At 44.9% G+C, this 72,089-nt stretch overlaps 1 protein-coding gene across 1 annotated transcript; it reads right to left on the bottom strand.

The window, feature by feature from the left end:
* Window positions 1-31,757: 31,757 nt before the first annotated feature.
* Window positions 31,758-43,528, bottom strand: RNF228 (ring finger protein 228). Its single transcript, XM_075340818.1, has 2 exons — window positions 42,952-43,528; window positions 31,758-40,188 (listed from the first exon to the last, which is right to left on the bottom strand). Exon 2 carries the CDS (start codon window positions 40,114-40,116, stop codon window positions 39,289-39,291), a length of 828 nt encoding a protein of 275 aa, XP_075196933.1. The 5' UTR covers window positions 40,117-40,188; window positions 42,952-43,528; the 3' UTR covers window positions 31,758-39,288.
* Window positions 43,529-72,089: the final 28,561 nt, after the last annotated feature.

The following is a 72,089-nucleotide window of genomic DNA, read 5'->3' on the forward strand; positions in this document are numbered from 1 at the left end:
ACATCACACGTACCGGAAACACAGATATGTGAAGGAGAATAGTCAGTGTCAGACAGGTTACACAACCCTGAGGAAGGCATCAGTGCAATGATGAAACATGCTGCACTGTACACACTTTTTACAGTATATCACAAAAGTGAGTACACCCCCACATTTTTGTAAATGTTTTATTATACCTTTTCATGGAACAACAATGAAGACATGACATTTTGATACAATGTTAGGCCATGTCCTGTAATAATATCAATTTTTGGATCCGTTTGGAAAACGCAAAAACGGATCCAATAATGGATCTCTTGGCTCCCCATTGACTTTAATGGTGACAGATCTGTTAACGGATGGTCCAAAATGTGTAATCAGTTAGTGTTCCGTTGTTAAAAACGGACCAAAAGTTCTATATGCAGGATTTTTTTTCCATAGGATCCAAAATGGATGTCTAACAGATCCGTTAGTGTATAATGGAAGTCAATGGGTAACAGATCCATTAGGAAGGCATCCATTAGCTCATCCGTTAACTAATCCGTTGCCCAGTGACTCCCATTTGCACTAACAGATTTGTTGCCCAAAAATACTATATAGATACAATAAAAGAAGAAAATGTGTGTGAGAGAAAGAGAGAGAGAATGAATAGACAGGAAGACTGAATAGATAGATAGATAGATAGATAGATAGATAGAGAGAGAGAAATAGCTAGATAGTTTGGACAGCTGATTAGCTGAATTAAAACTTAATTTTAGAAAAAAAAATGACATGAGGTCACCCCCAATTTGTATATCCAGCACAGGTACAGCAGCAGCAGCTGTGGGCTGTATCCCTCAGCTGTGCCTTGGCAGGTTATCCAAAATAGAGGGGACCTCAAGCTAATTTTTTAAAATTATTTAAATAAATAATTTTAAAAAATGGCATGGGATCCCCCTCATTTTTCCAAAACCACCCAAGGGACAGCAGACAACTGAGGTCTGATATTATTAGGTTGGCAAGAGCCATGGTTATTTGGCCCTTCCCAACAATAACAGTCCGCAGCTGCTGCAGAAGTGGCGCATGCATCAGAACAACAATATACAAACATTTTTTAAATTGTAATAATCCCTCAGTGGCTAACAACGATGAGCAATAGAGTCCAACAGGGTGTGAACAGGAATAAACACTAAATGTCAAAACTGACAGAGAAAATAAACAGGTAAAATGCCATCTGAACAAGTCCTGATGTACAAAAGCAAAAAGCTACGTGCAAAATTTCTAGAATATATGTATCAAATGTTTAGAAGTTGGTCCATGCCAAACGAACACCCTGGATAACAAGTGGCGTATAGATGGAAATGATACAGCATGACTATAATGCTAACGGATATAACACTGCAATGACTGATAATACTAATAGTATGGAAATATAATGTTATATAATGAAGAGTGTCAGGAAGTAACACCTATCAGAAATAAATACCAATAAGTAATGCCGTAATTAAAGTCCAAATAGAAAAGTATGGGCAAAAAAAGGAAGGATAGGATTCCTGACATACCACATCATACACAAATAACCGACCATATGCAGATATAAGTATCCTAAATAATTACATGCTGTATCTTGCCACAGAACACCCTGATGTGTTTCACTGAAGCTTTATCCAAGGGTGCCCACTGGGGACAGCCACTGAAGTTACCTGAGATGACCTCATGAGTGTGAGCAGCTGCGGCAGTGATGTCATGAGTTCAGTTGAGTTCGCCTCCAATGGCAATGAACTCAGCTGAACCCATGACAGTAACACACATCACTGACTTCAATGAAAGCGGCCATTCTCACTCTAGGTATCGTGCGAGCCTGCGATGTCACCGCATGTCACAGCAGCTGACTCTGCTCTGACAGCAGCATTTCATGGTTAACAGCAGCGCGCAGAATCAGCTCCTCCTGTGACTGTTAGAGGCTGATCCTAACTTTGTGTCACAGCCATTAAACAGAAATTACTCACTTCTGAATATTTCAACAAAACCCAGTTGTGCCGGAAAACAAGGAACCAAAATTAATATTGTTATGCCCAAATATGTGAATATTTATTAATAATAACATATGAACAATAAATGACAATATATTCAAAAACTGTTCAATTAATAATAGCAAATACTAGAACTATATATCGCTGAACACTACAGTATACACTTTCACTTATCGGAGGTAGCCAATAAATCACAATAAAATATTCTATGCCTAAAGATTTACATGTTTTAAGCTATAGTATTGAACACCCAGTAGCGAAAATGTATGAGGCAGAAATAAATATTGAATTCATATAAAGCTTACCCGTGTTCTTAGTTTCCCACTCACCCCACGCACGTTTCGCTATTCTTTGTCAGTTTTTTTCAAAGTAACTTTTCTTTTTTGTCTTGTGGTATTTGTTGACTTTTTTATGTGCCAGATTCATCAAAATGGCATATTTGGTTTACGAATTTTGAACAAAATAAAGAATGCGCTTTATATTTTTGCTAATTTTTACAGCAAAAAAAATATATTTTCTGGTAAGATCTTACAAAGTTTGTGCAAACATTTCAGGGGCAAATAAAATCACTCCACTGATCCTCATTTGAGCAAAAAAATGTGCAACTTTTAAATAAGTCACAATTAACAAATCAGCTAAAAATGAAGTTTATTTATAGGATCAAATATTTAATATTTTTTCAGCAAAACAACAATTATTTGCAGCAATATTAGAATGGAAGTACTTCAATAAAATATGGTTTAATAGACTACAAATTGACTCATAAAATGATCCTTTATATATCAGGCAAGAAATTTTTCAAAAAGTATTACAGCCATTGATCAACTCAGTGCCATGAGTTTTCGCATCAAAATTTCATAAATTGTTATGTTTTGTGCACAGGTATGTTATTCTGTCATATGTGATGGCGCATACCCCCTCTGTTTCTGCTTCTATTACTGAGCATTGGCGGAACTCTGTCGCAGGCAACAGGGAGCAACAGTGCAGTGGAACGCTGATTCTCTGGGTCTTGTGGTGCTATTATGGTCGGAAGCTTGAAGGTAAACCTCTTTCTTTGGTTTCTTGCTGCTAACCCTGGGCAGGGCTGAATGCTATTTAGTTTCCCTAATTCCTGCTCCCAGTTATAGTTTTTCTAGACCATGTTCACATATGTTTGTCTGCCTCTGTCCTGTTAGTAGTATCCTGTTGATGACTTAAACTCATATTCTGGCCATCCATCTGATATTTCTGCTTCTGTACCAAGTTTTGAAGAGGCTTCTTAAGACCCCTTTGCTAGCCAGCTCCACACACACCACCCTTATGAGTTTACATATATCTGGCTATTTCCAATGTTGCAATACTTACCAGACCCAATGTTGTCAAAGGTGGTATGATAAAACCTAAGGGCGGCTTTGCACGTTGCAACATCGCATGTGCGATGTCGGTGGGGTCAAATCGAAAGTGACGCACATCCGGCGTCACTTTCGACATCGTTGTGTGTAAATCCTAGATGATACGATTAACGAGCGCAAAAGCGTCGTTATCGTATCATCGATGCAGGCTCCGACTTTTTCATAATTACGCTGTCGCGACAGGTACGATGCTGTTCCTCGTTCCTGCGGCAGCACACATCGCTGTGTGTAAAGCTGCAGGAGCGAGGAACATCCCCTTACCTGCCGCCGGCGGCTATACGGAAGGAAGGAGGGGGGCGGGATGTTTACATCCTGCTCATCTCCGCCCCTCCTCCGCTATTGGCCACCTGCCGTGTGACGTTGCTATGACGCCGCACGACCTGCCCCCTTAGGAAGGAGGCGGGTCGCCGGCCAGAGCGATGATCGCATGGCAGGTGAGTCCATGTGAAGCTGGCGTAGCGATAATTTTCGCTACGCCAGCTATCACAAGATATCGTACCTGCAACGGGGGCGGGGACTATCGTGTGCGACATCGCAGCATCGGCTTGCGATGTCGCAATGTGCAAAGCCCACCTAACACGTTCCTTGAACTGTTTTCTTATTGTAATACTGTATTTAGTCCTCGGTGTGCTTTATCTGTTTTTTCTTTTCACATCACAAATTGAAATGAATAGAAGAAAACCACAAGAAAATGGATTCAACTGTAAGACATGCTGTGCCGTTTATCAACTTAACTGCAGTAAACCATGGCATTGCTGAAAAAAAGAAAGACAAAATATGGAGATAATTGCTCCAACTCCCCTTTACCTTTATGTATTTTTCCATTTTAATAAGAATCATAATTTATCTAGATCTTTTCTAATTACACTGTTCTACATATTTTCAAAAGCTGTTAGATTCAGTTATGAAATGAGCCATTTCTTAATCATTTTAACCTCCTAAATTCAAATCTAACAATGAAAATTTTTAGTTGGCTCTTAGAAATGATATCAGAGTTTTCCTTTTACTGCTTCATATAATTAATGCATAAAAGTTTCAGTACTTTGAAACATTATTATTTTTGCATGTATAAAGATGCAGACTATTTTGTTAGGCCAATTTTCTAATATTTATTTAGAGGAAGCTTTGCAACAATTCAAATAACTAAAACCTGTCTAAACACTATTGGGAATTATAAATAGTTTTAGAAATTGCTCTACAAAATTTGCTCTTGATTCAGTGACACCTCATTTTTGCTTGTCTCTTGTACTCCTGCGTTGGATCATATCTTAGACCCGCAACACACATCCATTTTTTTTGTACGTGTGTGGTACGTATTTGCACGTACCGGAGACACATACACACGGAGACCCATGTTATTCAATTGTAGATGGCACACACACGTAAAATCACACGGAACGTGTGTCCGTGTGATAAGTACGTGTGTGCGCTTTTTTGCACGGACAACATGTCCGTTTTTGGCTGGCAGCACGCAGGCACAGACCCGCTAAAGTCTATGGGTCCGTGCCTGCACGGACCGCACACGGAGTATGTCCGTGTTCAGCACGTTTCGTGCGTGTGCATTTTTACACTAGCGATCTTATTTTTTATTTTTTTTTAAATTAAATTCAGTATACTTACCTTTTTTCTGCTGTTCTCAGTCATACTTACATTGGCGCTCAGTTTTTTTCTTCCCCCGGCTCATACCGCTCCCCGATCACCAGCGCGGCGAGGAACAGCTGTGCAGAGAATACGCGGCAACAATTACTTTGTATATGCCGGCCGCTCATTAATCAATCTCGTATTCCCTGCTTTCCCCACCCACAGATGCCTGTGATTGGTTGCAGTCAGACACGCCCCCCACGCTGAGTGACAGGTGTCTCACTGCACCCAATCACAGCAGCCGGTGGGTGTGTCTATAATGTGCAGTAAAATAAATAGATAAATAAATAATTAAAAAAATCGGCGTGCGGTCCCCCCCAATTTTAATACCAGCCAGATAAAGTCATACGGCTGAAGGCTGGTATTCTCAGGATGGGGAGCCCCACGTTATAGGGAGCCCCCTCAGCCTAACAATATCAGTCAGCAGCCGCCCAGAATTGCCGCATACATTATATGCGACAGTTCTGGGACTGTACCCGGCTCTTCCCGATTTGCCCTGGTGCATTGGCATTCGGGGTAATAAGGAGTTTTTGGCAGCCCATAGCTGCCAATAATTAGAGATTACAGGCTCTACCACACACACTAAATGTGCTTAGGGGATAAAGAATCAAATAGTAAAATAAACCCCAGCATTCAAATGAAGACAAAAAGGGGAAGTATGCGTAAGTGAATTTATTGACTGACACACTGCAAAGGGAACCCAATCAGAGCAACAGCACCAATGTTTCGGCATAGAGCCTTTCTCAAGGTTGTTGTATCACTGGTCAGAGTAAGGAAACACGGGTCTCGAAGGACAACCGGAGGTTTTGCAAATAGAGGTAAGGTTCCACACGTTTTGCAGAGTGTGTTCATAGGTGGAGGGGTGACAGGATCACAATGTGAGGTGAATGGATGCCTGCAGTGGAGGTCCGGAGCTGGCACAAATGGCAGGGACATGACGCCGCTGCAGCCACTCTCCCTGCCATTTGTGCCAGCTCCGGACCTCCACTGCAGGCGTCCATTCACCTCACATTGTGATCCTGTCACCCCTCCACCTATGAACACACTCTGCAAAACGTGTGGAACCTTACCTCTATTTGCAAAACCTCCGGTTGTCCTTCGAGACCCGTGTTTCCTTACTCTGACCAGTGATACAACAACCTTGAGAAAGGCTCTATGCCGAAACGTTGGTGCTGTTGCTCTGGTTGGGTTCCCTTTGCAGAGTGTCAGTCAAAAAATTCACTTACGCATACTTCCCCTTTTTGTCTTCATTTGAGTGCTGGGGTTTACTTTACTACATAGCTGCCAATAAAAAAACACTAACAAATTGCCTTGTTCACCAATTTTATAAGCCCGAAAAAGCCCTCCATGTCCGGCGTAATCCAGGATGGTCCAGCGTCGCTTCCAGCTGTGCTGCATGAAGGTGACTGGAGCTGCAGAAGACACCGCCGCTCCTGTCAGCTCCACGCAGCTAATGAAGGGAATAGTGCGATCAGCTGTATTCAGCGTTGGCCGCGAGTAACCTCAGTGACAGCTCAGCTGATCGCGCTATTCCCTTTATTAGCTGCGTGGAGCTGACAGGAGCGGCGGTGTCTTCTGCAGCTCCGGTCACCTTCATGCAGCAGAGCTGGAAGCGACGCTGGACCATCCTGGATAACGCCGGACATGGAGGGCTTTTTCGGGCTTATAAAATTGGTGAACAAGGCAATTTGTTAGTGTTTTTTTTCTAATAAAGGATTTGTTCAGGTGTGTGTGTTTATTTACTGTAATTTACAGATTAATCATGGAAGGTATCTCGGGGAGACACCTGACATGATTAATCTAGGACTTATTGGCAGCTATGGGCTGCCAAAAACTCCTTATTACCCTGAATGCCAATGCACCAGGGCAAATCGGGAAGAGCCGGGTACAGTCCCAGAACTGTCACATATAATGTATGCGGCAATTCTGGGCGGCTGCTGACTGATATTGTTAGGCTGGGGGGCTCCCCATAACGTGGGGCTCCCCATCCTGAGAATACCAGCCTTCAGCCGTATGGCTTTATCTGGCTGGTATTAAAATTGGGGGGGACCGCACGCCGTTTTTTTTAATTATTTATTTATTTTACTGCACAGTAGAGACACGCCCACCGGCTGCTGTGATTGGGTGCAGTGAGACACCTGTCACTCAGCGTGGGGAGCGTGTCTGACTGCAACCAATCACAGGCGTCTGTGGGTGGGGAAAGCAGGGAATACGAGATTGGTTAATGAGCGGCCAGCATATTCAAAGTAATTGTTGCTGCGTATTCTCTGCACAGCTGTTCCTCGCCGCGCTGGTGATCGGGGAGCGGTAAGTATGAGAGAGGGCTACTCACTTCAGTCACTCGGGGGATTAGCGGTCACTGGTGAATCCTTCACAGGTGACCGCTAATCAGTACGCGGCACACAGACAGAGCCGCGGCATGACAATGAAGTCGGGTGAAGTTCACCCGAGTTCATTCTCATCGCGTAACTCTGTCTGCTGTCAGCCGACATGTATCAACGACATTGTGCATCACACAAACGGACATTCCACACGGACATTCCACGTACACATACACGGACATTTTACACGTACACACAGCTCGCATACACCATCACACGGATGCCATACGTACCGGAGAAACGCCACAAAAAAAACGGAACACGGACCCGAAAAACGGACCGTGTCACACGGACGTTTTTTTTGCGGAAGTGTGTTTTAGGCCTTAAAATTGTCCAACAGTAATCTGCAAGCATTGATAGATTGCATTTTCCTTGATATCTTTTCTCTATAGTGGCATTATCTTGGTGAAATCTCTCACCGTGCTCATCGCTCACTGCTCTGCAGTTTGGTGGAAAAAAGTCTTGATATAAATGTAAGAAATTAATCTTTAACCACTTTACCCTCAGGCGATTTTCTGTTTTTCATTTTCATTTATTCCTCCCCTTCTTCTGAGAGCCATAACTTTATTTTTCCATCAATATAGCCATATAAGGGTTTATTTGAGTGACGAGTTGTACTTTTGAATGAAACTATTAATTTTACCATATAATGCACTGAAAATGGGGAAAAAATGTGCAGATAGTGAAAAAAAGTACAATTGCACGATTGTTTTTTTTTTATTCGTGTTCAACATAGGCTAAAGCAGGCTTTACACACTACGAGATCACTACAGCGATCTCGTTGGGGTCACGGATTTTGTGACGCACATCCGGCCGCTGTAGCGATCTTGTTGTGTGTGACTCCTAGGAGCAATTTTGGATCATTGTAAAAACGTCCAAAATTGCTCCTCGTTGACATGGGGGTCCATTATCAAATATCGCTGCTGTCGTGTGGGCGAAGTTGATCTTTGTCCCTGCGGCAGCACACATCGCTACGTGTGACGCCGCAGGAACCTCTCCTTACTTGCCACACGTCAGCAATGAGGAAGGAAGGAGGTGGGCGGGATGTTCGTTCCTCTCATCTCCGCCCCTCCGCTTTGATTGGCCGGCCGCTTAGTGACGTCGCTGTGATGCCAAACGTCCCTCCCCCTTGAGGGAGGGATTGTTCGGCAGTCACAGTGACGACGCCGACCAGGTAAGTGCATGTGATGCTGCCGTAGCGATAATGTTCACTGTGGCAGCGATCACCAAATATCGGCATAACGATAGGGGCGGGTGCTATCACGCTCGCCATCGCTAGCATCGGCTAGCGATGTTGCAGCGTGTAAAGCAACCTTAAGACTGACATATCAGCATGATACCTCAAGTTGGTACAAGTTCGTAGATACCAAACGTATATTTTTATCTAAGCGGCGAAAAAAATTCAGAAGTTTGTGTAAAAAAAAAAAAAAAAAAAGAGTAGTGCTTTTGACGCCATTTTCAGAGACTCATAGTGTTCTCATTTTTCGGAAACTGGGGCTCAGTGACAGCTTATTTTTTTGTGTCTTGAGCTCACGTTTTTAATGATACCATTTTTATGTAGATGTGCAGTTTTGTTTTCTTTATAATGCAATAACAGGCAATGTTGTGGCAACCAAAAAAAATGTAATTTTGGTGTTTGGAATTTTTTTCTTGCCATGCTGGGTACCGATCAGATTAATTGATTTTACATTTTGATAGAGCGGGCATTTCTGAATGCGGCAAAAACAAATAGTGGGGGGTTTATAATTTTTTTTACTGGTTTTATTTTCAACTAGCTGTACTACCCGGCTTCGCCCGGGTTAATAACTGCTGTTAACAAAATAGAATGTATTAACAAAAATGTATTCTGCACACAAAAACCACAAAACAAATAGATAGAAATGTAATTATTAAAAGGCAAAAACTAAGCTAATAGAAGCATTTCACAACATATATTTCAACACCATAGATATTCCACACAGATTTAACTAAATTGGCCAAGTAATGTGCTCCGTCTGTCTCTTTCCAGATCGGTCTCTTTCCCCGTCTGTCTCTTTCCAGGTCTGCCTCTTTCCCCGTCTGCCTCTTTCCCCGTCTGCCTCTTTCCCCGTCTGCCTCTTTCCCCGTCTGCCTCTTTCCCCGTCTGCCTCTTTCCCCGTCTGCCTGTCTCTATCTCTCTGTTTCTTTCCCCATCTGTCTCTTTCCAGGTCTGTCGCTTTCCCAGGGCTGTTTCTTTCCCCATCTGTCTCTCCGTCTCATTGTCGGTGTCTTTTCCTATCTGTCTCTTTCCCTGTCTGCCTGTCTTTGTCTGTCTCTATTTCTCTGTCTTTTTCCCCATCTGTCTCTATCAAAGTCTGTGTCTTTCCCCATCTATCTTTGTCTGTCTCTCTTGCTGTCTCCTCCTTCCCTGTCTGGCTGTCTCTGTCCCTGTCTGCATGTCTGTCTGTCTCTTTCCCCATCTGTCTTTCCAGGTCTGTCTCTTTCCAGGTCTGTCTTTATCTCTTTCCCTGTCTGTCTCTATCTCTCTGTCTCTTTTTGTCTCTCTCTCTGTCTCTCTCTATCCGTCTCCCCACCGACATCTTATTACCTCACATATAAGCTTCTTATACTATGAATGTCTTTTGTTCCTATAGCAACCACTCACAGCTCCTACTAATAACCTGTAGTTTCAGGCTCCATTTACGTTAATGAAGGCATGTTTTTTTGAGAGTATTTCGCCTCCCAACATAGCCTATTACGCTCTCGGGGTCCAGACGTTTGAGTGTGCAAAATTTTGTGGCTGTAGCTGCGACGGTGCAGATGCCAATCCCGGACAATACATACATACACACATTCAGCTTTATATATTAGATGGGGCAAAAAAGGGTGTGATTTCATATTTTTAAAAAATTATTTTTTTTAAACTTATTATTTATTTTACTAGTCCCCCTATGGGACTTTATCCTGGCACAGTCTGATTGCCTGTGCATTTCTTCTAATCAGAGCAAAATTGCTCTGATCAGCAGAAATGCTGATCTCCTCTGAGTGCTGGTGCTCTGTCAGCTCTCACAGAAAGTGAGTCGTGGCAGCATCAGGGGTCATTATCTGACCCTGCGCTATCTTGACAACACATTGGCGCCCTGTAACGGAGACAGGGAATGGCGCGATCCCCGCTGTGGCCATTTAAATCCTGCTGTCAGTATTTGACAGCGCGATCTAAGGGGTTAACAAGCATGGGTGGACCTCCAACCTCCAATCCTCCTGCACCTGTTAGCCACACATGTCTAATGTAGTATGCCAATTCGGAGGTGGTTCCAGGCTGGTATTTTTAGACTTGGAGGTACCATACAATCATGGATCTTCCCATCCTGATAATACCAGCCCGCAGCGGTCTGCTTTACCTTGGCTGGTTATCAACAATAAGGGTGAACCTAAGTCATTTTTTTTAAATTATTTATATATTTAGTTCCCAGCAGCAACCTTGGAGTTATCATCCAGGCATTTTCCCCATGCAGTTCCCATTTTATTTGAGCTGTTTCTATTCATCTCAATGATTTTCCTGGCTCCTCAGTCCTCTTGTTAGCATCTTCCAGCAAACTGCTCAAATTTTCCATTGACCTCGATTATATTCGGTACTCAAGTCAAGCCCAGCCAAGTATCTGACCTGCTCAATTCAAGTACTGAGCAATCGAGCATGTTAAGGCCCCGTCACACTAAGCAACATCGCTAGCAACATCGCTGGTAACGAACAACTTTTGTGCCGTTGCTAGCGATGTTGCTGTGTGTGACATCCAGCAACAACCTGGCCCCTGCTGTGAGGTCGTTGGTTGTTGCTGAATGTCCTGGGCCATTTTTTAGTTGTTGCTGTCCTGCTGTGAAGCACAGATCGCTGTGTGTGACAGCGAGACAGCAACAACTAAATGTGCAGGCAGCAGGAGCCGGCTTCTGCGGAGGCTGGTATCCAATGTAAACATCGGGTAACCAAGAAGCCCTGTCCTTGGTTACCCGATATTTACCTTTGTTACCAGCCTCCGCCTCTCTCACTGCCTGTGCTGCCGGCTCCTGCTCTGTGCACATTTAGCTGCAGCACACATCAGGTAATTAACCCGATGTGTGCTGTAACTAGGAGAGCAGGGAGCCAGCGCTAAGCATTGTGTGCTGCTCCCTGCTCTGTGCACATGTAGCTGCAGCACACATCATGTAATTAACCCGATGTGTGCTGTAACTAGCAAGGAGCCAGCGCTAAGCATTGTGCGCTGCTCCCTGCTCTGTGCACATTTAGCTGCAGCACACATCGGGTTAATTAACCTGATGTGTGCTGTAACTAGGAGACTGGGGGCTGGTCACTGGTTGCTGGTGAGCTCACCAGCAACTCGTGTAGCCACGCTCCAGCGATCCCTGCCAGGTCAGGTTGCTGGTGGGATCGCTGGAGCGTCGCAGTGTGACATCTCACCAGCAACCTCCTAGCAACTTACCAGCGATCCCTATCGTTGTTGGGATCGCTGGTAAGTTGCTTAGTGTGACTGGACCTTTAGTGCTCGCTCATCACTAATCACAACTATTTAATGCATGATAGTACACTTTCCGATGTTAGATAAGAGCAGAAGTTCCGTGTGTCATATGTATTGTATCATTGTTGAATTTAGCACAAATTTAGATTTGTTTACCCCTTAAGAACCGCCAATACATTTTAAAATGGCTGTAGTTAAGGGTTCTTAATCCTGTTGTAAAACGGCGGTAAGGAATATGTGTATAGTATCCCCAAGCATTAGAAAATCTCTGGGGTTTCAGCTGCCTGGAGTAGCTGAGACCCTGGAGATCACGATCTGGTCCCTGGTCACGTGATCACCGTTATATACCATGAAACAGTGAGCACGTAAACGTAAATAACAGCGCTGGTTAAAAAAGGATTTCGCTATCATCTGACATGATCATGTGACGCCCTGACACACCAGGTAGTCACACATAGGCCCCCGCATAACACCTTTCCCTCACAGGATTACATACAGCCGACCAGAAATCCTAGTCACCCCCCTCAGGGTAGGACAGACACGCCAGTGGGCTGGACCAGGCAGATGGAGAACGCCCACCTAGGGGTCTGGAGAACCCGGGGCGGGAGGAGAGTTAGTGGAAAAGCTAAGTTCAAGTGGAGAGGAGTGAAAAGTTGGAGTTCCAGCCGTGTCAGTGCTGGTTGACAGAAAGGAAAGGCGTCGGAGTTGGAGCCCTGGCATGGTGGCTAGGTGGCAGATGGTGGTCCGTGTCAGGAGGAGACGGGAAGAGGGCTGCCGGAGATCCGAGGTGGACCAAGGCAGGGTTGTAGCCCGACGGTACCGACACCGGAGAACCGACCCGGAAACCGTGCACACAGGGGGTACTTAGACCCTGAAGCCAGAACTGGAACCAACGGCCTAGCTAATTAACCAATTGAGGGCAGGATTTTAGGTCCTGTGCCAACCAAAGTCCCAAAAGCAGACAACTACCCACCGAGAGGGTATAGCATCCGCCAGGGCCCAGTAGATCCCAGGGGTCAGCGTCAGTGGGCAAGGCTCCAAACAAAAGGACCAGGAACGGACTCCCGTGTTTCACGCCGGGAAGTCTAACACACAAAACATAGAGTGCAGAGGGAAGAGACACTGACCACCAGCCCAGGTGTGGGACCAGATACACCCGACCATGGCGGCCGGCCACCAGCACCTTGGTTTACCATTGGACTTGTGTGATTCTTCCAATCGGGAGTAAACTAACAATCCCCGGCCTTACCGGGTGCGCCAGCCCCTGCAGTCATCATCCCCAGCACAGAGACACTGGGCCCCGGGGCATCCATCCCTACCCACGGAGGGGTTAACATCCAGCTGCCATCTCATCGCCCCCGGGAACCCCACAGCAACAGTGGTGGTGCCACACTTCACCACACACTGTGGGTGGCGTCACAGACAATATACAGCAAATCCCGTACACATACGTCCCCTATTTATTCAAAGTGTCCGCGCAATCCCCGGGTCCGGAAGAACCCCTTGAGCCATACCGCAGATCCGGATCCAAGCAGCCCGACTGCTGGCATGGGGGCGGCACAATCAAACATGTCAGATGAGAGAAATGTCCTCCCAGGGAAGGTCAAAGTCCTCCCAGTCCACCCTCCTCTGTAGCTTGTAAAATGGCAGGCGCATGCATTGTGCACCCACCATATCTGCCTTCTTCACTTGATTTATCTCTTATCTGGCATGATCAAACATGTCAGATAAGAGAGAAATGTCCTCCTCCAGCCAACCCGTACCTCAATAAAATTAGAGTCCCCTGTGGCCTCCCTTCTTCTCTAATTCTTGAAAAATGGCAGGCACATTCACAGAGCAGGAACTCCCAGCTTTCCCAAGACACTCTGTGAGGAGTGTAACTTGCAGTGATGTCAGTGAGGTTACCACAGGTCACACTTGCTCCCTGGATGAATCGACGAGTGTGACCTCCAGTAACCTCACTGACATCACCTCAAATCACATTCCTGGTTCTTAGAGCCTATGGGGATGCGTTCTCTGAGGGTGCCTTCTTACTGACTGGGGTAGTAATGTTGGGTATCTGATAGACACCTCAACAATGATAACCACTGGGCTTGATGCCAGCTGACATTACACAGCTGGCATCGACCCCAAACACCATTACCCTGTTTGCCACCACACCAGGGCAATGGGAGGAGCTGAAGCAAAGCACCAGCATTGGAGCATCTAATGGAGGTTCCACTTCTGGGTTGGCTAAGGCCTGCTATTTTTAGGCTGGGAAGGGACCAATAACCATAGCCCTTCCCACCCTTTGAATACCAAACTCCAGCGGTCAACTTCATCTTGGCTGGTAATCCAATTTGTGGGGACCCCATGTTTTTTTTAAAAAATATATTTATTTATAAATAATTTAGAAAAACAGCGTGGGGTGACCTCTGTTTTGGACTCCCGGCCAAAGTAAAGCTGGCAACTGCTGGCTGCAGCTGTCTGCTTTACCTTAGCTGGCTGTAAAAAAAAACAGGGGGGACCCCACATCATTTTTTTAATTAATTACTTTTTTTTACTATATACAAGGCTAAACAACCTTTAGTGCCGCATGAAAGGCACTAAAGGGTGAAAGCTTACAATATGTAGGGGACTGGGACATTATATAGCTGTTTGACATCTATCTTCACCTCTATCTACCATTTTTCCCGAAAATAAGACAGTGGCTTATATTCTTTTCTACTTTGAAAAAATGTGCCAGGGCTTATTTTCAAGGGGTGTCTTACTGTATATTTGAGCCCTTGATGTTTGCTGTATTAGTGCCCGAAGATTGCCCCACAATCCTCGGTATCTCTACTGAGCTGACAGTGACAGCTGCTTAGAAATACATGCTGTCACTCTCAGATCAGGAGAGCCACAGAGGATTTCAGTGAGAATGAGCTGGCTAATTAAGTGTATGAATATTCAGCTGAATCCCCGAATTCCGTCCACCACTTTCAGTCAAGATGGATTATTGTGGTTTATTGTCAATATGTTTCAAAGCCATCTGACTTCTTCATCAGCATGTTTGTCCTGGTGAAGTCGTCAGATGACTTTGAAACGCATTGACAATAAACTGCAATAACACTATGTAACAAAAAATAATTCTGTTCCTGGGTTAAAAGTGATACTTCCTGTTTAATTGTGCATTACTTATTTTGGAAAAAGTTGATGTAACCACGAAACTTTGCTTTTGTGGCTGCCACAATGATTTTAGGATACCTATGTAGTCCAACAGTAAACTCACTATATTCGAATGTCATTGTTCATGTGAACTACACATTACTGTTGTTTCATTAGTATGATAAGATTTGTTTTTTCCTTTCAAGGTAACCAAAGTATGAAAGATGTTTAGGACTTCAGGATTCCAGACTTTAAATCATTCAAAGCCATTGATACACATAAGTAATACTTCATAATGGTAAGCAGTATTCTTCTCTTCCCTTTGCCCATTCTGCATAGCTTAAAGAAGGCTATGAAAATGTGAAGAGATTGTTAAATGCAATGAAATATGAGGAATATGGTTGGGAAGTAAATCGAGATTTCAAATGGTTGCATCTTGATGGGTCTTCAAGGAGGCTATACTAAGGGGTGCTTCACACACAGCGAGCTCACTGCCGAGATCGCTGCTGAGTCACACTTTTTGTGACGCAGCAGTGACCTCATTAGCGATCTCGCTGTGTGTGACAATGAGCAGCGATCTGGCCCCTGCTGCGAGATCGCTGCTCGTTACACACAGCCCTGGTTCGTTTTCTTCAAAGGCGCTCTCCCGCTGTGACACACAGATTGCTGTGTGTGACAGCGAGAGAGCGACAAATGAAGCGAGCAGGGAGCAGGAGCCGGCGTCTGGCAGCTGAGGTAAGCTTGTAACCAAGATAAACATCGGGTAACCAAGGTGGTTACCCGATATTTACCTTAGTTACCAGCCTCTGCAGCTCTCACGCTGCCTGTGCTGCCGGCTCCGGCTCGCTGCACATGTAGCTGCTGTACACATCGGGTTAATTAACCCGATGTGTACAGCAGCTAGGAGAGCAAGGAACCAGCGCTAAGCAGTGTGCGCGGCTCCCTGCTCTCTGCACATGTAGCTGCATTACACATCGGGTTAATTAACCCGATGTGTACTGTAGCTAGGAGAGCAAGGAGCCAGCGCTCAGTGTGCGCGGCTCCCTGCTCCCTGCTCACACAGCGGTGTGCGCTGGTAACTAATGTAAACATCGGGGAACCATACCCGATGTTTACCTTAGTTACCAGTCTCCGCAGCTTCCAGACGGCGGCTCCGTGCAAGCGCAGCATCGCTTGCACGTCGCTGCTGGCTGGGGGCTGTTCACTGGTCGCTGGTGAGATCTGCCTGTTTGACAGCTCACCAGCGACCATGTAGCGATGCAGCAGCGATCCTGACCAGGTCAGATCGCTGGTCGGATCGCTGCTGCATCGCTAAGTGTGAAGGTACCCTAAGCTTCCTTGCTTTGTTTGCCTTTGGGATATCAGGGATGCTACCATAGACAATATTGGCCTGAATGTACTGAGTTTCCGTGGGAAACAACAACATTAAATGGGAGCCACTTGTAGACCCTCGAAAAGTACTAATGCCACCTTTCCACATCAAACTAGGCCTCATGAACAATGTGTCACAGCTTTGGACAAGGAATCAGTGCCATTCAAGCATCTACAAAATCTCTTCCAACAGCTATCAGAAGCAAAAGTTAAAGATGGCGTTTCATGTTGGCTCTCAAATCAAGAAAGTTATGGAGTATCAAGAGTTTCCCAAACTCCTCAATAGAAAAGGGAAAGAAGCATGGATCATTTTTTTTTAATTTAGATACAGGCTTCCTTTGGAAATCATAAAGCTGAAAACTATGTTGCATTTGGTTGAGACTGGTGAAGCAAAATGGGCTGCACGAGTTCTCAAAGTCCATATCCTTGATGCCTATCTTGATAGACTCAAACAGAAGATGGATTCCGAGGAGCAGGGAGAGCGCTTTCATCAAGATAGCAAAATTTAAAACTATAGGATGCCAGGGAAACTACAAGGAAAACCTGATGGGGGGGACAACATTTGGGGATTAATGCGTAAAGGTGATATGACATACCCTCACAAAAGTAATAATTTCTAGGTTCCTTTTCATCAATTTGTAGCATTTTCATTAAAATATGCTAATGATTTGAAATATATTCTATTTCGATTTTATTATGAACGTAAGCCCAGCCTTGTTATCTGGGTGCTTGCTTCTCGTCTTCAGACGCGCACTGTGCATGACCCGAACCACAGGAGTCTTCTGAGCATGTGCAGTGCGCGTCTAAAGACGAGAAGCAAGCACCCAGATAACAACGCTGCGGGAATGGTAAGTGCGCACGCGTGAGAGCTCAAGGAGCGACGAGACGTTGCTCAAGTAAATACATGGTATCATGCCCACAGGGGCGTGATACCATGGAAAACATGCAAACGCCTACAGGGCGATGCGACGCGCAGGGGGCTAGAGCCTCTGCTCATTTACATAGGGTACACATAAGTAATAAAACATATTTTTATACATGCACATTACACAATATTACAACACAGGGATGGGTAGGAATGGGTTACTAGGCCACACATCACACTACTACTAGGTTAGAACACATACATTACCTGACAGGTTCCCTTTAAGACAGTATTCCAATTTCAACTTTTCAGTGTCTTGACCGCAAAATCAAAGTTTTTTGAAGGCTAATACATTTTTTACATGTGTTTATGATATAACCAATTAAGAAATGACATTTATTCCCTGGGAACAAAAATCATGCTACATAGTGTAATCCATCTCTTCTCCCAGAAATTCTTTGGGATCTCCTTCAGCAGCGCAGAAAGTCCACCTATTTCCTTCTTTCAGATCTTCCTCCATATAGCAGCAATATTAGGACATTCTATTTAGAATGTTCTGTATATACTGTATACATGTGAATGTCCGGATAGCCTATGGAACCAATGTGCAGGTAACCAATATTTATTCCCATTGTCATAAAAGTGGCAGTCATATTTACATCATTTACATCAGTCCCTGTCATGTTCTTTCTCACATTAGGACCAACTTTGAAGGAAGTCGGATAAGCTAAAATCTAAGATTATTTTTGGAGTGTGAGATGAAGTTGAAGTACCCTAAAAAAAAATTATGCAACCAATATACAGAGAGAGTATAGAAACTCCAGGCAGGTGGTGCACTTATGCTACAAGGTAAAGGTGAGTATTAGCTCAGGCGCAGCATTACTAGAACAGATAAGACTTCATATACATTGAAAATAATGCTGTTGAAACAGCATCAAGCTTTAGTACCATAGAGATGCACGCATGACAAATGTGCAAGCAAAATCCAAGTAAAATCAGGCAGTTTCAGCATCATTTGATGATCAACAGTAACGTTTTGACACTCCGTATAATTCTGGATGTTTGTCAAGCTGATATACAGTACATTAAGGGGCACTTTGCACACTACGACATCGCAAGCCGATGCTGTGATGCCGAGCGCGATAGTCCCCGCCCCCGTCGCAGCTGCGATATCATGGTGATAGCTGCCGTAGCGAACATTATCGCTACGGCAGCCTCTCATGCACTCACCTGCCCTGCGACGTCGCTCTGGCCGGCGAACCGCTTCCTTATTAAGGGGGTGGGTCGTGCGGCGTCATAGCGACGTCACACGGCAGGCGGCCAATAGAAGCGGAGGTGCGGAGATGAGCGGGACGTAAACATCCCGCCCACCTCGTCCTTCCGCATAGACTGCGTGAGCCGCAGGACGCAGATAGGAGATGTTCCTCGCTCCTGCGGCTTCACACACAGCGATGTGTGCTGCCGCAGGAACGAGAAATAACATCGTAACTTCGGTCCTTCCGAAATTATGGAAATGACCGACGCTACACCGATGATACGATTTGGACGTTTTTGCGCTCGTTAATCGTATCAAAAAGGATTTACACACTACGATATCGACTGCAACGCTGGATGTGCGTCACTTTCGATTTGACCCCACCGACATCGCAGCTGCGATGTCGTAGTGTGCAAAGCCCGCCTAAGCCTCATTCACACATCAGTATTTTATATTAGTGTTTGTATGCCAAACAAGGAGTGGAACTTACAGAGAAAAGCTATAATGCAAAGATTGACACCTGTTCTGTGCTTTGGAGACAGTCCTGGTTTTGGCATACAAAATACTGATAAAAAAAAAGTACTGATAAAAAACATACTGATAAAAAAAAAATACTGATGTGTGTATGAGGCCTCAAATTCAGCATAGCCTTTCGATTTCTATGGCACTGAGCAACTATCAGACATGTATGGTGGCCTCCTGACTTTCTTCAACTCAAAACTCAGGCAATTTGATGAGCTGTCAGCAGAGGGGTCTGACAATGGCTTAGGCTATTGTGATACCAATGTGATATGACTGAAGTTTGAATGTAATTAGATAGGAATCATAATCATAAAAGATAGGAGTGATCCCAGATATTATTTGACCTATCAATAATTCAGTATCAAAGAGATGTCCTTTGGAAGGCCAACATGATGACCAAAGAATACATGTCTTGAAGCAGTTTTCAAGATAACGAGGAAGTCACATTTACAGTTCCACTTACCGGAAACTTGTGGTTGGCTTAAAGACAGGTTTAAGGAAGCTTGCATATGAAATTTACGGCTCATTGCAATATTTCACTAACACTATGGTCAAACTGTGGTCGGCCAGTTGTCAACTGGCAGGATGTGCAGGAAATGTGCAGGAAGCTGCCAGTGCCCACAGCAGCTTGTGGTCAAGTTACATGAACATGACTCAGCTGTCACATGCTGGTGACCATTTTAACACAACCTACAACGTTTTCCTATAAAAATACACCGGACTCGCTTAATGTGAGGGAAACTTTCCAGGACATTGAAGTGTACGTACGCACTGTTCCTGTGATGCAAGATGCCATGTTGATTCCTTATCATTAACTCGAGTTCCCTCCGATGTGAAAGGATTGCTACAACATAACGGTAATGTTGATGCATATTTCTGTTATTGTATAAGTTTCTATGACTATAGTTCTTATGCCTATGTACCATTGACTATATATATTCATGTGCTATTAAAATAAATAGTATCTTGCTATAAAGAATATTAGTATTCGTGCCTGATTAGGATATCAGTGAGCGCTTCGTAAGTACGGGCTTTCAGCCCCCTTTTTAGTAGAATTTAGCAAGACATAAATTGGCGTAGTCGGCAGGATTACTTCTATAAGAAGTAATTAATGAATTTTTGTAATTTAGAAATTAAAAACATATATTTGGCAAAATTCCAGATATTTTTTTTCAATCTTTTTGCATAGTGTCAAAATGTTCAGAAAACGTAAGGATAATGTTAAGGAGGTTGTTGTGGAGATCCCGAGCTGGATTGAGGCTCCCTACAATCTTATAGCACATGAATTGGTCAATGGTGGATTGGCAGGACAATGGCAGAATAAGCTCAAGGGTTGTGAAGCTACTGATGTTGTGAATGTACTCAGTAGTGCCCCTGTGAAAACAGGTGATGTAGTGTCTTGTGGATTGGCAGAACAATGGCAGGACAAGCTCAAGGGTAGTGAAGCTACTGATGTTGTGAATGTATTCGGTAGTGTCCCTGTGAAAGCAGGTGATGTAGTGTCTTTAGGACGGCGCATCTGGATTTTGGCAAGTGCATATAGTGTAATGCATGAGCGTAATCTAAAGATGCAGAAGAAAAGTTCCCAGATGGAACAAAAGATGATAGAATTAGGTTGCCTGAAAACAGTTCTGGAATGTAATACCAGACTGTTGAAGGATAAATTGGAACATTATCAGAATGTGGCAGAAAAAGCTGCCATAAAAATTGCTCAAAATAAGTACAAGAAAAGAAGAGGAAAAGTAAATAAAATCAAAGTACATAAAAGTATCGCCTCAGCTTCTATAAACTGGGATCCCGATACTTGGGATGGGGATGTGTGGGATTCATCTTCATCATCTGATGAGGAGAATTACCATAAAGAGAGGACTCAGGCTAACCCAGTAAGGAGGCGCCTAGAGAGGACAGAGAATGAGATCATCCGGGAACATGTCCGGGATGGTCAGGGGAATCTGCAATATGACGAAGATGGTAATGCCATCACAAATGAGAGAACGATTCCTCATGTAAAAAATCGAGTAACCATTGAAGATTACTCTCAGGGAGAAGTTGATAGCATTTTAACACAGTTTAGACAAAAACCAGGAGAAGGAGAAATTCCCTGGTTGGTCAGGGTGCACGATCTCGGAGGAGGTGCAGTGCACTTTGACGCCGGAGACGTGACAAAATTTGTCACCATGTCTCGTGACCCAGTAATTCAGAGATCAATAAAAAATTATTTTGTTGATCATAATGAGCATGGTACTCAAAACTTAATCATGATCTTAGCCCATGCTTTTCTGGACAAATACCCATCAGAAGCAGACTTTCCTATCAATGATAAACCTTGGTATACCTTAAAAGATGGTATGGAGCGGCTGAAGGAAGAAGCAATGAGGAATGCTCTTCCTCTTTTGGGAATGGATGATGATTATCTCCAGTACCCATTGACAGCCAGCATAAGAAATAGGCTGGTTTAACATGCTCCTCCAGCATACAAAACAGTTATTTTAACCTTAACTGTAGCGCTGACTGGAGAATCAATCGGTGTAGTTCTAGGGAGGATGAAGGAGTTACAGGATATGGGACAGTGGGATAAACCGTCTCCTGGAGGCCATGTTGGTAACAGTAAGCCAAACAATCCTGATTGTAAAGAGAAATCAGTAGGGGAGGCCCCATGGGTGCCTTGAAAAGACATGTTCCAGGCTTTGCTTAAAGCCGGGATCAATAAGGAAAGGATTGATGGAAAGGAGACAGGAGAATTATGGAAGTTGTACAAACAGAAAGTTCTATCCGCAAAGAAAGTGACCACTACAAATGTGGAAGGGGGCTCAAAAACCCCCAAGGTAAAGAAATCAGAGGGAAAAGGGGAAAAAACCCCAAAGAATGTGTTTTGGGAAGATTTTCAGTCAGTTTATCCATGGGAAGGACTGGCTGCAGCCGTGGCCACAAAGGTCACGGAAGGAAGGGCTAATACACAGACTGAAGTCTATGTAAATGAAAGTTCAGAAGGAAGTGATTTACCATAGGTAGCCAGCCAAGCCCCCCTATTGATAAAAAGGGACGAACGTCCCTACGTCAATCTTAGCATACATTGGAAAGGGGGAAATGTTCAAAGAGTCCCAGCTTTGATTGACACGGGGGCGGAGGCTACTTTAATTCATGGAAACCCAGAAAAAATAAAAGGACCTCGAGTAAAAATTGCTGGACTAGGTGCTCAAGTGATCACCGGGGTTCAGACACAGGTAGCTTTGAAGATAGGTAATTTACCTATCAAGGAGTATACGGTACTGGTAGTACCTATACCAGAATATATTTTGGGAATTGATATCCTAAAATGGATGACTCTTAATCTAACCAAAGGAAAATTCTCCTTTGGGGTTATGTCTTGTCATAAGGAAATGCAGATCTCACATTATATCAATGATATAATGATACAAGGACAAGATGAGCAAAGTGTGAGAGATCAATTGACAAAACTGGTTGCTCATATGAGGAGTAAAGGATGGGAAATCAATGATGCCAAGGTTCAAGGACCGTCTCAGGTGGTAACATTTCTAGTTATTCAGTGGAACAAGGGGCACAGAGAGATCTTGCCCAATGCCAGACAGAAAATTATTAATTTTCCGGTCCCTAAATCCAAACAGGAGACTCAGTCTTATATTGGATTGTTTGATTTTTGGAGACAACATATCCCTCATTTGGGACAAATGTTGGCTCATTTGTACAAAGTAACGAGGAAAAAATATGAGTTCCACTGGGGAGAGGAACAGCAAAATGTGTTTGAGATTGTCAGGGAAGTGTGGCAAGACATTGAAGGGATTATTCAATCTACCAAGACCACTGTATTTCATGTCGATGCTCATGTCCCTACTAACTCACTTGAACGTTTGTTTAATTCAGAAGCAGATAAAGCAGCAGCCATCAGACAAATCAGTCCAACAGTTGACAAGGAAAAAAGAGGCATGGTTGCAAGGTACAGCTGTTTGGGCACACCAGAAAGAGCGACACCCTATTCAGCAGGTTTAGACCTCAGTACATTGGAAACTGTCGTGGTACCCCCAGGTAAGGTAAAAACAATTTCAACAGGATTGGGTTGCCATACACCAAAGGATCATTATGGTCAAATAGCCACTCGTTCTAGTTTAGCGTTAAAAGGAGCCATAGTGGTGGGAGGGGTAATAGATGCAGATCATCAGGGAGAAATCAAGGTACTGATGCTAAATTTGGGAAATGAACCTTTGATATTGATGAAACACCAGAAGGTGGCTCAGATGTTAATAATTCCAATAAACTTGTCTGAAATAAGAGAAGGAACTGCCCCAGCAGAATTAACAATACGGGGTACTAAAGGTTTTGGATCCTCTAATATTACAAATGTAGGAGCAAAAATATGGATTCAAAACCTAAAAGGACCGCCCTCAGAGACAGCGGTAATAGCGGTCGGAAAAGATCGTACTCTCCTGATGAGACCAGGAGTGGGGAAGTGGGAATATGTCCCACAAGAAAAAAGTTATTTACGAGAATAATAGTGTATCTTTATTTGCAGAAGGTGTTGTAAATAAGCGGAATCCATGGTATCGGTTACTGGGAAGAGCTCGATAGTGATGAGATGGAGAAATTCCTGTGTTTGATGTTTGCCTCTCTGGTCGTTGGATGGACAAGTCTACATCAGGAGGAACCTGTGGCGAATGAATTTCTGATGCACCATCACATTTTCAACACACAGATTGCTGGATCTGTACACATTCTTCGGTTACAGCCACCAGTATCCCTTATCTGGATGTCCCGGTATCGATGGAGGAAATCTTAAAGTAGAAAAGTTGTTCTGATCATCTTGCTGATAAAGACACTCGAAGTGTTCGTCTATAGAATACTACAGTACCCATTTCCATAGTGGGATGGATCAATCTTCCATGGTGGCAAGGCAATTTGAATGCAACAGTCACCAATTGGCAATATCTGGCTTTTAAGGGAGGAATTTGGGTACTAAGATATAAGACTGGACTGACTAACCTGGGATTCATCCCTATGGGGAATATAAAAATAAGTTTTGGGACAGCTATAAATACTGTAGATGCTTTTAATCCCAGCTTAGTGGAAAGGACAATTCATGATATGTTATGGCCTTATGCCAATATGTTCATAAATGGGACTAGTGAAACTTGTAGTAACATATCGGGAAATGTAATGTGTAATGATTCCTTTGAATATCGAGCAAATGCCAAAACACATGATATTCAAGGGAGCTTTTCAGATAATATTGCTTTTAGTTTTAATATACTGTACAAAAGTAGTGAAAGTGATTATATTTGTGATTCAACGTTTATCTAAACAAAGCAAGACAATTTGTGGCAAACAATATTTCTTGGTCATGGTATGGTGTATTCCGAGTGATCTTCTTCTAGTGGAATACTGATGATGGAAAATAATCCCTGGGATCAAGGACCGATTGTGATACCAATGTGATATGACTGAAGTTTGAATGTAATTAGATAGGAATCATAATCATAAAAGATAGGAGTGATCCCAGATATTATTTGACCTATCAATAATTCAGTATCAAAGAGATGTCCTTTGGAAGGCCAACATGATGACCAAAGAATACATGTCTTGAAGCAGTTTTCAAGATAACGAGGAAGTCACATTTACAGTTCCACTTACCGGAAACTTGTGGTTGGCTTAAAGACAGGTTTAAGGAAGCTTGCATATGAAATTTACGGCTCATTGCAATATTTCACTAACACTATGGTCAAACTGTGGTCGGCCAGTTGTCAACTGGCAGGATGTGCAGGAAATGTGCAGGAAGCTGCCAGTGCCCACAGCAGCTTGTGGTCAAGTTACATGAACATGACTCAGCTGTCACATGCTGGTGACCATTTTAACACAACCTACAATGTTTTCCTATAAAAATACACCGGACTCGCTTAATGTGAGGGAAACCTTCCAGGACATTGAAGTGTACGTACGCACTGTTCCTGTGATGCAAGATGCCATGTTGATTCCTTATCATTAACTCGAGTTCCCTCCGATGTGAAAGGATTGCTACAACATAACGGTAATGTTGATGCATATTTCTGTTATTGTATAAGTTTCTATGACTATAGTTCTTATGCCTATGTACCATTGACTATATATATTCATGTGCTATTAAAATAAATAGTATCTTGCTATAAAGAATATTAGTATTCGTGCCTGATTAGGATATCAGTGAGCGCTTCGTAAGTACGGGCTTTCAGCCCCCTTTTTAGTAGAATTTAGCAAGACAGCTATGTGCGCACGTGTGCGCTCTGCACCGCACAGAAAATGTGCGCTTCAGAGTGCAGCTGAAAAGCTCCGTTCTGAAGCGCATGGTGCCGGCAGATTTGTGCGCTCTGCATGCTGCCTCTCCCTATAGACAGCATGTAGAACGCACAAAAGAAGTGACATGTCACTTCTTAGAACGCAGCGATTCGGCAAGCAGCCGAATCGCTGTGTTCTAACATGCCACGTGCGCACGGCCCCTGCACAATCTCCATAGATTGTGCAGGGGACGCAGGACGCATGTAGTTACGCTGCGGTGCAGAACGCAGCGTAACTGCATGTAATACGCACACGTGCGCACATACCTTTACTCCACTCACCCCTTTGAAAACACCTGAATGCTCAGCTGAGAGTTCCACTCTATCAACATTGAAGTCCTCTATACATATAAATGACATCCATACCTGACATTTCACTGGCATTAGACAGGAAAAAGCTGTAGATATAAGGAGCTCAATAGGGTCTTACCAGTGTAAAATATGGTGACTTTTTAATAGGAAAACCGCTCACCTGGAAAGGTTGTGTGACTCACAACCAGTATAGAGACATATAACAGCTGCAGCCGATCCCATGTGCCAAAGGCAGAAGCAATACAAAAACCAGGATAATTGTGGTATACGCCGCGCTGCTGTACAAAGAATCACTCCAAATAATAAAAGCAATGGTGATGGTTTATTCTACGCGTTTCGAAGAGATATCCCCTCTTCTTCCTCAGGAAAATCCACCGATGATCGGTGGATTTTCCTGAGGAAGAAGAGGGGATATCTCTTCAAAACGCGTAGAATAAACCATCACCATTGCTTTTATTATTTGGAGTGATTCTTTGTACAGCAGCGCGGAGTATACCACATTTATCCTGGTTTTTGTATTATTTCACTGGCATTAGCAGACCACCGGATGTGTTTGGGGCTCTCAGAGCTCTCCACTGTTAACTCTTCCTGTTTAAGTCATTTCAGCCATATGAGGGTTATGCATGGAAGCGTAGTTAGGGGTTCAGTTCGCGGTGAGAGTGAAACTTCTGAGTGGGCCCTTAAAGGGAATCTGCCAGGTCCCATATGTGTTCTGACCTACAAGAAGGGTGATGTGTGGCCTTTGCATGCGTTTGCATGCTTTCCGTGGTAGTACGCCCCTGTGGCGTGATACCATGGATTTACATGTGCGACATCACCGTCAGCTCCTTGAGATCCAATGCCCCTCACAGTATGATGCCCTTCAGAAGTCCTCACAGTAGTAGCACCCATAGTGTAACATGGCCCCCTTAGTAACCTACACACTGAATCTTTGCCCCCTTAGTAGATCACATGCTGTGATGGCTCCCACTCTGTATGAGGGCCCGCTTAGTAGCCCCCAATATGTATGAGGGCCCCCTTAGTTGCCAGCACTATGTATTAGGTTCCCCTCAGTAGCCCCCACACTATATCATGGAGCCTTAGTAGCCCTCACATTGCTACATGGCCTCCTTACTAACCCACACATTGTATGATGGCCTACTTAGTAGCCCCCACAATGAGTAAGGGTCTCTTTATTAGCCCCCACAATGTCTCATGGCCCTCACACAATATTAAAATAACAATAAACATCATATACTCTTAACTAGTGATATGCGAACCTGTGAATATTCGAGTTCGCTGAACCAGAAAGGGAAAAAAAAATAAATTGGGATCAGCGAGCAAACTTGACGGCAAACGTAAGCCCTAAACAACGATCCCCATATAAGTCAATGGGAACAAGATGTTCGGGGCTGTAATATGGCTGTAGTAAACGCTAGGGGGCTGTGGTGGAAGTTAAATGGTAGTAAGAGCAGGATAGGTACCGTGCTTCCCGGTGTTTCCTGGAGGATCACGCTGCAGTCACTCTCTACCGGACCCGCTAATTAAGGTTCATGAATAATCACTGCTTTGCTCACCCACCCTCAACTTGCAGAAGCACCCATTCAATGAACGTCATTCCCCAATCAGGGTTTGTCAGCATGATGATCCCAGGACCTCAGCGCTGCAAGACTGCAGTGCTAACCACTGAACCACTGTGCCGCCCTCTGCGTGATTCCTAAAGTTTAACATGGACAAAACTGAATTCATTATCTTTCTTCCTCCTCTCTCAACCCTTCCAACAAGCCTATCCATCAAAGTTGATGGCAGCTCACTCTCCTAGTCTCGCAAGCTCGTTGCCTCGGAGTAACCCTCAACTCTGCTCTATCCGTTAAGTGACATAACCAAGCCCTCTTCCCCTCCTGCCAGCTACAACTCAAAAATATCTCCCGGATTCATGCACTCCTTAACCAGGAATCAGCAAAAACACTAATGCATGCCCTCATCATCTCCCGCCTCAACTACTGCAACCTCCTGCTATGTGACCTCCCTTACAACATTCTTTCACCCCTCCAATCTATCCTAAACTCTGTGGCCCAATTAATCCACCTTTCGCTTGCTATTCCCCAGCCTCTCCTCTCTGCCAATCCCTTCCCTGGCTTCCCATTGCCCAAAGACTCTAGTTCAAAACACTAACCATGACATACAAAGCCGTCCACAACCTGTCTCCTCCATACATCTGTGACCTAGTCTCCTGGTACCTACCTGCACCCAACCTCAGATCCTCACAAGACGGCCTCCGCTACTCCCCTCTTATCTAGTCTTCCCACAATCACATACAAGATTTCTACCGTGGAAACCTTCAAAAGGAACCTGAAGACCCACCTGTTCCAAAAAGCCTACAACTTACAATAACCCTCAGACCAGTACACCACTGTGCAGTGCAACCAGCTTTGTCCTCACCTACTGTATCCTCACTCATCCCCTGTAGAATGTGAGCCCTCACAGGCAGGGTCCTCTCTCCTCCTGTATCAGTCTGTTTTTATAAAGGCCACTTTACACACAGTGACATCGCTAGCAATGTCGCTGGTGAAAGCACCCGCCCCCGTCGGTTGTGCGTCACGGGCAAACTGCTCCCGGGGCGCACAATATCGCTTACACCTGTCACACGGACTTACCTTCCCTGCGAAGTCGCTGTGGCCGGCGAACCATCTCCTTTCTAAGGGGGCGGTTCGTGCCTCGTCACAGCGACATCACACGGCAGCCGTCCAATAGAAGCGGAGGGGCGGAGATGAGCGGGCGGAATATCCCGCCATCTACTTCCTCATTGCCGACGGCCGCAGGTACGATGTAGTTCCTCATTCCTGCGGTGTCACAGATAGCGATGTGTGCTGCCGCAGGAACGACGAACAACCTGCGTCCTGCAACAGCAACGATATTCGGGAAAGGAACGATGCGTGAATGGTCAACGATCAACGATCAGGTGAGTAATTTTGATCATTAACGGTCGTTCCTGCGTTTCACACGCAACGACGTCGCTAACGAGGCCGGATGTGCGTCACGAATTCCGTGACCCCAACGACATCTCGTTAGCGATATCATTGCATGTAATGTAAAGTGGCCTTAAGGTTCATGATTGATGTACTTGTTTTTATGTATACCCTCTTCACTTGTAAAGTGCCATGGAACAAATGGCACTATGATAATAATAATCTTACTCTACACACAAAAGTGTTGATTTGTTCGACTTATTAAAGAGGTTGTCTCGTGCAAAAAGCTCCCACCCTTGTTAACGCAGCCTAGCAAAGCATTCCCTGAAATACGTTACATAGATGATTTTCTCAGCAATCATTATCACCAGCTGATCACAATAGGAGTGAAAAGAAAAAAAATAAATTCAGCCTACCCCTTAGTTTGTCCACAGCTCCACTGATGCACGGCCTGAAAACGGAGATCACAACCGGACAATGGCAAGAAAAAAGGGAAAAACAGCCAGCACCAAAATTCTCAAGAAAAAAACTTTTCTTTATTTCTTCATTTTAAAAAGAGTGTGCAAAAGTGGAATAACAAACTAGGGTACTGCCATGGTTTTTATTCCACTTTTGCACACATTTTTAAAATGAAGAAATAAAGAAAAGCTTATTATTCTTGAGAATTTTAGTGCTGGCTGTTTTTCCCTTTTTTCTAGCTGATCACAATGCTGGCTCATTTACAAAAAAGGGTTCACTTTGTGAGATGATCCCTTTTACCAGACCACAATTATGGCTCTTTCACACATCCGTGTAAAAACGCAGGTGTTGCACGGTCCGTTTTGTCTGTGTGTACGTGAGTGTCATCCGTGCGATGTCCGTGTGAAATTTGTGTGACCAGTTCCAGAAAAATATGCATGATACTGAAATGAATGATTTTTTAGATGTAAAAGATGTGCAACGCTAGAAAAATGATAGATAAGCATAATTATATATCTACCTATCTATCTTAACAGCTGTGCAAGCTAATAAATAATTGAATGAAAAAAAGACGTGGGGCCTCCCCTATTTTTCATAATAAGCCAAGGTAAAGCAGACAGCTGGGGGCTATGATTGTTAGAGTGGGAAGGACCATAATTATTTGGCCCTTCCCAGCCTAAAAATAGCACCTTGCAGTCACACAAGAAGTGACACATCCATTAGATGCACCATTTCTTGCGCTTTGTCAGGCTCTTCCTAATTGCCCTGGTGCTGTGGCAATCGGGGTAATGGATTATGGGGTTGATGCCAGCTGTGTAATGTCAGCTGGCATCAAGCACTGGTGTTAAAAATGGGTGGGCAAGTATCAAACACCCCCATTACTAATCCAGTAGATTTAAATAGAAAACACACCAATACATAATATATTATTTATTTTTAAAAAAAAAACACCCCCAACATTGGCCCTCATTCACCAATTTATTAAAAAAAAAAAATCTTGGAGATACGCCATAATCTACATGGAGGTCCGACGACATTACACAAAAGTGAACCTGAAAGACCTAAAAAGAGAAAATTAAAGAAAATAAAAAGACAGGACACAGTCCCACATTCAGGAATTTATTAAAAAGTTTTAAAAAGCCTTGAAGTTTTGACATAATCCACCTGGAGGCCCCATGACGTTAATCATCTCAGTGTCCCAGCCTATGAAGAATGTTCAGCGGACGAATTTCATAGGCTGTAACAGCAGCCACTGCTGGCTCTCACGCTGCGCTGTGTAAGAACCGCTGGCAGCAGTGAACTGCAGTGACATCATGAGGTTACCGCAGTTCACTGCTGCCGGGTCAAACTGAACCGCGGTGACCTTATGCCATTACCAACTGTCACAGCGGCAGGCGGTTCTCATACTATGTTATGCTGCCGGCGGTTCTCACACAGCACACACCTTCATGTGGATTACGTCAGAACGTCAAGGCAGTTTTAATTTTTTTAATAAATTGCGAATGAGGGACAATCTAAAGGCCCTGTCACACACAGAGATAAATCTGCGGCAGATTTGTGGTTGCAGTGAAATTGTGGACAATCAGTGCCAGGTTTGTGGCTGTGTACAAATGGAACAATATGTCCATGATTTCACTGCAACCACAGATCTGCCAAACATTTATCTCTGTGTGAGGCCTTAATTCTCTTTATTTATGTCTTTCAGGTTCACTTTTGTGGAATGTCATGCGACCTCCATATGGATTACGGCAGAATTTCAAGGCGTTTTTTGGGGGGGGCGAATGGGGGCTAGTGTTGGGAGGGTGCTTTTTAAATAAAATATTTTGTGTTTTTATTCTATTTACATTTACTGAGTTAGTAATGAGGTTGTCTGAGAGACGCCCGCCCATTACTAACACCAGGACATGATGCCAGCTGTCATCAACCCCATAAACCAATAGCCCGATTGCCACCAGGGCAATTGGGAAGAGCCGAGTCCAGCGCCAAAATTGGCGCATCTAATGGATGCGAGACTTCCAGGGCGCCTGTGGGCTGCTATTTTTAAGCTGGGAAGGGCCAAATTACCACAGGCCTTCCCACCTTCATAATACCAGCCCCCAGCTGTCTTCTGTATGATTGCTGCTTATGAAAAATAGGGGGGACCCCAAGCTGTTTTTTTTTAATTATTTAAATAATGAAAAAACCAGCATGGGTTAACTCTATTTTTGATAACTAGTCAACGTAAAGCTGGCAGCTGAGGGTTGCAGCCCGCAGCTTCTGCTTTATCTGTGCTGGTCATGAAAAATAGGGCGGGAACCCAAGTAACTTTTTTCTTTAAATTATTTCTTTAAAATGGCTAAATAGCCGTAAAATTTATCTATGCATACCTTTTACAAATAAAAAAAATGACCGATTTCAGTATCATGCGTTTTTTTTCTGGTATGATTCATACGGATGTCATCTGTGTGCTGTCTCTATTTGATCCGTGCTGCCTGAAAAAAATGGGCTTATCTATGTATGTATCACACGGAAATGCAGGTGTTTCACATGGATACATGGTCCATGTGAAAACACGGAGTTGTGAAGATCCCCATTGATTCTAATTAGCATGTGTGTGAACATGTCTCCGACACAGGTGAAAACCACACGTACAGGAGACATGAACGTGTGAAAGAGGCCTTAGATGAATATAATGACACATAATAGGTAGCAAACACCAAGAAAAAATACAGAAAGGGAACAAAATTTAATATTTAAAAGGCAGATTACGTTTCAGCTAAGGAACAAGAGGATTGCTCAAAAAAGTATTGTGACTTACCACTGAGTATAATAAAATACAATATATGTATAGAAACGGCAACAAAGATTATTGATTGCATCTTATAAATAACCATTATTATAAATCAATGATACTGCCCCTGTGTTGTCATAGCATGTAAAGGTATGCATGTATGTGTGTGTGTGTGTGTGTGTTGAATATATGAGTGTGTTGTGTGTGTGATGTGATGTATATGTTTGTGTTGTGTGATGTGTTATGTGTAGTTGTGTTATGTGTAGTTGTGTGATGTGTTGTATGTGTGTTGACATGTGTGATGCGTGGTATATGTGTGTGTTGTATGTGTGATATGTTGTAAATGTGTGTGTTGTATGTGTGATATGTTGTATGTGTGATGTGTTGTATACGTGTGTGTTGTATGTGTGTGTGTTGTATACGTGTGTTGTATGTGTGATATGTTGTATGTGTGATATGTTGTATATGTGTGTGTTGTATGTGTGATATGTTGTATATGTGTGATGTGTTGTATACGTGTGTTGTATATATGATGTGTTGTGCTTGTGGAAATTTTGTTACCTGTATTATAAATATAAAAGAAATATTCATGAAATTCAGACTCTTCCTTCATTACTTCAAGTGTGTGCTGTTATCATAGAGGTTGTCCAGGAACACTATATTACCTAATCTGACAAGCGGAATGAAGAACTATAGCGCACAGTGAGTGGTACTGTTGCCGTGGTAACATTCCAACACCCAGTGAGCGCTTAGGTGCCATTCTAATTAATGGGATCCATTCCCAATACCTGATGACTGTTGGACGGCTCCCTCAGTAATGTTACCACCCAGCGTACACAAGGGCCTCAGCATCGGCCTACAGAGAAGGCCTTAAAGAAGTATTCCCATTGCTAAGATCCTATCCCAATATGTAGTAGGTGTAATAGTAATATTAGCAAATACCTCCAATTAGAAAAGGAAGTATAGTTCTCCTGATTAGCTGTGTTGCTTACATCATGTGCAGGGCATTGCAGCTTAGGTATCCATGGATATTATTATTACACCTACTACAGATTAGAATAGGATCTTGGAGATGGAAATACTCCTTTAAATATATGCACACAAATAGGTTAGAAGTTTAAATGGTTTTCTGATGTATGACCATTAGGGCTTGTCCATCACCGATGTTAGCAGCCAGGACTCCAGACCTGCTTGATATCAATAGTAATATGCATTGTCACCTCTATTGAGATGTAGGAGAGCTAAGAATGCCAGGAGGTGCTTTACTGTTTGCGTAACTCCCATTATATCAATGGAGATATCAGTATACATGTATGGCCCCTATCCCACCAGTATAACTGCCCTGGCATTTACCGTTCAGCACTTAAATCTGCCCGAATTACCATGTCTGTGACGTTTTCATGTCCTGGTTTCCTTTCCTGATGTGTCCCAAAAGTCACTCATCCAAAATCGCCAGAAATATCTTTGTTACGTCGTTTACATTTAAGTCCATTGTCCTCAGGTAGCGCCACAAGTCACATAAGATCATCAAATAAAAAATTACAAATTACAACACATTGTTTATATTCACAAATACATTTTTAGAGGATTCATCACTTGTGTGTGGTTTGGGCGCTTGTTCATGGCACAAAATTGAAATATAAAAGTAAAATATCGTATTAATAGTAAACGTAAACCCCAGGAGCTGTGCCCCAAAGTATAGAAAGTGACATGGTCCGGTCTTGTATAAAATGCTATTTTTATAGAATAATCCTGTATCTAGCAGTTTCTTAATATTGCTAACTGGTCACAGACTGAAGGCGGCCATAAATACAAAGATCTATCACAGATGGGCTACGTTCACACGAGCGGATAAAAAAATTGTCAAGCATTTCATCCGGAAAACGTGGAGGATTTTTTCGTATTTGGCTATTTCGGGCACCCCCCGCACGCTGAACGGAGCAGCATAATCAGCGATCTCTACACCGACACCGGTTCTTGACCCTCACCCCAGTAATTAGTGTGGGTCCTAATGGTGAGGTGCCAAGTGATTAGACATTTATCACTTACACTGTGCACAGATGATAAAACATCAATTTTGGACAAAGGGGAAAAATCAATGTAGAAAATACGTTGACTGTATGATGTATGATGGCTGCCGGAGCCTAGACCGAGGCTGGATCTTGTCTGGGCTCACCTGGATTTGGGGGAGACTATCACCATAGACTACCTTACTGGGGCAGAATACAATGGTGTCCTTCACTTTGGAGCCAGAAAGTTGCTGTGTGCACAAAGCAGAAATACATTTTCAGGTCTATGGAGTAGATCTATCTGCCAAAAATAAAAACTTCTTTCAAAATTATTGGAGCAGGCAATAAGAATCTATGTACGATAAGATACCATACACGTTATTGACCCCGAGGGAAATGTAATGGTTTTGGGATACTCTGGCTAATATCAAGTCACCTTAGGCTGCTTTCACACCTCCGGTTTTTCCTGTGCGGCACAACCCGGCGCTTTGCAGAAAAACCGCAACCCTTTTTTTTTGCCGCCGGTTGCAGTTTTTTTGCATAGACTTACATTAGTGCCGTATTGTGCCGCATGGGCTTGCGTTCCGTCCGGTTTTTGCCGCATGCGGCAGATTTAGCGGATGCGGCGGCCGGATGGAACGTTGCCTGGCACGTTTTTTGTCCGGCAAAAAAAAAAACTCATCGCCCCGCATCCGGCCGATGCGGCGCGATTTGCAATGCATGCCTATGGACGCCGCATGCGTTTTTTTCCACTGTGCATGCTCAGTAGCCTGCCGCAAGCGGCAAAAACCGGACGGGCCGCATGTCAAAAACTTATGCAAAGGATGCGGTTTTGTCGCCGCATCCGTTGCATAGGTTTTAGAGCTGGATTGGCCGGCTCTGCTAAAACCGGAGGTGTGAAAGCAGCCTTAGTTATGTCCTGTGCAAACTATAGGTGCAAGATTAAAGGGGGTGCCCCCTTTCAGACAATTTCTGCCCCACTTGAAGTTTAACCTTTAACACGCAAGGTACTCACCTTCATTGAGTCTCCCTCGCTGCTCCTGGTGTTTTGGCTGCACCGCTAATGTCACATCGGCAGCGCAGCAGTCAGTGAGCTCAGCGGCTCTGAAGCACTCCTACACTGGCACTGCTGCGGAGCTCACTGATTGGCTGCCGTGCTGTCAATGTGAGGTCAGCGCTGCAGCCACTGCAAGACAACGGAGCTGTGGTGGTGACTCGTCAGTGGACCTGGGGAAGGTGAGTACAGCACAATTTGGTATGTTTTAACAAACTGCTGCCAGGGAAGAAATTATTTGAAAGGGGACAACTACTTTAAACTTCCAAATAGGATTATACAGCCATGCTAACATAGATTTTCAAAAGCAATACACCAGCCTCATCAGGTCTATGACATCTATGTAATATGTATAATTTTTTTTAGTTTGAAAAGTAGATCTGCTTGATGCACTTTTGGCATAATATATTTCTGCACATGTATGACCATAGTTGGGTGAAGGTTATGGTATGCCTTGAGACGCACCATGTGTAATATGTACAATGGGCAACTTTTATATAGTTGGCATAAATCAAATGGCTTAAATGTCTTATTTTTTTATTTGTAAAATGTTACTATTGTAAGACATTATGGACGTACCCCACTGTAGCCTTAAAGGCATGGGTGCCCATAACTAATAGGGCATTCACAAGTATACCAGCATTGACAATCAGTGCAATGCTAGCGGTTTAAAGAGCATATGATGACTTTTCATGAGCATAGGTCAACAATATCAGATCATGGTGGTACAACAATCAGCCCCCCATGGATCAGCGGCTGTAAGGCTATGTACGCACGTTGAGTTTTTTCATGCGTTTACGCAGCGTTTTAAACTGCAGCGTACACGCATGCGTTCTGCGTCCCCAGCAAAGTCTATGAGACTTTAGCAAATTCCATGCGCACGTTGCATTTTAAAATGCAGCGTTTTGGATGCCACATTTTTTACAAAATCGATGCATTCTAAAAAGCTACATGTCACTTCTTTTGTGCGTTTTGGATGCTTTTCCCTCTCTGTCTATGGCAGAGCAAACATCCAGAACGCATGAAATCTGCATCCAATCTGCATTTAAAATACATCCAAAACGCAACGTTTTGAAACGCACATGCAGTGACAAAACGCTGCAGAATATTTGTCACGGCAGAGCGCAACGTGCGCACATAGCCTTAGATTTGTGCCTGCTGTATAATGCATGGAGCTGAACAAAACAGCGTCATTCAATATTTAGTGGCTGCTGTTGGGCACTGCAGATCAGCTCCTATGTAAGAGAATAAGATCTGATCTGCAGTACCACTAAATACTGTAGTTTATGGCACTGTGATGTTGTTTTTTTTAAGTGGCCCCTGCTAATAAAAAATGACAGGTAGGGGTTCGGGTGTCCAATAATCTGATACTGATGACTTAGATCATCAATATTAATAAGCCCAGACAACTAAGAATAGGCCATCACTTGTAAAGTCTTGGAAGAAGTTGTCGAAGACTTTACCAGTGATGGCCTATTCTTAGGATAGGTCCCGTGGTCCCCACATAGCTTTCTCATGAGCCAGATCAGACACCCCCATACTTTGCACTGACGAGGGGCAAGCACCCCGAAACACCGTGTCTGCAAATTGGGATTCTGATCTGGCTTATATATCCTGAGTCATATTGCAAAGGATTGTCGAAAATCCACTTGTGACTTTTAGGATCGCTACTTCCAATAGGTGGCGCTGTGCTAGAGTTTGTCTCCTTTACTGGAGAGACAATTTGATTGGTGGGAGCATTAAACATGTTACCCCCACCGATCGGCTGTTTCAGGTGCCGCTGCCGCCTGGTACTACTCCTTTGTGGTGCTGCTGAGGCACCGGGAACTGCTCATCGGCGGGAGGCACTGTGTGTCGCACTACCAACTATCAGATACTGATGACCTATCCTGAGAACAGGCCATTAATGTTATTAAGGTCCCAGATAACCCATTTGTTCGCTAACTTTCATTTGTTGACAAATGATTTCCTCATAAAGATAGGACAGTAGTGAAAGTATGGTAATTATGTCACTGTGGCACCTTTGCTCTAGCTTCTAAGAATCAGAGATAACACTGACATTTTGTCACTATGCTCAATGATTAATTAAGTGGGAATTTACAAGGAAACTAATTTAAAGGGAACATGTCAGCAGGACCTACCCCTAGAAGGTATTAAGAGTTCTTTATGAAGCTCCCATTCCCCAACGTGTGCGGGGGGAGCAAGAAGGAAAAGGCCATCTCCTGCCCGCAGCACACGCTGGAGGCCCATCCACTACCGATACTGATACCACTACACTATTGGAATGAGTAACAGTAGTCCATGCTAGTCCGGGTACCCACACATTAAATTGTTGCCATTAAATGTTATGCAGTAATACTTAGGGGTAATACTAGTATAATGTAATACTTTCTGCACCCCTAATACCTTCTAGGGTTAAATCACTGTAAAGGTAACCTCCAATATGGCTACCACAGCTAAATAGAAAAACGCTAATAACTGTGTAAGTAAAAGGTATTTCCAGTAACTGTGGCTGCTGCCTTATCTTTACTCCCAGTGAATGGATATTTTTGGTTTAAAGGATATAGACGCCTTTAGGAGCATAATATATATTGTTGGGTTTTTTTAATTTTTTTTATGCACATATTTTGTTCCAAAAAATAAATGTTGCGATTGGTGTTTATTAGCAGTTTTGCAGCATTTGGTTTTTACATGCTGTTTATTTTTCTGCACACTGCTGACAGGGAATAACTAAGAATCGGTCAGTGAGCTTGTCTTTTTCTGAGTCCCTCTTAGCTGAAAGCTCAGCTCAACATTGATTCAGATTGTGACCATAAATCAGCTAAGAAGAGCTCAGGAAAAGACAGATAAGAGTTACAGATGCTTAGGTAATCTCAGTCAGCAGCAGGCAATGTGCAGGGAAACCAAGAGCCTGGGAAAGCCAAATGCTGACACTTAATGAAATCCAGATGAAGAAAATAGTTTTTAGCCCAAATGTATTACAAAAATGTTCCCAAAGATGTGTATATTGATGTGTATAACATGGGAGGATTCTCCAACATATACCTCTGCTGGATGCCACTACACAGGGTAGGATCTGTACTACATTCCACATTACAGGTGTAGATTTTGCTATAGATGCCACTACGATGTAGGTTTTGGACTAGATTCCACTATACAATATAGTTTTTTTTACTAGATGGCAATACACGGGTGTAGGTTTTGCACTAGATGCCATTATACGGCTGTAGGGTTTGTAGTAGATGCCACTATACGCAGGTTTTATACTAGATGCAACTGTACTGGTGTAGGTTTTGCATTTGATGACACTATACGGTGTAGGATTTGCACTAGATGCCAATACATGGTGTAAGTTTTGTACTAGATGCCAATATACGGGTGTAGGCTTTGCACTATATGCCTCTATATGGGTGTACGTTTGGCACTAGATGTCACAATATGGTGTAGGTTTTATACTAGATACCAATATATGGGGGTAGCTTTTGCACTAGATGCCACTATACAGATTTAGGATTTTTACTTGATTCCACTATACGGATTTAGGATTGGTACTACATGCTACTATACAATGTAGGTTTGGTAGATGGCACTATACTATGAATTTTGCACTGGATGTCAATATATGGGGGTAGGATTTGTACTAGATGCCCCTATACAGTGTACGTTTTGCACCAGATGCCACTATACGGTGTAGGTTTTGCACTATATGCCAATATATGGATGTAGGTTTTGCACCAGATCCTTCTATATGGATTTAGGATTTGTACTAGATATCAATATATGATGTAGGTTTAGTACTAGTGGCCAATATAAGGTGTACTTTTTGCACTAAATGCCTGTATATAGGTGTAGGTTTTGCACTGGATAACAACGTATGGGCGTAGGATTTGCACCAAATGCTGCTATATGGTGTAGACTTTGCACTAGATGACACTATATGCTGTAGGTTTTGCACCAGATTACACTAAATGGTGTAGGTTTTGTACCAGATCCCGCTGTATGGACCAGCGCAGCCAGCTGCATTATATCCCATACAGTCATACAAATATATCCTGGCCCAATAGGACACCTTTCTGGCCTACGTTGGCCGACTACGCACTATTGTGATGTTTGATGAATGTAGCTGGAGCTTTCCTGACTTACAAGACAAATGGACGCAGCAAAACACAGAGGAAAAAAGCGTAAAGGTTTCTAAACAATGGACACCTATGATGTCTGGCTATTACCGCTGTGTGTTAGGTATAATCATCCCCGTATATCATAACACAGATACTGGGCGATACCCGGTCTGCTCCATCTGATATATTGGCACAGTGGAGGCCAGATCTTTGTATCTATGGCCACCATAGGGTTAAAATCAAACTCCCTCCCTAGTCACGGTTCACACTGAGGGGCGGCCGTCATTTAGGGGTCTCTCCGGCTCGTTGTCCCCCTGCTCACCTCTGCGGGGTCCGGCCTGTACTTCAACCAACAAATCACCCAGGTGACCACCACAGAGAACAGGGCCAGCACACTGGCCACTGACAAGCATATAGGTCCCGCAGGGGAGGGCGCAGGGGCCCCGCTGTATCTGTTCACAAACACCAGGCCTGCAAACAATAAAACCACCATGGCTATGAAGGAAAACACCACACACACGCAGCCCGCAGTCAGCACGGCCCTTTTGCAGCTCTGGCATCGCTCATAACCTCTTCCAGGAGACGGAGCAGTCGCTGGCTGTGGTTGGTTCGAGGCCGAAAAGGATCCCCGGCCTCGAGTAGCTGAAGCGGCCGCAGAAGCCGCGTCCTGGCCCGGCTGCAGCGCGTAGCGGTATTCCGGAGCCGCATGGAGCACAGCGCCTCCTGCTGTGCCGTGGTGGTACTGCAGCTCCCGCGGCACAGACGGATGGTGATGATAGATGGGGGGCAGGGTGTCCTGCGGGTACGGGTCGTCCTGCCGCACGTACATGGGGAAGGCCTCCGCCACCTTCGTGTTCACAGGCAAAGCTTCCACCCTGGAGTCCGGCACCACGGTCCGGTGTCGGCATATTGGGCAGCAGAGGCGCCACGGCCGGTCTTCCCTGCGGTGGAGGGTGCTCAGGCACTCCTGGCAGAAGGTGTGCAGACACTCCAGGAGCTTCGGGGCCCTCCTGTCCAGGTCAAAGTAATTGTAGCAGATCTTACACTCATACTCCTCATAGGAAGGGGTGAGGTCCGAGTCACTGGACTGGGGCACGGCCATGCTTGTCTTCATGCCAGGCGGGGTGCCCGTGCCATGCTGTGCCCCTGTCAGGGGCTAAAATCCGATTCTAGGAGGTGGCACGGCCTGCAACAAAGAAACACCATTAATTCTGCACCGTATATTCCGCCTGAACTATACGGACGCTGCTCGATTACTCGAACACTGCGATTTCTGATGGACGCGGTCCCATGACCTGAAGATCTCTATGGAGATGACATCATTAAAGGGATTTTTCAGTTTCAGAAAACCCCATTCCACTGGCTGCTATCTACAAAAACAAACAAACCAAGGTGTGCTTTACTCACCCTCCCCAGGTCCACTGCCGAGTCTCCACCGCTGCTCCTGATGTCATTGTCTGCAGTGCTGGTGTCACATTGACAGTGCTGCAGCCAATCGAAGAGTTCAGCAGCTCTGGCCTAATAGATGTCATGAGCCGCTGAGCTCAGTGATTTGTCTGCCGTGCTGCAGCCAATATCAGACACCAGGAACAATGGCAGAGACAACTCTGGACCTGGGCAGGGTGATTAAAATACAGATTGGTTTTTAAAGAGAGGTTTTCTTAAACCCCTTTAGGCCAGAGTCACACTTGCGAGTCTCTCATTGAATCACCCGGCATGGCCGAACACTTTGCTGACAGGAGTGGGTCAGTTGCATGTATCTATGCAGCTGAGACGCTCCTGTCCAGAGAGTGTGCAGCCGTGCCGGGTGATACAATGAGAGACTCGCAAGTGTGACTCTGGCCTTAAGGTGAGGGTTGTGTGGTAAAATTGAGATCTCAGTGTCTCATTGTAACATGTGACCTACTGCCACTGCATCACATGTTAAGGCTGGGGCCACACGAGCGTATGGTATCTGATACGACTCTCGGCTCCCGCTGTGCTGTGAGTGTAAGCCAAGTGTCAAGCCACTGTGATCCGATCCCGTGATCGGATCACAGCTGTGGAGGAGAGGAAGGGACAAATCTCCCTATCCCTTCCATTATCAGCTGATGCGATTATCTCACTGCACTCCAATGTCATCTAAGTGCAGTGCGATGTTCCACTCGTACCCATAGATTTGTATGGGTGTGAGTTAAATATATATAGATCAGATACCACCCACAACATGCTGCAACTGTTTTCTTGGTCCAATTAGGGCTTAGAAAATAATTGCAGATGGGAATGGCCCCATAGAGTAACATGAGTCCAAGTGGTATGCATGTATCGCATTCCACTTGGACCGTTTTATTCGGAAAGTCTCATAGCCATATAGTTGGGACTAAGCAATCCGTTTGCAACACCAGTCACCTTGCCAGAAATTGTTTTGTTAGATTGCAGCATAATGCAAGTGACTGGGATCACAGTGTCGTTGTCACAGCACGAAAGCTCTCTCCAGCTTTGTGCTGCCAAATGTCAGCGGCATAGAGTGACCCTGGCCGTACCTCCGGAGCCGCAGCCTAATGGTGCTGTGTTCTCTGTTGGTGGTCACACACTTCTCGCCTGCTATAGACTACAATGCACAACGCTGGCGACTTGTCTGCAGCTTGTGTTTCTCGCGGCTCAGATATAGTCAGACAAGTAGTTGCAGAAATGTTTTGGCCGTGTGACACGTTACTGTGCCCCCAGTTTTAGATTGCAGTTCTACAATACAACATGGCTTCTAAGACCAGGGCTACAAAGAAACTTTGGCCGCGAGGCATCAAGTCAGAGACAAGTCTCTTAAAGGGAACCTGTCAGGTGTAATATGCACCCAGAACCACGAGCAGTTCTCTGTGCATATTGCTAATCCCTGCCTAACTGTCCCTGTATACTCTAGCATAGATAAAGAGATCTTTAGAAAAAGTATATCTTTATAGATCCTTTATGATATGCTAATGAGCGCGGGGACTAGTCCTCTGGGTATTATTTCCCCTTGGCTAGTTGGCTCCATTAGCATGTTAATACGTCCCTTTGGGAGTGCTATCATTGTAATAAATGTGCAGCATCAGAGGATGATCTCACTCACCTCTCTGCCACCATCGCGTCCGACGATGGATTTCGGCTCTGTGCGCATGACCCCAGAGGTTTAGTCATGTGCACTACTTCAGTTTGAAGCCAGGACGTGTACACCCGGCTTCATAGTGCGCATGACCGAAATGCTAATGGAGCCGTCTAGTCAGGGGAACTAACGCCCAGGGGACTAGTCCCTGTGCTCATTAGCATATCATAAAAGATCTTTAGAAATACTTTTTCTAAAGATCTCTTTATCGATGCTAGTGTATATTGGGACGGTTAGGCAGGGATTAGCAATATGCACCCAGAACTGCTCGTGGTTCTGGCTGCATATTGGACCTGACAGGTTCCCTTTAACCCCAAAATGACTTGTTGCTTGTGACTTGTGAACCTCCACAAAAATGTATCAGGTTTGGATTCCTGGCACCAGTTGGGTCCCGCTGCTCAGCACAGGGTGACCACAGGGGCCGTCTCGATGCGAGGTGACCTGTGTGACCCAAGTCCCAATGTCGCCCTGTAGCACTGCTCCAAGTTCTCTGAAGTTGTGAGCTGTGACTGTCACAGTTGCAGTAAGTCACCCAAAGTGTGCGATTTGCTGGCAGGTGAACCCGGCGGCGGTGTACGTCTGTAGCCGTGTGTTTTTAGTAGTTCTAATCTACAGTGTAATGGATTGATTTGGCAGCAGTGCCATATGGGAGAAGACCTGGCTGCGATCTCCCTCTATACACTACATATATGTGATAACATAAAGGATATTTTATTCACCTGGCACGACCTCGCACGCCAGACGGCCTGACATTAATTCTCACACTAAGCCGCCCATGATTGCAATATATTGAATAAAGTGTTTAGCTGATCACAGTGCGGGAATACTCACAAATCCCTGGAGGAATAGAGAGGTCACTTGTAGAGATGCACTGGCCGCCTCGTCCGGCATTAGTGAATGTGACCAGTCATCGATATGTAGAGATGTTCAGGGCATCAGCGTCCGCTCTGGATGACAGTACTGCTCTTCCTTTGTCTCCTCCTTGTGATGCTCGCTTGGAAAGATGTTTTTCTCTCTTTTCGAATTCATCTCATTCTTGTGCCTCATCAAGCCTTTGTCGCTTGCCGAGAAGCCATGGCAAACTATGTTTTTCTCTCAGGCTCGCCATCACTGTATACTCATCGTCCCCAATAGCCAATGCCTTTCTGATTTTCTAACAAAGGCTGCATCTGCTCTCCTCTTTGCTCTGTGTCTTCTGCAAGCTTCCTGCTCGCTGCCCTGTAATGTGATGTAACGCTCAGGCTTTGTATGCAGGATTCCTCTTGCTAATGTTCAGGATCTGACTGGTCTGGAGGAGAAACAAATAGCAGCATCTTTCACCTTTCCTTCTCCTTCCTCGTAGCTGAATTATTTGTATACAAAGGCGAAGCGTTCCCGTGCATGATATTTATACAGCACGCAGTCAGTGTACACTGTACATAGTCGGTGCCAGCTCTTATTGGACAGAGGGGAGCGGAGGAAAAAAGCCATAGGGTAGAAATTTCTAAATTTCCAAAATGGGGATCCAGAATATCTTAAGATTTCACATTTTAATGCCTGTAAATCATATAGATAATTCCACACTTCGCTCTTCATCATCATAGACTTCTAATTCCAGCTCTGATGTACTGCAGAAGGTATAGTTTCCAAAAAAGCACCTGCACTAAGTGTCCTAAGGGTATGTTCACACAGAGGAAGAACACATAGGAAGAATCCACCATATGTTTGTGTGGCGCCCCTGACCTGGTCAGGCACCACTGAGTACTGCACCCATGCTGGGGACAGTACAATACAGGTAATCCAGAAGGCTGACAGGGGTGTGGTACACAGGCGCATAGTAATCAGCTCTCACACATGTACCCATGAGAGGACCCCTGGGGATCCCAGGAGGGGGAAAAGCCTTGACCTTCACTGGAATAGTGGAGGGGGCCAAAAGCCTCCATCTCCTCTCAAGGGGTGTGGTAAGAGAATCTGGTTGCTAGGTGGCGTAGGCAAAAACAGGAGAGGAGGGGCAGTGAGTCAGTTAGAGCAGAACTCCATAGGGCTCAGTGAGGAGCAGACCTGTGGGGCTGTTGCTGTCTAACAGCGCCCGCGCAGTGGCTACTGACGGGGGAGAACGGTCAACTAGGAGTGCTACCCGAAACCCATCTCAGCTAGAGAGAAGAGCACGGAGTGGGAAGTAAGGAGACTGCTAGGGAGAACCAGGCCCAAACGGGCGGCAGATCCCGAAGCGGAGATAGATCCAGCTTTCTTTTGCTAAACCTGCCGGTGTGGGGCTCTCAAAGCCCACGCCACAACACCACAAAAAGCCGCAGCCACGTAGCCACAGTTAGGGCCCATAGCTCACAGGAGGCAAGAAGCTGGAGTGATCTGGCCCAGGCAACAAGCACACGGCAAACGAAGGGGAGTGAGGCTTCAGCAACTTCCCTGGGTGACCCCCATAGGGACTCAAAGTCGGGGTCACCCCAAACCACCAAGGGCTAAGGAAGGCGAGTTAGTAGTCACCCTCACAAGTCAGCCTGAAGGACACCTGGTTCCCGCCTGGTTCATCCCAGCTACGCCCGGGTTACTCACCCTGCCACCTGAAGTGAGTAAAAACCCTGAAAGACATTCTGCCTGTGTGGAGTTATTCTGCGCCTTGTGGTACTACGCACCTACATCGGGCCCTGGGGCTTGCCTCACTCTCAGGAGGCTATTCCAACTAACTGCACACACCATCAGCCCCAGGCGACCCTCAACCTGCAGTGGCGGTCCCTACTGGCCGCAATACTGAGAGTGGCGTCACGACAAGAAGAAGATCTCCTACCTGTGACCAGATCCAGCTGCGTGGAGTCCCTGAAGGTAATGCACCGACACTGCACCTGTGGGGCTTCACATCTGGCGTCACGAACAGGATAAGGACTAGACCTGTTCAGACAGGTGACCATGTGCCTGGGCGGTCCGCTTGGAAAATTGGAAGCGCCGCCATATTGCCACCATGAAAAGCGCGCTGAAAAACAACAGCAGCCCGCGCTGGGAGAAGTTACCGCCCACGAAGAGGTGTGGCTACCCAGAGATCCCCTGCTGAGTTCGGACCTCGCTTGTGAAGAGAGCGGAAGCGTCCAGAGACGTCGGGACAGAAAGGGAGCCAGAAGCCTGCTGCTGGGAGAGGAGCTGCTGAAAGAGGCAGAGCGGAAACTGAACAGCTTGCTATTAGAGGCAACGGCGAGTCCACAGCTGGAGAGTCGTGCAGAAGAGGGCGCAGAAGAAATGGCGTCTGACCGCAGAAATCCAGAACCGGGCTCCGCTGCCTGGTGGTATCGGGAGCTGGCCCAGTTCTGCGACCGACTGGAGACCCGGGTCGTGGAGCAGATCCGAGAAGAACGTATGGAACTTCTGGAGATGGCTGCCGCGGTTCAGGCCTATGAGAGGGGAACCGCACGACGAGTGCCAGACCGGGCGGCGACGACTCAGACCCCGATGCTGCCACCGATGGGTGAGTCCAGTATTACCCCTGCCGGCCCGGATGCCCCGACCCCTGCTGCCACGCCCGCGGTCCCTGAAGAGGCGCCCGGCGCGGCGACGCTGAGCCAGGCCGCAGCCACGCCAGGTGCGGCCCGCCAAGCCCAGGCCGCCGCAGCGATGCCCTGCTCGGCCCGCCAAGACCCGGCCGCCGCAGCGATGCCCTGCTCGGCCTGCCAAGCCCCGGCCGCCGCAGCGATGCCCTGCTCGGCCCGCCAAGCCCCGGCCGCCGCAGCGATGCCCTGCTCGGCCCACCAAGACCCGGTCCCTGCAGCGACGCCCAGCCCAGCCTGCACAGATCCCATCGCAGCTGCGACGCCGATCCAGGCCGCCGCCATACAGGGCGCGGCCCGCCAAGACCAGGCCGCCGCCATGCCGGGCGCGGCCCGCCAAGACCAGGTCGCCGCCATACAGGGCGCGGCCCGCCAAGAGATTGCATCACCATTTACCCCGGCCTGCAAGGCCAGAGCAGACACCGCTCCCCAGTCCAAAGAGGTCCCTGCTGGAAAGCCCACGCTGGGGGAGGACCCCGAATACTGGCGGCTGAAGGCTGACATGGAGGCCAAGTTTCCACAATGGTTGGTGGACCGGTACATGCTCCCTCCGCACACCCCCAAGAGGATTCCAGCAATCCCTGCAGCAACCACGCCAAAGAGTCCCCTGCCTGAGCCTGCTGAAGAAAGCCCCTCCCCAGCACTGCCACCAAAGGAGTGCCAAGAAGAACTAAGGGGGAGAGGAGGCCAGGAAGCTGAGGAGCTGACTCCGGAGCCACCGGCAGTGGAGCAATACTCAGAGCCGGAGATGTTACCCTATTCCCGTTGGGATGAGGAGGACTTGACACCGTCTGCTGATGAAGACCAGCCCAGAAACCTCACCTGGGGCCCTGCAGGCATTGAGGTAACAGCCCAGCAGAACCCAGCCCGCAAGACCAGGCGTCGCAACAGAACAACGCTGTCCCCTGCACCACAGTCTCCAGAGCAGAGAGAAGTCACAGCCAGAGACCTACAGGAGAAAAGGTTCCTGAGAAGAGCCAAAGCCCAGGTCAGAGGACTCCTTTGCAGAGGAGTAGTGGAGGATTTCAATTTGAGAAGTGGATATGGATTCATTGTAGCACCTGGTGTGAAGGAAGGGATATTTGTCAACCGAAGAGATGTGAGCGCTCACCTGCCTAGAGGACACCCTGGCAGAAACCTAAAGATGGGGGATTCAGTACAGTTTACCATGCATCAAGGCGAGAGAGGACTGTACGCGCTTGACGTAGCACTATGTACCAGCAAACCTTACAGCCACCCCATGCTACAGGAAAGAGAAACAGATACAGGAAAGGAAACAGATGAAGATCAAGAAAGCAGAGACAAGGAACCTACAGATGAGACTACCTCAGACGACGACAAAGGCCAAGAAAGCAACAGGTGCCGCAGCCCTACAGGCCCCAGGCCCTGGTGAAATGGAGGAGTCTGCATAAGTTAAAGTAAAGCAAGTTACCAGTTTGAAAAGTTTGTTTTGCAACGTTTACGTTTAAGCATGTGCCCACAAAAACTATTGTGAGAAAACCATAAACCTTAAGGCTATGAACTGGCTATAGCCACAAACTCTCGCAGTGTAAATAGTTACACCAGAGGGCACCACCACCACCAGAGTCAGCCTGTTTAGGGGCTTGGCTCGTCTGCAACCAGGAGGAGCCCGTCCGTATATAGGGCCTTGGCTCACCTGCGACCAGAGAGCATGCCTGTTTATGGGGCCTGGCTCTCCACCACAAAGAGGGTACCTGGTCAGCACCAACTGTGGAGGCCGCCTCTGCATCCTGCCAGAAGAGGCTGAAGGCGCGGATCCACCAGGCCAGGTATACCCTGAAACCACCAGCCCATGTAAGCCGCCTCTACATCCTGCCAGAAGTGGCTGAAGTCGCGGCCAACGTGAAAGGGTTTTGGGTGGGTTAACGGACTTGTGGGTGGAGGGTGGTGATGTATGGTACCTGGTGCTTTTAAAAATGTTTTACATGTTTTAATGTTTTATGCATTTTAAAATGTTGTCTTGCAGCCCGAGGACGTGCTGGTGATAACTAAGGGGGAATGTGGCGCCCCTGACCTGGTCAGGCACCACTGAGTACTGCACCCATGCTGGGGACAGTACAATACAGGTAATCCAGAAGGCTGACAGGGGTGTGGTACACAGGCGCATAGTAATCAGCTCTCACACATGTACCCATGAGAGGACCCCTGGGGATCCCAGGAGGGGGAAAAGCCTTGACCTTCACTGGAATAGTGGAGGGGGCCAAAAGCCTCCATCTCCTCTCAAGGGGTGTGGTAAGAGAATCTGGTTGCTAGGTGGCGTAGGCAAGAACAGGAGAGGAGGGGCAGTGAGTCAGTTAGAGCAGAACTCCATAGGGCTCAGTGAGGAGCAGACCTGTGGGGCTGTTGCTGTCTAACAGCGCCCGCGCAGTGGCTACTGACGGGGGAGAACGGTCAACTAGGAGTGCTACCCGAAACCCATCTCAGCTAGAGAGAAGAGCACGGAGTGGGAAGTAAGGAGACTGCTAGGGAGAACCAGGCCCAAACGGGCGGCAGATCCCGAAGCGGAGATAGATCCAGCTTTCTTTTGCTAAACCTGCCGGTGTGGGGCTCTCAAAGCCCACGCCACAACACCACAAAAAGCCGCAGCCACGTAGCCACAGTTAGGGCCCATAGCTCACAGGAGGCAAGAAGCTGGAGTGATCTGGCCCAGGCAACAAGCACACGGCAAACGAAGGGGAGTGAGGCTTCAGCAACTTCCCTGGGTGACCCCCATAGGGACTCAAAGTCGGGGTCACCCCAAACCACCAAGGGCTAAGGAAGGCGAGTTAGTAGTCACCCTCACAAGTCAGCCTGAAGGACACCTGGTTCCCGCCTGGTTCATCCCAGCTACGCCCGGGTTACTCACCCTGCCACCTGAAGTGAGTAAAAACCCTGAAAGACATTCTGCCTGTGTGGAGTTATTCTGCGCCTTGTGGTACTACGCACCTACATCGGGCCCTGGGGCTTGCCTCACTCTCAGGAGGCTATTCCAACTAACTGCACACACCATCAGCCCCAGGCGACCCTCAACCTGCAGTGGCGGTCCCTACTGGCCGCAATACTGAGAGTGGCGTCACGACAAGAAGAAGATCTCCTACCTGTGACCAGAGACAGCCGAGTGGAGTCCCTGAAGGTAATGCACCGACACAACACCTGTGGGGCTTCACATCTGCATTGGAATCAAAGGAGGATTTTGAATCTGTATAGTACAGTGCTACCTGCCATGGATTTTGGGCTCAATCATTTATTGAGCTGTTTTATAAACCTTGGCATACAAATGGTAATGCATGTTAACCCTTTGAAAACAATTGGACTTGTTTTTTTTAAGAGATTTTTACTCTAAAATCTTTATGAAAATATTCAGTGTGAATTTAAAGGAAACCTGTCGGGAAAAAATGCTATTAACCTTAAGATCCATAGTTAATCTGCAGGTTAATAGCATTCTAAAGCCGTACATCCCCCACACTGAAAGCCCGGCTACTTTATTCCGCCCTGCAGCCTTCGTCTTTCAGTCATTGCTGTACAGCTTCAGTCACTGCTCAGTATCCAAACTTGTATGGTCCCTTTTCAGGATACTGTAAAAAAAAAAAAAAAATGGACATGTAAATAGCACCGTAGACTGTAATGGGTATGTATTGTATCTGAAAAAAACAGATGCAACTTGTACATGCCAAACCGACGTCTGAATGAGGCCTAACCTGCAGATTGACCCCATATCTGCAAGTTTAAAAGCGTTGGTCACTACTAAAGCAAACCCTTCTCATGCCACATGTTTCCCCCATGTAATATAATAAAGCCTATACTCGCCTCCGGTGCTGGTGCTGTTCCCAGTGGTGTTAGAACTGGTGTTCCTGGGGCTCAAGTGAGGTTGTGACATGACGTGAGCCCCGCACCCAATCACTGCCGGCTTCTCTCTCCTCGCCTTCAGAGAAATTAATCAACCCCTTCACGACCTTGAATGTATATATACTTCCTAGGTCGTGTCCCACCGGTAATCGTGGGCTGCTGTGGGGAGCCTTTTGTAATCCCCACATGTTTGCTGATCCGATCAGCAGACATTTAAATCTAGAAGAGCGATTTAAATGGCCGTAGTAGGGGTTTCACCATTCCATGGCACCATGACGCGATTACGGGGTGCCAATGTGTTGCCATGGTAGCGTAGGTCCAGCTGATGACCCCTGACGCTACCATGACGTATTTCATGTGAGAACCAACATAGCACCAGCATGTACAGGAACGCTGTATTTCTGCTAATCAAAGTAAAGACTAGTAAAATCAATAAAAAGAAATAAAAAAAAGTTAAAAAAACTTAAAAGTTCAAATCACCCCCCTTTCGCCCCATTGAACATAAAACAAAAACACACCTATGTAGTATCGCCGCGTTCAGAAATGCCCCATCTATCAAAATGTAAAATCAATTAATCTGATTGGTAAAGGGTGTAGCAAGAAGAAAATCCAAATGCCAAAATTATGATTTATTTTTTTTTGTCGCCGCAACATTGCTTAATAATGCAATAACAGGCGATGAAAACATCATATCTATGCAGAAATGGTAGAATTAAAAAAATTAGCTCAAGACGCAAAAAGTAAGCTATTATTGAGCCCCAGATCCCAAAAAATGAGTACACTATTTGGTAAAAACTATTAATTGACAGAAAAATAAAAAGGTTAAGGCTGTGTCCGCACTTTGCGTCGTCTTACTTGCAGTTCAAAACGCACCCTCAGTTAAAAATAGCAACAAAAAGAGGAGATAGAAACGTCCTGTTTGTGCATAGATGTGTTGGCCTGGGCTAACTGGACTGGTTGCGCTCTTTTCTGCTGTGAGTATATTACATTTTTGGGGGAGTTTTTATCTCCTCTTTTTGTTGCTATTTTTGATGTTTATCAGTGTAGGGACCTGCAGGCATGAGGATCCGTGATGAGGATTGCGGGCTTATGTACATTGGCCAATTTACTAACTAATACCTCATATATATTTGATATTTTTTGCACTTTTTTATACGGGGTGCAGCCGAGCCTCTTAATACGGCCGTGCATAGTGGAGTCTCTGTCCCTTGTGTGCTGCAGTGAGTAGTGTCCGAGTAACCCGCCTAATCTAATAGTAAGGGCGTGGTAATAGGTTGCTGGCTGGACACCATGCGCATACGAGTGTGAACAGCGCCCTATGCGCGCCACTAGTGTGCAATTTACCTTGCACCTGTGAAGTGTCCATCATGTTGAGAGGTTTGTCTGCATCCTGTTTGTGCATAGATGTGTTGGCCTGGGCTAACTGGACTGATTGCCCTCTTTTCTGCTGTGAGTATATTAAATTTTTGGGGGAGTATTTATCTCCTCTTTTTGTTGCTATTTTTGACCTCTCAATTGATACTTTGCATTATCTATATTTTTCATTTTCTATTTTCTCTTTTTTTCTGATAATGAATTTTTCATAATATATTTTATGATATATACAAATAAACATTCATTTCTATAGGGTTTTGGTCTCTCTTGGAAATAACATTGTAAGTGAGGAGTTGCTGTATATAGTCTTGGGATGACATATAAGCATATGAGAGTCTGCTGAGAGTCACAAGACAGTAATGTTTACTATACACTCATGAAAGAGTGATCTCCAAAGTGACAGGTAGTAATTCATCTATATTTACCTTTAGAGGCACTATGACATGTTGCATGTATTCCACGAACAAGTATTCATACCCCGTGAACTTTTCCACATTTTTTCACATTACACCCACAAACTTTAAAATGTATTCTATTGTGATTTTATGTGATCTAAAAACACCAAGTAGGAAGTATTTGTGAAGTGTAAGGCCCTGTGCGCACTTGCCGGTTTTTGCCGCGGATTTTTTGCGGTTTTGCTGCATGTTTCGCTGCAGAAAATGTTCATAACATCTGTGCAGTGATTCACCAGCAAATCCTATGGGGAAAAAAAAAATCCTGTGCGCACTAAGCGGAATTTGACAGCTGCATGTTTTGCTGCGGGATTCCCGCAGCAAAAACAATTGCATGTCACTTCTTTTCCGCACGTTGCTGCGGGATTTCACTCCATTGACTGCAATGTAATCGTGAAATCCCGCAGGGAATAACGCAGGCAGCAAATTCTGTGCGGTTCACTGCGTTTTCCTGCATTATTCCCTGCGGTATTTTGCAGTTTACCTGCGGTAATGTACATCGCTGCCTGCGGTTTGCAGGGAAGTGATGTCATTATGCCAGGAAGAGGAAGGGGAGCAGAGTAAACACACACAGATCACAGACACACACAGACATCACAGACATAGAACACAGACACATAGAATACACATAGAAAGCAAACGGAAATATAGAAAACAAAACACGTGGGCTCCGCTGTATATTTACCATCCAGCCAAGGTAAGCACACAGCGACGGCCCGGTATTCTCAGGCTGGGGAGGGCGAGGGGCAGGCTTAATGTCCCCTGCCTCCCTCCCACCTCCCGCAGCCGAGAATATCAGCCGCAGCTGCCCCGGGACTGTCGCATGCATTATGCGGCAGTACCGGAGTGTCCCCAGCTCTTTTAGCTGCTGTGATGCAGTGGCGATCCAGGTAATGAGGAGTAAGGCTATGTGCGCACTTTGCTTTTTACCTGCTTTTTTGCTGCTTTTTATCTGCTTTTTCAACTGCAGCGTTTAATGCCAAAATGGATGTGTTCCGCTTTTCAAGCATAGTCTATGGGAATTTGGGTTTCATGTCCGCACTATGCAGTTCAAACTGCAGCCTTTTTGTGGCAGAACTTTGGTCAAAAACTCAACTTTGCAGTGCAAAACCCAAATGGCAAAAACAATTGTTTTTGCCATTTGGGTTTTGCACTGCAAAGCTGAGTTTTTGACCAAAGTTCTGCCACAAAAAGGCTGCAGTTTGAACTGCATAGTGCGGACAAGAAACCCAAATTCCCATAGACTATGCTTGAAAAGCAGAACACATCCATTTTGGCATTAAACGCTGCAGTTGAAAAAGCAGCAAAAAAGCAGGTAAAAAGCAAAGTGCGCACATAACCTTAATGGCGGCGGATCGCCGCCACTAAGTCCAGGCTTGATCATGGCAGCGTCTATGTTACAGCTGACATGATCACCCCGTAAGTAAAGTGAAAAAACACACATACCGAAAAATCCTTTATTTTAAATAAAACACAAAAATGCCTCGTTCACCCGTTTATTAACCCCCCCGAAACAAAGCTCCGACGTAATCCACAGCTCCGGCATAATCCACAGGTCCTGCGCTTACATCCAGCCACGACTGACACTGTCACAGCGCTGAATGCAGGCTCGCAGCGAGACAGCAGAGGTAACCACAGGGCATTTCCCACGGCCGGTAATGTGAACTCACTGCCAACCGTGAGAAATGCAGCGATCTGTCCTCTATCTATCTATCCATCCCTCTATCTATTCTTCTATCTGTCTATTTATTTATCTATCTACTATCTATCTCAGAAGGAAATGATTTATTTATTTTTTCCAATGTGCTTTATTGCATTGAATGCAATAAAACACATGTACCAAACCGCACGCGGCAATACCGCGAACAATACTGCAGTAAAACGTCAGCAAACCGCATGTGGTTTTCGGGTGCGGTTTGCCGCAGTTTTTTACCGCGGGTGCGGTAATGTTTCAATGCCTGCGGAATTTTCTTGAGAAAATTACATTTTCCAGTGCGCACATAGCCTAAAGGAAATTCTACATAGTTTTCTAAATATTTTACAAATATAATTCTGAAAATTGTGACATGCATTTGTATTCAGCCCCGAGTCAATACTTTGTAGAATCACCTTTTCTAGGCAATTACTTTTGGGGTACATATCTATCAGCTTTGCACATCTAGAGGCTGAAATGTTTGTCCATTTGTCTTTGCAAAATATCTCTAGCTCAGTGAGATTGGAAAGAGGCGACTGTGAGCAGCAATTTTCAAGTTTTGTCACAGATCCTCAATGGTGTTTAGGTCTGGACTGTGACATTCTTATACATGCTTTGATCTAAACCTTTTCATTGAATCTCTGGCAGTATCTTTTGGATTGTTTGACCTGCTGAAATGTGAAGCTGCGCCCCAGTCTCAAGTCTTTTGCAGCCTCGAATGCCAATGTTCACATGTTGAGTATTTGTTGAGATTTTTGTCTCAGTATTTACAGTGCCTTGCAAAAGTATTCGGCCCCCTTGAATTTTTCAACCTTCTCCCACATTTTAGGTTTCAAACATAAAGATAAAAATTTTAATGTTATGGTGAAGAATCAACAAGTGGGACACAATTGTGAAGTTGAACAAAATGTATTGCTTATTTTAAACTTTTTAAAAAAATAAATAACTGAACATTGGGGCGTGCAATATTATTCGTCCCCTTTACATTCAGTGCAGTAAACTCACTCCAGAAGCTCATTGAGGAACTCTGAATGACCCAATGTTTTCCTAAATGACTGATGATGATAAATATAAGCCACCTGTGTGTATTCTAGTCTCCATATAAATGCACCTGCTCTGTGATAGTCTCAGTGTTCTGTTTAAAGCCCAGATAGCATCATGAAGACCAAGGAACACAACAGGCAGGTCCATAATACTGTAGTGGAGAAGTGTAAAGCCGGATTTGGTTACGAAAAGATTTCCAAAACTTTAAACATCCCAAGGAGCACTGTACAAGCACATATTGAAATGGAAGGAGTATCATACCACTGCAAATCTACCAAAACCCGGCCATCCATTCAAACTTTCATCTCAAACAAGGAGAAGACTGATCAGAGATGCAGCCAAGAGGCCCATGATCACTCTGGATGAACTGCAGAGATCTACAGCTGAGGTGGGAGAGTCTGTCAATAGGACAACAATCAGTAATACACTGCACAAATTTGGCCTTTATGGAAGAGTGGCAAAAAGAAAGCTATTTCTCAAAGATATCTATAAAACGTGACATTTAAAGTTTGCCACAAGCCACCTGGGAGACACACCAAACATGGAAGAAGCTGCTCTGGTCAGATAAAACCAAAATCAAACTATTTGAGCAAAATGCCAAACGATATGTTTGGCGTAAAAGCAACACAGCTCATCACCCTGAACACACCATCCCCACTGTCAAACATGGTGGTGGCAGCATCATGGTTTGGACCTGCTTTTCTTCAGCAGAGACTGGGAAGATGGTTAAAATTGATGGGAAGATGGGTGAACCAAATACAGGACCATTCTTGAATAAAACCTGTTGTAGTCTGCAAAAGACCTGAGACTGGGACCGAAATTTGTTTTCCAACAAGACAATGATCCCAAACAAAAGCAAAATCTACAATGGAATGGTTCACAAATAAACGTATCCAGGTGTTAGAATAACTATGTCAAAGTCCAGACCTGAATCCAATCGAGAATCTGTGGAAAGAGCTGAAAGCTGCTGTATACAAACACTCTCCATCCAACCTCACTCAGCTCCAGCTATTTGCAAAGGTAGAATGGGCGAGAATTTCAGTCTCTCGATGTGCAAAACTGATAGACATATACCCCAAGCGACTTGCAGCTGTAAACGCAGCAAAAGGTGGCGCTACAAAGTGTTAACTTAAAGGGGACAAATAATATTGCACGCCCCAATTTTCAGTTATTTCTTTTTTAAAAAAGTTTAAAATAAGCAATAAATTTCATTCAACTTCACAATTGTGTCCCACTGGTTGTTGATTCTTCTCTATAACATTAAAATTTTTATCTTTATGTTTGAAGCCTGAAATGCGGGAAAAGGTTGAAAAATTCAAGGGGGCTGAATACTTTCGCAAGGCACTGTATAAGCCAAAACCAGGAGTGGGTGATAAATGCAGAAGTGGTGATGTGTTTCTATTGTACTTTTCCTCTGATTGTTCCATTCTTGGTTTTGGCTTTTAAATACTGAGGTAAAAAGCTCGCCAAATACTCAACGTGTTCACGTGACCTAACTTATTTTCCTGCAGGATTGCAACTCTGACCAACTTCCCTGTCCCTGCTGATGAAAAGTATTTCCACAAGCAGCTGCTGGCACCATCATGTTTGATGGTGTTGATAGTTTTCATAGTGACATGCAGTTAGTTTTTCTGCCACATATAGCGCTTTGCAGCAAGCTCAGACAGTTCCACTTTGGTCTCTTCTGACCAGTGCACCTTTCTTCAACCTGGTAGCTGTGTCTTTTACATGCCTTTCTGCAAACTGCAAATAGGACTTCTTATGGCTTATTTTCAAAAATAGCTTTCTAATTGCCACGATTTCTTAAAGGCTACATTTTTGGAGAATACGACTAAAGTCTCAATTACACTAGCATATAAATAATACAGGTCTGCGACTAAAAAGCTGAGATTATTTTCATCTAATTTCCATGTATTTTGGTGTGCTGAAAATGAAAAAATTATTGAAAAAAATCCTGGATGTTAGGATTTGCCACAAAATGCAAAATTCTTTTCAAATTTTGTAAATTTGTCTTTTTTTTTTTTTTTTTTAGGTTTTGAAAGTCAAAATTACTATTAATTAATTCACATCAATGAATTGAAGATATATAATGGCAAAAAAATATAGCTTTCAAAGAAAAGAACTTTCAGAGTGAGCTAATGAAACCAGCATCAACATTTTGCAAGCTGAATGAGCGGGCTCTGATATGCCCAGGCTTGTTTCAATTGTTTTATCTTTGTTCTCGCCTGTTCGCACTTTTTAATCTCAGTTCGTGTTAGCTCATCATATTCAACCGTGTTTCCCAAAATTAGCATTATGGCTCAGCGGAAGTGTATTAATTCGCCTGACAGTTTCTGTTACATTTGTGGTGAATATACAGTGTTGAAGCAACAGATGAATATTACAGACTTTGTGAAAAAAGTATACTTCGCATATTTCGGACTAAAGCTTGGAGATCAAGATAAAGCTTGGGCGCCTCATAAAGTGTGCAAACGGTGTGTTGAGGACCTCCGAAATTGGTTCAAGGGTAAGAAAAAAGCTTTCCATTATGGGATTCCTATGGTATGACGAGAGCAAAAGAACCATAGTGATGATTGTTACTTTTGTTCATGCGATGTGAAAGGGTATAATTCAAAATGGAAGCATTCCATTTCATACCACAATATTCACTCAGCAATTCGTCCCATCCCCCATGGCACAGATTTACCAGTACCCAAGGCCCCTGCTACCTTGGAAGAGATAACTATGTCCGATGAAGGTGGAGTCATACCTGAACCAGATAAATCAAGTTCTGACTTTGAAGATGATACAAGATCAAAATTGTTTTCACAGGAGGAGATGAATGATTTGGTAAGAGACTTAAATCTTCCCAAAGATGCCGCTGAATAACTCGGCTGAAGGCTCAAAAGCAAGAATTTATTGTTGCCAGGAGTTTCTTTTTCATGGTTCTTCCTTACTATGCCCAGGAAGATCAGTTGGTTTATTGCATCGATGTCGAAGGTTTCATGGGTCAATTCAAAATCCAATATGATTCAGTGCAATGGCATCTTTTTATAGATTCTTCAAAAAGAAGTCTCAAAGCAGTTTTACTCCACAACGGCATTTTTTATGCTTTCATCCCTGTAGGTCATTCCGTACACCTCAAGAAAACCTATGAGAACTTGGAATTGGTTCTTCGTAAACTTAAATATGAAGACCACGGTTGGCAAGTGTGCGGGGATTTGAAAGTCTTGTGCATGCTGCTCGGGCAACAAGCTGGGTATACCAAATACCCTTGTTTTCTGTGTCTATGGGACAGTCGAGACCGACAAAATCACTGGACCAAAAAGAATTGGCAGCTGAGGGTGCTCACAGTTGATGAAAAAAATGTCCTTCGAGAAACTTTGGTTCCTCCCCATAAAGTTCTTCTACCACCTCTCCACGTCAAATTGGGATTGATCAAGCAATTCATAAAATCACTTCCAAAAGATGGAGAATGCTTCAAATACTTGGTCGCTAAGTTTCCAGGCCTCTCGGAGGCAAAATTGAAGGAAGGTGTGTTCGTCGGACCAGACATTAGAAGGCTTATAGCTGATCAAGAGTTTATCAATACCATGACGCAGCCTCAAAAAGAAGGGTGGATTGCATATAAAGAGGTCGCAGAGAAATTTTTAGGCAATAACAAAGACCCTGACTACAAACAAATCATCGGGCGAATGCTGACAGCATTTCAAGCTTTAGGTTGCCTGATGAGTTTAAAAGTGCTTTTCCCCCATTCCCACCTTGACAACTTTCCTGAAAATTTAGGAGCTGTGAGTGAAGAGCAAGGTGAATGATTCCACCAGGACATTAAAGAGTTGGAAAGAAGATACCAGGGAGGATGGAGCATTACAATGATGGCAGACTACTGTTCGACGCTTCAGAGAAACATTACAGATGCTACTCACAAGCGTAAATGTACCAAGAGAAGCCTCACGGAGAAGAAGAATCGATTTTAGTGTGTGTTAGTGAGCTCACTGCAGTTAAAAAAATGGTTTTCATGAAAGATTTGTAATAAATTATTTTTATGAGTCTATTTTCATTTATTTTGAGGTATTGTCTTATTTAACATACTTAAATTGTAAGAAAACGTGATGTCCTATGACAAAACGGGGGTCATTTTTGGATTCAGCGCACTAAAAAGCATAAAGATTACGTGAAATAACCAAAACAGCTCTCGAAAAAAATTTTTTTTCAGACCTGTGTAATCGCTCTGATACTCTTCCAGCAAAGTCGTATGAGTGGCAAGCGTATATTATTGCATATGTCATGTGAGTTGCTATGCGAGTTTGTGATTTTATTTTCTTTTTTCTCATCTAGCATCCATATGCCATGCATTTTTAACATCCTCTTTTACATACTATAATAACTATGTAGTTTTAAGCTAGTTGTCTTAATTACCGTATTTTTCGCTTTATAAGACGCACCTGATTATAAGACGCACCTAGGTTTTGGAGGAGGAAAATTAAAAAAAAAAAATTGAGCCAAATAGTGTGCTAGAACATTTTAATAAAATTAAAATAACATTATTTTAACAATTTAGACTCAACAGGAGTCAATAGCAGCATTGTTTGTAACATGAACCATGTTTGTGAACAACATAGGAAGGAAAACTTTAGTCCTCAGATACGGGACTCTTCTAGTCCTCAGGGAACCCCAGGAATTCCTCATCAGTGCTGTCAGCATTCAGGAAGCTCAATTCCTCACAGTCAGAAGTGTCACTTTCTTCAGTGTCCTCATATAAGATATCATCTTCGGTGCCATCTAAAGCATTGCTAATCCCGCATTTTTTGAATGACCTTATAACCGTTTCATCCTTCACGGACTGCCATGAAGTTTTCACCCACTCACACACTTGAGTAATAGTGGGTCTCTTCATTCGTCCAGAAGGTGTCAGATCGTGATTACCAGCAGCCATCCACTTATTCCACTCTTCTCGCATGAACACTTTAAATGGCTTATTGATGGACACATCAAGGGGTTGCAGCTGGCTGGTAAGCCCCCCTGGAATCACAGCGAGATGGGTCTTCACTTCTTTAAAAACCTTTTTTGTGGTTTCAGTAATGTGAGCTCGAAACTGGTCCAGCATTAATAGGGCAGGTTTTTTTAGAAGCCCTCCAGGACGTTTGGACCAGACTTTGTCGATCCACACTTTCATTCCATTTTCATCCATCCATCCTTTTTCGTGAACATGCACGACAACTCCTCGTGGTATTGCTTCTTTGGGCATATTCTTTCTTTTGAAAATGAGCATTGGTGGCAGTTTCGTGCCATCGGCACAGCAGGACAGCACAACGGTGTAATGGGTTTTTTCGTGTCCTGAGGTCTTTACTGTTACAGTTTTTGCCCCCTTTTCATTAACAGTCCTGTTAGATGGCACATCAAAGGTTAGAGGCACTTCATCCATATTCCCAATCTGGCCTATTTCAAAACCATTTTTCTTTCTGCTGTCAAGCACAAACTTGTGGAAAGACAGGATCTTGGACTCTCATTCTCGGGGCATTTTTTGCGCAATTCTAGTTTTTGTGCGCATTGCAAGACCACATCTCTTCATAAATCTGAAGCACCATGATGGTGATCCTGTAAAGTCAGTAATGCCTTTCTCCGCAGCAATACGCTTTGCTTCGCATAGGATCATTTTAGTGGACACGGATAGGCCATTATTTCTGTGGCATGTTATCCATTCTTTCATGTCCACGTCTAAGTCTGGCCACTTAGCACGACGTCCACGAAGACCACATTTGCTTTTTTGTGCTTTTTCCAGCTCATCCTCCTGTTTCCGCCACTCCCTTATCATTTTTTCAGTTGGAGGCGGTCTGAAATGTCTCTCCGCTGCTCTATTCCCATGTTCTTTAGCATATTTTATTACCTCCAATTTAAAGGGAATTTTATACGCTAGCCTTTTCTGCTTTGACATCCTTGAGCAAGGCACAATATGTAGCAGCAGCCTACAGGACGGTATTTTTCTGCAACAAAATACAGTATTGAATCAACTGTCAGCACTGTGTCCTTCATAGGTATGGGGGCATTGCAGGTGAGAACATGAATGAATAACATACAGTAGCTGCAGAAAAGGACATGGACTGAGTTTCCAAAAATCATTACGGTAGTTGATCTAGTGCAGCTAGGAAAAAGTTACCGGTACCGGTATACAACTGAACATGAGGTTCTTAGTTTAACATTCTGATCAGACTGTATGAAGCCACTGCCACGTCACGGCGAACCTATCAGTGAGCAAAAATAGGCAGAACCCCTCTTGCAGTCTCCAGCCTTGCAGCATGGGTGCTGTGGTGCACCAGGTTACCTGCCCTGCTGGTGCATGGTCACCTGTGTGGTGATTGATGCACTGCACTGCACCTTAAAGGCTATTATAGTACCGTAAGTTAAAAACCCACTCAGAGGTGATACGGCAGTTGGCTTTATACAGCCTGATCATAATGTTACACCAAGAACCTCATATTCAGTTTTATCAATTTTTGCCTAGTGGCACTAGATCAGCTGATGATTTTGCGTGTCCATGTCTTTTTCTACAACTACAATGAATGAATAACATTGTTATGAGGGATCTGCGGATAATGCCCTCTTTACGGGGGACCTGAGTATTACGCACTATTATGGGGGACCTGTGGATGAGGGTCTGTTATGGGGGACCTGTGGATGACACACTGCTGTCGGGAACCTGTGGATGACACTGCTGTGGGGGACCTGTGGATGACGCAGTATTATGGGGGACCTGTGGATGACGCACTATTATGGGGGACCTGTGGATGACGCACTATTATGGGGGACCTGTGAATGACGCACTGCTATGGGGGACCTGTGGATGACGCACTGCTATGGGGGACCTGTGGATGACGCACTATTATGGGGGACCTGTGGATGACGCACTATTATGGGGGACATGTGGATGACTCACTATTATGGGGGACATGTGGATGACGCACTATTATGGGGGACCTGTGAATGACGCACTGCTATGGGGGACCTGTGGATGACGCAGTGCTATGGGGGACCTGTGGATGACGCACTATTATGGGGGACCTGTGGATGACGCACTTATGGGGGACATGTGGATGACTCACTATTATGGGGGACATGTGGATGACGCACTATTATGGGGGAAATGTGGATGACGCACTGCTATGGGGAACCTGTGGATGACACTGCTGTGGGGGATCTGTGGATAATGCACTGCTATGGGGACCTGTGGATGGCGCACTTTTATGAGGGACCTGTGGATGACACTGCTGTGGGGGATCTGTGGATAACGCACTGCTATGGGGGACCTGTGGATGGCGCACTATTATGGGGGACATGTGGATGACTCACTATTATGGGGGACATGTGGATGACTCACTGCTATGGGGAACCTGTGGATGACACTGCTGTGGGGGATCTGTGGATAACGCACTGCTATGGGGGACCTGTGGATGGCGCACTATTATGGGGACATGTGGATGACTCACTATTATGGGGGACATGTGGATGACGCACTGCTATGGGGAACCTGTGGATGACACTGCTGTGGGGGATCTGTGGATAATGCACTGCTATGGGGGACCTGTGGATGGCGCACTATTATGAGGGACCTGTGGATGACACTGCTGTGGGGGATCTGTGGATAACGCACTGCTATGGGGGACCTGTGGATGGCGCACTATTATGGGGGACATGGGGATGACTCACTATTATGGGGGACATGTGGATGATGCACTATTATGGGGGACCTGTGAATGACGCACTGCTATGGGGGACCTGTGGATGACGCACTGCTATGGGGGACCTGTGGATGACGCACTGCTATGGGGGACCTGTGGATGACGCACTATTATGGGAGACATGTGGATGACGCACTATTATGGGGGACCTGTGGATGACGCACTATTATGGGGACCTGTGGATGATGCACTGTTATGTGGGATCCGTGGATGACACGGCTATGGGGGACCTGCATGATGCACTTTTATGGGGATCTGGGACTACCACCCCCCTCATCCTTAGGAATACACCCATGTACTGTATACCATACATGGCTGTATTCTGAAAGATGAGGGGGGTTGTAGTTACATTTACACTTTGGCCACTACATTAGTCCCTCCCTGGAGTGTTTACAATAAAGGACTACAGCCCCCATCATCCTTCAGAATACACCGATTGATACAGTATATTCTGAAGGCTGATGATGGGGGTTGTGTTCCCCTTCAGTGTTTTTTGCTCACCTATTAGGACCCTTCGTTCAACTGACAACAATTTGTCAGGCTCAGATCACTGATTGGTGGAGGCAGCTCTGCAGAAGTTGTCTCCACCAATCAGCATGCAGCCCTAGCGAGGAGGAGGAGAATCGTTCTTCTCTCTCCTCTTTCTTATGATAGTCTCCGTCTGCTGCGGAGATCTAAAATGGAGCCCGCGCATGCGCAGATCGCGATCTTCGAGAGCCGCGATCTCTATCTGCGCCTGCGTAGCCTCCGACGCGATGGACTTCAGGAAAATGGCTACGGAAGGCAGCGCATGCGCAGATGGAGATCTCGCTTCTCTGAGATCTCCATCTGCGCCTGCGTCACCTCCGCCATTTTCCGGAAGTCGCGTTGGAGGCAGCGCAGGCGCAGATAAAGATTTCGGCTATGGTGACCGCCACCGCAGCCGATTGCCGGGGGATCCATGGCGGCCGCCACAGCAGCCGATTGCCGCGGGATCCATGGCGGCCGCCTCCGCTCCAGCGGCAGCACCAGCACCAGCCTCCTGTGACTCACTCCACCGCTGCATCACTGCCCGGTAAGTTACATTCACTTTGTAAGACGCACCCCTATTTTCCCCACAATTTTGGGGTAAAAAAAGTGCGTCTTATAAAGCGAAAAATACGGTAAATAAAGCAATCTTATGTAAACATAGAGATGATAGAAAGATATTAGATATATAATATTTTATATAGAAAGTAATGATGAGCAAGCACTACTATGCTCAGGTGCTCGATACTCGTTAAGAGCAATTAGGCCCTGTGCGCACACTGTGTTTTTACCCGCGTTTTTGTGCGTTTTTGCTGCAAAAATTTCTTGAGAAAATGGTTGTAACCTTTCTGCAGACATTCCCCAGAAAAACCTATGGAAAAAAAATTAGCTATACTTTTTTTCTCAACAAATTCTTTCTGCAGATTTTCTTGAGAAAAAGAATGAGCATGTCACTTCTTTTCTGCAGGTAGCTGCATTATTTCACTCCATTGACTGTAATGTAATCATGAAATACCACAGGGAATAATGCTGGTAGAAAATTATGTGCGTTTCATTGTGTTTTCCTGCGTTATGCCATGCGGTATTTCGCATTTTTCAGGACATAATGTTCATCACTGCCTGCGTTTTGCAGGGAAGTGATGTCATTAGGACAGGAAGCGGAAGTTGAGCAGAGAGTAAACACACATATCTCACACACACACACAGACACATACATATAGAATGCACATAAAAATCAAACGTACATATTAAAAATAAAAAAACGAAAAAAAAAACAAAACGTGGGCTCTGCCATATTTTTACCGCCCAGCCAAGGTAAGCACACAGTGGCGGCAGGGTATTCTCAGGCTGGTGAGGGCGAGGGCCAGGGTTATTGCCCCCTCCTCCTGCTGCCAAGAAAATCAGCCCACAGCTGCCCCGAGAATGTCGCATCCATTTTGCGACAGTCCCAGCGGGTTACCGGCTCTTCCCAATTGCCGTGATGCGGTGGCAATCGGAGTAATAACAAGTTACTGGACTGCACATAGCTGCCACTAAGTCCTAGTTTAATCATGGCAGGCGTCTTTGAGACACCCCCATGATTAACCTGTAGGTAAAGTGACTAAACACACACACACCAAAAAATCCATTATTTTAAATAAAATAACAAAAAAGCCCCCTTTTTCACCACTTTATTAACTCCCCCAAACACACAGGTCCGGCGTAATCCACACAGATCCCACGACGCTTGCAGACTGATCCAGTTGCATCTGACACATAGTACTCAATGCAGCCTCGTAACGAGGATGCAGGGGTAACTACAGGTTATTTCTCACGGTCGGTAATGTGAGCACATTACCGCTCGCGAGAACTGCAGTGTGTCCTCACAGAGCCTCTCCAGCATCATCGACCGGCAGTGACCCTGCGAGAACTGAGATCTAAGGTCCTGCAGGGTCATTGCCGTTTGAAAAATACTGTGGGGGGAGGGGGGGAAACACAAACATAAAAAATAAAGCTGTAATATCTATCCCTCTATTATCTATCTCTCTACCTATCTCCCTATCTATCTATCCCTCTTATCTATCTATGATTTTTTCTATCCATCTATCTATCTATCTATCTATCCATTATCTATCCATTATCTATTCATCTATCCATCTTTCTATCTATCTATCCATCCATTATCTATTTATCTATCAATTATCTATCTATATTATTTATTGCTGTTAAAGCATTAAAAAACGCAGGGACAAACCTGTAAAAAAAAAAGCACCAAACATGCGGTAAAAACGCATGCATTTTTTGGTGCTTTATTGGTGCATTTTTTAACGCAAGTGCTTTAATCTTTCAGACTCTCAAAAATTTCTTGAGAAAAATCCTTTCTCTAGTGCGCACAGGGCCTTACTTGCTCAGATAGGGACAACTCGAGCACCCAAGTATAATAGAAGTCAATGGGAGACAAGCATTTTTCCTGAAGATTTCCTGGAAAAATGCTCCAATTCCCCATTGACATCCATTATACTCAGGTGCTAGAGTCCGACCCATCCGAGCATCCAAATGCTTTTAACTAGTGATAAGCGAGCATGCTCACCACTGTTTGTTACTCAATCAAGCATTGAGGTTTTTGGCCGCAACTCAAATACCGAGTACGCTCACTCATCACTAATAGAAAGATAGAATAGACAGATATCCTGTAGACATATAATTTCAGAATCCCCCTACATATTATAAACTTACACCCTTTAGTGCCTTTCATGTGGCACTAAAGGCTTGACTAACTTAATAAATAATTTAAAAAAATGTGGGATTTTGATAACCAATAAAGGTAAAGCAGACAGCTGCAGGCTGATGTTATCAGGCTGGGAAGGTCCATGGTTAATGAGCCCTTCCCAGTGCAAAAATACCAGCCATCAGCCTTGGCTCTTCCCAATTGCCCTGGTGCATTGGCAATCAGGGTAATGGTTTTTGGGGTTCATGTCAGCTGGCATCAAGTCTAAAGGCTGCTTTACACGCTACGACATCGCTAAAGCGATCTCGTTGGGGTCACGGAATTTGTGACGCACATCCGGCCGCTTTAGCAATGTTGTTGTCTGTGACACCTATAAGCGATTTTGAATCGTCGCAAAAACGTTCAAAATCACTCATCGGTGACATCCCCCCCTAATCTCGATTATCATTAATAATGCTGTGACGATGTTGTTCGTCGTTCCTGCGGCAGCACACATCGCCATGTGTGACACCGCAGGAACAAGGAACCTCACCTTACCTGCGGCGGCCGCCAATGCGAAAGGAAGGAGGTGGGCGGGATGTTACGTCCCACTCATCTCCGCCCCTGTGCTTTGATTGGGCGGCCGCTTAGTGATGTTGCTGTGACGCCGAACGGACCGCCTCCTTAGAAAGGAGGCGATTCACCGGTCACAGTGACGGCGCTAGGCAGGTAAGTAGTGTGAGGGGTCCGCGTGATTTTGTGCGCCACAGGCAACGATTTGCCTGTGTCGCACAAACGATGGGGGCGGGTACGCACGCTAGCGATATCGGTAATGATATCGCAGCGTGTAAAGCTGCCTTTCGTGTTAGTAAGGGAGAGGTGTCTATAAGACACCCCCATTAGTAACCCTGCAAGTAATAAGCAAAAACCTCATAAAAATAGTTTATTTTTAAAAAACACTCCCTGACTTTTTCCATGGTTCAACAATTTATTTTATTAAAAAAGAACAAAAAAAAACAAAGCATGCAGGCAGGTCCACAAAATGAAACCTGAACAACATTTAAAGAGAGAAATAAAAACAAGAGTCTGTCCCTTGTCAACCAATTTATTAGAAAGCAGAGTTTCTATTTAGATGCGTAGTCCAATGCTTCCCACAACATTCTCCGACGATCAAAGGCTATGGAGCATCATTCTGATACTCCATAAGCGCTGAGCAGCAGCCACTCCCAGCTCACACTGCACACCACGAGACCCGGCGACTCTGATGAGCGGTGATGTTAGGAACGTCACCACTCATCACTGACATCTCAGCAGAGTGATAAGCGGTGACGTTCCTGATGTCACCGCTAATCACAGTCCCCAGGTCTTGCAGAGTGCAGTGTCAGCCGGGAATGGCTGCCGCTCAAATCCTGTGGAGCCTAGTTCTGAGCCTTTGATCTATAGAATGGAGGAATGTCGTGGGATGCGCTGGACTACTGTCAGACCTGCGTGGGAACTTTGCTGTCTAATAAGTTGGTGAACAAGGGACAGTCTCTTGGTTTTTTTTTTTTTTCTCCTGTTATGTTTTTCAGGCATCCACTTATGGACTACGTTGGATTCCCCGGACTACGTATAGCATTACATTTTTACAGATACGTTACAATTCTGCTACTGTAAAATGGATTACACACGGATATCAAGTGAGGTAAAATTGTTACTACTATTCTGGATGAAAATCAGACTGATTTTATACTGGCATGTGAACCCAGCCTAAGGCCACATGCATACTGAGAATTTGGTGAACTTTTTACCTCAGTATTTGTAAGCCAAAGCCAGGTAGCACACTTTTATTTTTTTAAAATATGGGAAGTTCTAGGTAACATTTGATCATGCAGTGGCTTCCATCAGAGGAAAAGAGTGCTGCAGAGTCTTATTTGATGTCCATTTTGGTGGAGTCAAGTCAATATAAAAAGCACTGACTCCTCAAATATTTGGCTACAGTAGTTAAATGCAGTATGTACTGAATATTTTTCATAAGAATTTGGGAAAGTTATGAAATGTTCTCTATATGTCTGTTCTATTCCTGATCTAAGGATCTAGGCCTTTAGTTGAGATGAATCCGTGCTGCACTTTATGTACTTGCTGATTAGTGAAGCTCCTCCTCTACAGATTGGAGTCAGAGTCAAAAGTTTGGCTTGCCAACTCCACAGCCCCGGAAGGGAACATTGGGGAATCTGCCATTTTTTTTAAAACATCTTTTGGGTATGTTCACACTGCATCGATCAAAAGAACGATTCTATTCAGTTTTATGGGAAAACACCTTGCTGTTCATATGTTCAGGTTTTCAATCTTCTTTTAACTACCCCAGGCTGTTGAAAAGAAGTAACGTACATTCTTCAGTTGTTTTCTGCAAGGAAGACACTCAATGTTTTACAATACAGGTCAATGGGAAGGTTAAAAAAAAGAGGACTGGGCCTCTTTTTGAACATTTGGCAGATCTTTTGCTTCAAAAAAAGCAATTGTTTTCTTCATTGATTGTGCATTTAAAAAAACAAAACAAAAAAAATAGAACATATAGCAGACACACATTAAGAAAAAACCCTTTAAAAAAGAAATGTGCTTTAAATTTACAAGACACCAGAGAAAACTAGTGATCTCTAAATCGTCTTCAGCTTGAAAAATAATATTTATGAACACTGGAAAAAGATGTAGTGTGAACATACCCTAGAACAGTGTTGGCGAACCTATGGCACACGTGCCACCAGGGGCACGCAGAGCCCATTCTGCTGGCACGCGTGCTGTCGCCTGATCCTGCCGCATTGCTCTGCTAGTGCAGTCGCGCCGGCAGAACAAAGCTGTGTTTCAGCGGAGGAGACATTTCTCCTCGCTCTGACACTCCTCTCCCAGGCTGCAGGTGTGTTGCCTAGGAGACAGAGGAGCGTCAGCGAGTGGCGCAATGACGTCTTCTGGCCACGTGGGAACTGAGAACCCAGCGGCGCGCAGCGGGGGAGCGTGTGCAGGAAGGTAAGTTGTGTGTTGCTTTTTTTTATATAATATATATATATATATCTATCTCTCGTGTGCGGCTGTGCCAAGGTGGGGATGGGGGGGGCAGCGCCAGCATGGGGTGGGAGAACGCACATGCCAGCATGGGGTGGGGGTGGGAGAACGCACATGCCAGCATGGGGTGGGGGAGGGGGAACGCACATGCCAGCATGGGGTGGGGGAGGGGGAACGCACATGCCAGCATGGGGTGGGGGTGGGAGAACGCACATACCAGCATGGGGTGGGGGTGGGGGAACGCACATGCCAGCATGGGGGGGAACACACCTGCCAGCATGGGGGGGATGACATGCATGCCAGGATGGGGGGGGACATGCATGCCAGGATGGGGAACAATGCATGCTAGGATGGGGAACAATGCATGCCAGGATGGGGAAAACATGCATGCCAGGATGGAGGAAACATGCATGCCAGGATGGGGAAAACATGCATGCCAGGATGAAGGAAACATGCATGCCAGGATGGAGGAAACATGCATGCCAGGATGGAGGAAACATGCATGCCAGGATGGGGAAAACATGCATGCCAGGATGGGGAAAACATGCATGCAGGATGGAGGAAACATGCATGCCAGGATGGGGAAAACATGCATGCCAGGATGGAGGAAACATGCATGCCAGGATGGAGGAAACATGCATGGCAGGATGGAGGAAACATGCATGCCAGGATGGAGGAAACATGCATGCCAGGATGGAGGAAACATGCATGGCAGGATGGAGGAAACATGCATGCCAGAATGGGGAAAACATGCATGCCAGGATGGAGGAAACATGCCACGATAGGGTACATTTACCAGGAAGGGGAACATTTACCAGGAAGGGGAACATGCTAGGAAGGGGGACATTTAGCTGGATGGGGGTACATTTACCTGGATGGGGGTAAATTAACCAGGATTGGGAACATTTACCAGGAATGGGGTACATGCTGGGATGGGGGAACATTTACAAGGATGGGCAATATGTCAGGATGGGGTACATTTACCAGCATGGGGGAACATGCCAGGATGGGGTACATTTACCAGGATGGAGTACATTTACCAGGATGGAGTACATTTACCAGGATGGGGCCATGACGGGGACAAATATACCAGAATGTAGGAAATATATATCAGGATGGGGGGACATGTTTACCAGGAAGTGGCCAGGAAGGGGACAGAACTACAGAATGAAGGGGGAGGGGAGCAACTCGTACGTCTTTATGGGATTTCAAGATGTTCAGACTTTGAAATGTAGATGTGGATTACAGGGTGACATCTGATTGCATTCCATGCTAAAATCTCTGTCTAATATGCTGCAATTTTTTCCAGAAAGATCAATCCAACTGCTGTGTCTGGAAAGGACAGGGGCTCAGCTTGAATGTGTGGTAAGCATGCATGAGCGTGATGCCCCCTGCTGAAGAGAAGAGAAGACTGCAAAGGTAAGGTTACAATCGATTATTTACATAATAGGATTGGTTGGCACTTCGGAAAAAAAATTGGGTTTAGGGCTACAGTTTGGGCACTCGGCCTGTAAAAGGTTCGCCATGACTGCCCTAGAATTAATATTATCTGGTTCTTTGTTCCCCTGGCAGTTAATGCTCAATTAACACAGATTATATCAAGAGTGTTCAAAGTACATTAACCCCTTCACCACACAGGGATTTTTCATTTTTTTCCCGCCCTTTCTTCCAAGTGCCATAACTTCAATATTTTTCCTTCAATATAGCCTTATGAAGGCTTGTTTTTTGCAAGATGAATTGTATTTTTGAATGTCACCATTAATTCTGCCACTTAAGGCCACTTTACACACAGCGACATCGCTAGCGATGTCGTTGGTGAAAGCACCCGCTGCCGTCGGTTGTGCATCACGGGCAAATCGCTGCCCATGGCGCACAACATTGTTAGGACCCGTCACACATAATTACCTGCCTAGCGACGTCGCTGTGGCTGGTGAACCGCCTCCTTTCTAAGGGGGAGGTTCGTTCGGCGTCACAGTGGCGTCACTAAGCGGCCGCCCAATAGAAGCGGAGGGGCGGAGATGAGCGGGCGGAACATCCCGCCCACCTCTTTCCTTCCTCATTGCTGGCGGCCGCAGGCATGATGTTGTTCCTCGTTCTTGGGGTGTCACACGTAGCGATGTGTGCTGTCGCAGGGACAACGAACAACCTGCCTCCGGCAACAGCAACGATATTTGGGATTAGAATGACGTGTCAACGATCAACGATTAGGTGAGTCATTTTGATCGTTAGCAGTCGTCGTGCGTTTCACAACCAACAACGTCGCTAACAAGACCGGATGTGCGTCACGAATTCAGTGACCCCGACGACATCTCGTTAGCGATGTCGTTGCGTGTAAAGTCCCCTTTATTGTACTGAAAAACAGGAAGAGAATCCAAATGCAGTGAAATTGCAAAAAAAAAAGTGCACTTACATAGTTGGGTTTTTTTTTATTTACCATGTTCACTAGGTGGTTAAACCAGCTTAAAGTTATGCATGTTATCATTAAGGTTCTTAGTCATTTGCTCAAGTTCTGTTATTGATACTTCACAAATGAAGTAACATTGTCTATATATCTCATCCAGTGATAGATTTTATCAGTGTTTGGTATGGTGTCCTTGAAAAATATGTCCCTTCCCATGCGCCCAGATAAAAAAATAGCATACAAAGGGGCACAAAAGGCCCCTATCGCTGTACCTTGCTATTGTAGATTAAATTTTGTCATTAAAAATGAAAAAAATATGTATTAATGTGAATTCCAGAAGGACAATCAATAAATTCACCATTTGAGGGTTAATGTCACTGGACATCGAGAATCATTTCACCCCTTTGATATCATCTACATGTCGAATTGATGTGTATAAAGATTCTATGTCAGCAGTGACTAATATATACGGTCAGAAATAGTTTATCCAGTCGTTGAAGTGGTATCTTTGATGTATAATGGCAGAGTAGAAGCCAATGGTTTTAGATAATGATCAATGACTTCACATAAAGTGCCGTTACCTGCCACAATTGGTTTTCCTGGAGGATCATATTAGTTCTTGGGGAATGTTGGGATCCATGGGTGAAGTTCTTTAACCATATCAAAAAACTTTCTCGTGATGATGCCATCCTGGAAAGCTGTATCCAGTATTTTTAACAGTTCCTCCTGAAACTAAATCAATGGATTGAAAAACAATCTCTTATACCATTTAGGGTCATTCAGCAGTTTCATAGAGATGATTAAGCCAAATCACCTCATTGCCCTTTTTGTCCTTTAGTATTATAACAATATCCCTCCAGTTTTGAAGTTCACATTCTACTTTATTCAGATTGGAACATCTATTATGTTGTATGGTTAATTGTTCAAAGTTTGTGTTGACCATCTTGGTGAAGATCTCCACTGCAGGACATATACTGAGGGGTGGAAATTTTTTAGATTTGTTACAGTTATATGTAGGGAAATTGCCTACCTTTTGTTAGGCTCATTGTCTTTATACAATGATAGTAGAATGTTCAGTGTTTCTCTCTCTTCACTGGTGGTGAAGATTTCCTCACAATCAGTTTTTGATGAAGTTTTCTCTGGAACTGTAAGATGTCCAAAACTCATCATGGGCATACAGCCTGAAACTATGTTTTCTCCGAAACACTGGAGAATTTCAGAGAGACATACCTGGCTACAATTGTGCAGACAGGCTTTGATTCATTTTGCCTATGGTTTGAGTAGTATGTATTTAATGACAAATTCCCTTTTAAAGGGTTTATATAAATTATAAAAAAAAAAATTAGAATAGCAGCTGTTAGAACTGTAAAATAGCAAAATTATCACTTTTTATGCATGGTTTCCCTCAATGATTCAGTGCAGACTGTCTAGCATCACACCCTGACTTTATTCAGAGCTGCTCCAATCCTCTGGAATGCTCTACCCCAAGAAACTAGGACGATCCACAACTTGCACAGCTGCAGATGCTCCTTAAAAACACATCTTTATAGGGTGGCCTTCACCCCCCGTAATCAAGAGCAATTCATATATATCCCTTCTACTTTTTCCCAGAACATGGAAAACAGATGCGTTAGTGCACCATTGGGTCACCTGATTCAATCCTGCGAGGGACAGGGGGA

The sequence above is a fragment of the Anomaloglossus baeobatrachus genome, chromosome 3 (assembly GCF_048569485.1).
Source record: "Anomaloglossus baeobatrachus isolate aAnoBae1 chromosome 3, aAnoBae1.hap1, whole genome shotgun sequence".
NCBI lineage: Eukaryota > Metazoa > Chordata > Amphibia > Anura > Aromobatidae > Anomaloglossus > Anomaloglossus baeobatrachus.

Excerpts from the sequence above, each read along its gene's own strand:
- RNF228 (XM_075340818.1), bottom strand. The coding sequence starts at position 40,116 with ATGAAGACAAGCATGGCCGTGCCCCAGTCCAGTGACTCGGACCTCACC.